This window comes from Psittacula echo (assembly GCF_963264785.1).
Source record: "Psittacula echo genome assembly, chromosome: 23".
NCBI lineage: Eukaryota > Metazoa > Chordata > Aves > Psittaciformes > Psittacidae > Psittacula > Psittacula echo.
In genome coordinates, this window is record NC_137748.1 from 4,614,851 (window position 1) to 4,667,188 (window position 52,338).

The 52,338-nt window shown below is 44.8% G+C and overlaps 4 protein-coding genes and 1 pseudogene across 6 annotated transcripts; 2 read left to right on the top strand and 3 right to left on the bottom strand.

The window, feature by feature from the left end:
• Window positions 1–5,409: 5,409 nt before the first annotated feature.
• Window positions 5,410–9,785, bottom strand: SOST (sclerostin; the record flags this gene model as incomplete). Its single annotated transcript, XM_080633619.1, has 2 exons — window positions 5,410–6,780; window positions 9,566–9,785. 2 exons carry the CDS (start codon window positions 9,783–9,785, stop codon window positions 6,359–6,361), a joined length of 642 nt encoding a protein of 213 aa, XP_080489745.1. The 3' UTR covers window positions 5,410–6,358.
• Window positions 9,786–14,588: 4,803 nt separating this feature from the next.
• On the bottom strand, window positions 14,589–20,306 carry DUSP3 (dual specificity phosphatase 3). Its single transcript, XM_080633582.1, has 3 exons — window positions 20,122–20,306; window positions 18,159–18,385; window positions 14,589–16,152 (listed from the first exon to the last, which is right to left on the bottom strand). Exons 1-3 carry the CDS (start codon window positions 20,241–20,243, stop codon window positions 15,947–15,949), a joined length of 555 nt encoding a protein of 184 aa, XP_080489708.1. The 5' UTR covers window positions 20,244–20,306; the 3' UTR covers window positions 14,589–15,946.
• Window positions 20,307–20,402: 96 nt separating this feature from the next.
• Window positions 20,403–27,595, top strand: LOC308229609 (ras-related protein Rab-18-B-like). Of its 2 annotated transcripts, none has more exons than XM_080633706.1 (7): window positions 20,403–20,568; window positions 20,642–20,697; window positions 20,910–20,971; window positions 23,008–23,080; window positions 24,009–24,127; window positions 24,982–25,048; window positions 25,468–27,595. In XM_080633706.1, exons 1-7 carry the CDS (start codon window positions 20,504–20,506, stop codon window positions 25,641–25,643), a joined length of 618 nt encoding a protein of 205 aa, XP_080489832.1. In that variant the 5' UTR covers window positions 20,403–20,503; the 3' UTR covers window positions 25,644–27,595. The 2 variants fall into 2 exon arrangements, with proteins under 2 accessions (XP_080489832.1, XP_080489833.1); XM_080633707.1 differs by having other exon boundaries at window positions 20,403–20,562.
• A 1,099-nt stretch (window positions 27,596–28,694) lies between these two features.
• Window positions 28,695–42,804, bottom strand: MPP3 (MAGUK p55 scaffold protein 3; the record flags this gene model as incomplete). The annotated part of the gene is made up of 18 exons (XM_080633222.1): window positions 28,695–29,004; window positions 29,525–29,647; window positions 30,285–30,393; window positions 31,676–31,769; window positions 32,901–32,981; window positions 33,553–33,717; window positions 34,427–34,468; window positions 35,910–35,930; window positions 37,049–37,113; window positions 37,912–38,108; window positions 38,872–38,946; window positions 39,448–39,533; window positions 39,863–39,944; window positions 40,073–40,210; window positions 40,652–40,732; window positions 41,376–41,453; window positions 41,951–42,069; window positions 42,780–42,804. 18 exons carry the CDS (start codon window positions 42,802–42,804, stop codon window positions 28,825–28,827), a joined length of 1,761 nt encoding a protein of 586 aa, XP_080489348.1. The 3' UTR covers window positions 28,695–28,824.
• Window positions 42,805–45,365: 2,561 nt separating this feature from the next.
• LOC308229331 (T cell receptor alpha variable 1-1 pseudogene) lies at window positions 45,366–46,912 on the top strand (annotated as a pseudogene). Its single transcript has 3 exons — window positions 45,366–45,445; window positions 45,917–45,981; window positions 46,596–46,912. The product of its transcript is annotated as a T cell receptor alpha variable 1-1 pseudogene (transcript).
• Window positions 46,913–52,338: the final 5,426 nt, after the last annotated feature.

Sequence of the window (52,338 nt, forward strand, 5' to 3'; positions counted from 1 at the left end):
CACTGATTCCTGTCACTGGGCTATGCTCCCTGCCCATGGCAGGGGGGTTGGAACTAGGTGATCTTAAGCTCCAACTCTAATTCAGTGATTGACCAATGCATTTATCAGCCCTTTTCACTCCATAAAGTACTATTGTTCTGTTCTTGTTGCAAGTGCAAGTCCAAAGCACAGCCCTTCGGACAGATTGTCAGCTCTTGAGGCCATATTAGAGATGTCAATATAACCTAATGCTAGAGAAATGTAGCTTTTAAAGTGACAAAGCCTATTTTGGGGCTCTAGAGGAACCTGGGCACCTCTGATTTGAAGCTTTATTTCTTTAGAAGCCCATGTTAATGGAGAAGCAGGCTGAAATTCCACATGCATTTCCTCAGGTCACTGCAAGTCTGCAGTTGTCTGTCCCTCGTCTGTCCCCTCTCCCCCTCCATACTGAGCTCCTGATGGTGCTTCTTTTGTATCTCCACGTGCAGAAACCCCTCACGAGTGGAAGGTTTCTGGTTCCGAGCACACCCTTAATCTGCAGAACAATTTTAGGAGCAAACTATCACCCTTAAAATTAACTCCTCCTGCTAGTTTGGCAGGAAAAAAAGCAGGCCCCACAAATAGCAAACCCCTCCCGATGGGAGAGCAATTACCTGAAATTAAGCCTTATTTCTGGTTATAAAAACCCAACCAAAACCAAGCAGAAAACAAACGCAAGAAGCAACCACTAAAAAAGCCCGCCCCAAAACAACAGCAAAACAATAAAAGAAACCAACAACCACCCAGTTCTAAACCATGCCCTGCAGACTGGGAGCATTAGAGTTAAATACTGGCCATTTTGTAGGGAAAGGGAAGGAAATAGAGAGGAGGAAGGAAGACGAGATTAGAGAATCCGACAGATGTAAATAGTCTCAGAGGAGCCACTCTGTCCCAAGGCCTCTCCTAAGGGAAATTTTTATACCAAAGAATCTGGTACCTTGAATGAAGAATGACATCACTTATTTATTTAGCCAGAGCTGAACTATTTTCTTAAGACGTTGAAATAACCTCATGCCACAAGCATTAAATTGCTGGTGAACTGATCAAGATGTCTGTTTAATTTAGGGGCTCGATAACCACAAAATAAATATACTTGTATTTCTTGGTTTGAGAGTATATTTAAGTTGCCTAAAAAGCCATGAACAAGAAAGCCTGAGTCTGAAGGTTAATATTACAATACAAACAGCCTGATGTGGAAGTCTTCAGTAGGGAGATGCATGACTTTGGCCTTGTAACAGTCAAGGAGTTGGGGCTGCTTCCCTTAAAGATGAAAGTGATGGTATTGCCATTATGGACACCAAACACAGATCAATGATTCCACATCCTGGGTGCTATACAAATTCATAAGGGACAATTTCAATCTAAAGTGCCCCATTTGTGTCAGTTAGAATCTGGGTAGCCAATATGTGGTGAAAAAGTGATTCACATCACGCACTGCCTCACCTTACAGGGCTAAAATGGATGTTCATGGCATCAGCAGGGTCCAGACAGACCCTGGTAGCACCAAGGAGAAGCAGGGCTGGGATTGCAAGCTTATATACTAAAGTGTCCGAAATGACACCAAGCCGAGTGGTGTGGTCCATACTATAGAGGGAAGGGATGCCATCCAGAGGGACCTTGCCAAGCTAGAGAGGTAAGCCTGTGTGAACTCCATTGAGTTCAACAAGGCCAAGTGCAAGCTCCTGCACATGGATTGAGGCAAACCCACACATGATACAGGCTGAGCCATGCAGGGATCGCAAGCAGCCCTGCAGAGAAGGGCTTGGGTTAGGGCATTAGTGGATGAAAACCTGAATATGAGCTGGCAATAGAATAGTTTGGGTTGGAAAGGACCTTAAGATCATCCAGTTCACTCAAACTGGACCAGCTTTATCTCGAACTGTGAAGTATATCTCCATGACTTGCCTATCAAGGGCAGTTTTAGTGTATTCACATTTCAGGTTACAGCTCACAGTATGTTCAAGCCAGACTCTAGCTCCATACAACTCTGTTCCATGTTAATTTAAGACTTTCGAGCTTGTTTACTATAGAAAAGTTGTTTTGTGTGCCCATATACTGCACTAATTTGGGTGAAACAAGCTAATTATAAGTTGATGTCATATGGCTAAAAACATACGTGTTTATTCCCTCTGTGTTTCACAATGCTGACTTTCTCAACCACGCGTGCAGAACACACACATGATGTGTTTGCTGCGCTTAGGGCCTCACTGGGTAAAGTTATGTCCTTTCTTGTGCAATTTGTAATCGAAAAGTTGAACCTCATGCAAAATCTGTGGGACCCTGTGGATACCTTGTGGCTTTTTGCGCTGCCTGGACGTTTGTCTTACATAGCAGAAGGGTATTTTTGACAGTAGAAGAAATACAGTTGGCACACTCACTGTTGTGAGTGCATTGGAGAGAATCTGCCATGGTCTGTTCTCTGCACAAGTGGGAATAAAAATGGGTGACAAAGGGAGGAATGCTCGAAGCCGATTTGGAGAAATCAGGAATCCCGTCTGGAAAAGAGCAATGGGGTTGTTTCCCTGTGGGCTGCCCATTGTGACAGTTGCCCCGTTGCTGACAGGCAGCTCCCTCCAGCCAAGTGAAGACAAATTCAGTGACCTGTTACTACTTATAGCTCAGTAGCACTTAAGTTACATTCTGTGTGCTATTTTATGGCAAAAATTACAGTGAAGAAACTCACTTCTGCCTGAGAAATTTATAGCCCTGAAGAAAAACCGTTTAATGCTTCTGTAAAAGGAGCGCACAGCAGGTCTCGTCCCATGGCCAAGCCCCTTCGCAGTCCTTGTTTCTCTGACAGAGCCTGTCCCATGTATGTCTTACGTCCAGTAATGTTTCACTGATGGAAGGACAAAGTCGCTCTGGATTCAGTTTTTCCCTCTGTGTTCTGTATCAAGCTTTCTTCTTCGGAAAGAAGTGGAAGCGTAGAGATTTGGTGTGAACGGCAAGCTGAAATCTCATTCTCAAACCCCCAGTTAGAGATGGCGTCTCATCTGCACAGCACATCCCTTGAGCCATAATAATGCTCTCAGCAAACACCAGCAGAGATTATTAGACCAGGAAGTCTCTAAATTTCCTTTTCCTAGAGCTCTGCTAAGAGCTGTGAGTAATCTGTGCTAACAGGGAGCTAAAATCCTGTGCACCTTTATTAGAGGGGAGAGCAAATCAGTAAACGTGCAAACCCAAATGCTGCGTTTGAAAAGAACCTGCGGTAAGAAACCAGTGAGGAGCAACTGGAAACAGGATGGGCATTGAGAGGTAATGCAGCAGTGCCTCCGGACCCCCTGGCCATGGGCATTCTTGTAAAGGCTTTTCCAACATGCAAAGAACCAATCCTTACATTGCAAGTCAGAAACCTGCAGGATTCTGAATGGCAGAAGGTGCTTCTTGTGGAAGACAGCTGGGGGGGGGACTGTGTGGGGCTTGGGGGTTCGTATGCTTCTTATGGTTTGGGTTTCTGTATTGGTTTGGTTTCTGAAAAGGATGTCTTTAGGGTGAACCGTGTGGGGGAAAGATGTCAGTGGTTCACCCAAAGGCAGCAGGCCCTGTACTTCAGCCCTGCCTGGCACCCAGCATGCAGTCCCAGACAGTGGAGTAAGTGCTTTCACTGGCTTATCACTGTCAATGCTTTAGACCCCATATTCCAGTAACTTTAGATGCCAGTGAGACCGTGGAATCACTTTGCAGAGGAACTGAACTGCTTTTCTTACTTAAGAAGCACTTGCAGGTATCCACACTGAGTTCAGCAAATGAAGCCCTGAGTGCCAAATTCATAAAGTCAAAGATAAGTCTGGGAAATGTTATCACAGGTTTGGCAATCGTTTGTATTATGGTTTTATATGAAGTGTCAAATAATTGCAGTGCAAGGACACCTCCTCTACTGGCTGTCTTGATAAAGCTGTTCATCTTTATAGCTGTACTGAGAGATCTGCATGCTATGTGCAGTGCAAGCTCAAGCTCAGTTTTCCTTGGCTTCATTGGAAAATGGCTTTGTTTCTTAAAGAATATGGTCTTATAAATGAAAATGGGCACAAGTGTACGATATCAAACTGTCAAACAGAGGAACTGCTGCTTGGCACTTGCAAGGGGGTTCCAGATGTCTTCCTTTTTCAGTGAGAGAAACCTGAAGCAGTCAGATTTCAAGCAAGCAAGCTCAGTGGACAGTTCACAGACTTCTTGTTTTCTTTGGTGTCTTTATCGGGGGGGAACATATGAATCAGGAGATGTCATTGGGAGTAGAAGGGAAACTGAAATGGGCTGAGTCTGAATTCCCCAGGGGAAGGAGAAATGAGAATATCGAAAGAGTTCTGAGCTCCACATCTGCCCAGGAAGACTTTTTCCTTGAGGAATGTCAGGCATTGGAGCAAGAAGTTCCAGGATGGAATTTCTTTAGAGCTGTGTTGGTTATTGACTGATTGAGAATTAAGGACCCTGATGCTTTATGACAGAAATGGGAGGCAACTCCCTGACTATCCTGTAGTTCTCCGGCTTTGTTGTAAACCAGCTTGATCCTATGGTTGCAAATCAATGAGTCTTCCTGCAATTAATCATTGTTTCCACTTTATTAACAATGTATTTAAAATGAAAAAATAACAGCCTATTATTTTTAAAGCGATTTTACTTCTCATTGTCTACAAGGAAAAACATTGTATAAATAACTTCTGAGGGCAAAATAAATACGTAATTCACTCCGTGAACCAACACCTTCCATCTCTAGGCTCTGGTCCCACATAAAATCTAACAACATTGCAAACTTCCATAGCTTATATGATTTCATCATAAACTCTACATAGAAAATAAGAACAGTGAGGAACTGGCTTCATCCCAAACTGTGTTCATCTGATACTAGGCTTAGCACTTCTACAGGATAGATACAGCATGTGATGATTCACTTTCTAATGCTATTCTTTATTGTAAAAACACAAAGGGAAAGTTGCTGTCAAGCTAAAGACTTAAAGTTGCACATACCAAAGACTTTTCTAGAGGAATTGATGCCTTTAAGATTAGCAGAGGCTCACTTTCAACCAGCACCTTACTCCCAGAACTTGGCTTACACAGTCTTAGCACTAGAAAGTGTGTGGCCAGATAACCCAAACTCCGTAGAATAGAAAATGCAAATTGATACATCTAAGGTGATACTAAAGTCAATTGTGTTCTAGGAAATAAGGAATAATCAGTATCTTTAATGTTCAATTCTACACATTGTTAACTGTTTAGGGGACAAACAACAGTGAGGTTAAATGGTTTGAGAGGAGCATCCGTTTCATAAATCTCCTCCACTTAGTAGAGTTTGTTTAACTGTTCCTAAACCAAACCATTGTCCCTAACACAAACCTTATCGTGGCCTTTCAATATCTTAAGGGGGGGCTACAAGAAATCTGGCGAGGGACTTTTTACAGGGACATGTAGTGACAGGACAAGGGGAAATGGCTTCAAGCTGAAAGAGGGCAGATGTACATTAGATAATAAGAAAAAACTTTGCTATGAGAGTGAGGCCCTGGCACAGGGTGCCCAGAGAAGCTGTGGCTGCCCCATCCCTGGCAGTGTTCAAGGCCAGGTTGGACACAGGGGCTTGGAGCAAGCTGCTCCAGTGGAAGGTGTCCCTGCCCGTGGCAGGGGTTGGAGCTGGAGGAGCTTTAAGGTCCCTTCCAACCCAAACCATTCTATGATTCTGTGGTTTTAGTTGCCAAATCTCAGTTTTAAGTCTCTCTATCCTACTGTCCTCTAATGAAAAGTCTGAAATAGATTTGTCACACTTCTGAGAACACAAGTGTCATTGTTTGATTTTTGGGTTTTAGAGGAAACAACTGGGTCATGAGGGCATCTGACATCCCAGCAACTTCAGGCACCATTACTGTTGAAATCCCTGCTATCCCTAACTTCTTACAACTCATTCAGAGCGTGGTAACTCGCCTGGTGCTTCCTAACCTCGTGCTTGTCCTGCATCATGGCACTTACAGAAGTGGGAAAGAGATCTCAGTATTCTTTTCACATAGAGTAGAATGACTCCTAATAAAGTGTGATTGTCACCATAACAGCTTCACTTTCTTCTGCCTTCCTACTTGTACAAGCCACAGGACCTCACGTGAACCTCCAAGGTGTACCTCTCCTCTCAGACTGAATTTAGGTGTTGCTACCTCCAGCTCAGTTTATCTCATTCCTTTATCAGACCATAGCTGCTACAGTCCGACAGATTTTTCTCTATGTGAGCCTTTGACCCAGCTTAGCAGAAGGAATTCAAACCTACTGCAGTCAGAACGTGATGCTGTGGCCTGTGAGTGCCGGTTGATGTCTCGTAAGATATCCAGAGCTGCTAGGCTGCATCGCTCGGAGCCGCCTTCTAATAAGCATTTTCTAACTCATGCTGGTTCGATTTGCTGCTCCTCGCCCTGGAGAGACGGGGCTTCTTGTTCTTCTGAGGCCTGGCAGGTTCCTTCCCAAAGTCCTTCAGCTCGGACTGGTTGTGGTAGCGAGTGTAGCGCTTGCATTTGCAGGACGTGACAGCTCGGAATTTGTAAGTCCGAGTCTCTTCCTCGGGACAGGCCATCTGGATGCGCTGCGTGCGAGTGTGAGCAGGGATGCAGCGATAATCCAGGGAGTTCTGCCGCCACCACTTCCCTCTGCCGATGGAGTTGGGCAGGAGGTGCGAGGGGACACACTGACCAGAGCACACCAGTTCCTTGACGGGCTTGATGCTGCGGCAGGGCCCCTCTGTGACATAGCGGGTGGTTCGCATCTCTCTGCAGCTGAAGTCGGAAGCATCTGCAAACGAGAAACACTTTAATTACTGACTCCTTTTCTCCCCACCCTTGAGAAAGCACTTTGGTGTTTGTGTCACAGGTATCTGGCTCGGAGCTAGATACAAGCTGGGCATCCTGAATGGGAAGAGTAACTCCAGACTCACCCCTGCAGCTTTGGAATATTCGGCTACTTTAGTTACGAGACCCTTGAATAGCAAGGTGCAAATGGATGACTAAAATCCTTGCCACTGGGTGAATTCCATCTCAGGCTTGTGCATGTGGGCAGCAGAGCTTCTGAAGTGGAACCCCAGCAGCAGCGGTTACTTCACAGCAAATTTGGATGGGATTCTCCCAGCTTCATTTACTTGTAGGCAAAACCTCCCCTCATTGCTCTTGTTTATTGGCTTCAGAGGCTGACTCCAGTTTTAAATCTCTTGTGTAACAAGTAAGTGTTCCTGAAGTGATTTTCAGCTACCGTAGTGTGTGCCAGAGAATAGCAGGTAACAACAGTGCTGAGGGATTCCCACTCTGCTGGCATTAGGTTTTCCATGTTTACTGCACTCTATGATAATCCCACATAATTTCCTTCAGACAGCTAGAGGCACCTTCTGGCTGATTAGGAACCTTATAGTGTTTTCTCCCCCTTTTCCTCAATGGATAGATATAGGCAAATGAAACATTGGGAAATACAAGAGTTTTTTAACATTAAGGCTTTAGAAGAACTTTCCAATTGTAGGGAACTGTAGGAACAGATTTATTCTGAAGGCATCTGTTTTGCCAAGTGACCTGCTCGGCTAATTGACTTGTTTGGAGGGCACATACTTTGATTTCTGAAGGTGTTTATCAAAGCACTTCACCAGATACACTCACACTAACGTTCTGCTCTTAGTCAACAGGATAGTTTAACTCAGCAGTGCTACTTGTGGTGCAAATCCTCAAAGATCACGTTACAGATAGAAGGCTGTGTCTGTTAGGCTCATTCTCCTTGCTGTTCACAAGGTGGTCCCCTCCTTGGTACATCAAAAGAGAATCGTGACTCTATCAGTGGCAGAACAGTATTTGTACAGACAGTTTGGGTTTTCCTGTGAGGTTCAGAACCAGCGTTTTGAACACTCAGGTTTATGTTTGTCAAAGCCGAGCTGACAAGATTTCACCTTTTAAAGGTTTTAAGGGCTGCATTAATGAAATGAAACAATCCCTGTCATATGCTGTGCCAAAAATGCTGGCAACTGAATCTATGTGCACTTCATCTAATCCTCCCAAGTTCCTTAAACATCTAAGAAAATGATGTCTATGTAAAAACTACTGCTCTGAATGGTGTGTATTGTACCACCATGGCACATAGGCACATATAGTTCAATACATGGGCATCTGTCTCAGCTAACTAGGTTTATTTTCTGGGCATATATGTCCTGTCCTCTGTCAGTGCAGATTCCACACACTGCAAAATTACTCATGGTCTGGTGCAAACTCGTGTGTCCTGGGAAGATCGGGCTACTTTGCATCATTATTTTGATTCCTTGTGTTAAAGACATTAAAATAAGAAGTAAAACCATTTCATATCTCAAATAACTGCCAGGCTCCTTTACTCTCTCTCGCCTAAGTAAATGCACATATCAGTGGGACAGATTCCCCTCCACTGATGTCAGAGTAGTAAGAGGCTAAAGAATGAAGGTATTCTGTGATTCAGCTGTAACAACACAACCAACCTGCCTTGACCTGGTGGTTGCTAGGGCTGCCTGTGAGCAGCAGAGTGCTCCCCCCTTTTGAGCATTTAAGATCTTTATAAAGTTACACTCTCAAAACCAGCTTTTAAAATACTGTTAATGCTATGAAAGCAGAAAACCACAATTCCCTTCCAGTTGTCCTCAGAAACAGGCAGCTAGCTCTGCAGTGCACAATAGTGGAAACTCTATCTTGTTGCTCTCTGTGTTCGGTAGACACGTGTCAGTCTGGAGGATCAGGCTTGTCCTGTTTGCCAGTAAGGCACTTCTTTAAAACTACCTTTCCCTGTTTGGTACCAACTCCTCATCTTCCATTTCTCCTTACAAAGCTTGTGTTTTGTATCATTGTGAATGTTATGTATTTGGCTAAATGCAGTGCCAATGTATTATGAACTATGTCAGTGCTCTTAAAGTAGCCAAAAACTGATTCCATGATTGCACACCTCTGCAAAATGAAGTTCCTCCAATTCACTTGGGCAAGAATTCCCCTTGGGAAAGTTTTAAGTGTCTGTAGCAGCTTTTCTGGTTGCTGGGACCTGGCTGTTGGCAAAGGACAGTGAGCAGCACACTTCTCTCCTCTAGCTGAACACAGCCTCCATGTGCCATTTCTGCTGTGTGATCTTTAGCATTACTAGAGCAACTCTTTCTAAAGATTAAGAATTTATATTATCTCCAGCGTCAACCCATTGCCCCATCCTGACATCAGAAAGTCCATTTGCGATAGTTCCTCCTTGCAAGCACAGAACACAGAGAAATTGAAGTAATATTTCTGCAGGTTTTCTATATTGGGGTTGTATCTGCAGAGAGCAGATGGGCAAAACAGGAATGCCTATTGTAGCACCTAAGGATTGTTCAATAGATAGACCACATTCTTCATCAGTAAACTCCAATGCATCCCTTCTAACATTTACATTGATACTTCTACAGTAGGCATTACTCTCTATCACTTACAGCAGTAGGTCCACACCGCAAGTTTTGATTAAATATATATATTAAATAAATAAGAAATAAATAAGAACAAGTATTCTTGTGCAAACTGTCTATTAGGGTCCAAAACTGTAATAATGATGGTATTTTTCTTACCGTTAGGGTCTGGAGCTTGTTGTATGTGTCTTCCTCCATGCTTTGCCTGGTTCATTGTGTTGTTGTTGCTGAAAGTCTGCTCCATCGGTGTTTCCGTGTTTTCAGTGATCTCAGGAATGATTTCTGTAGCATCATTTTTAAACACTTGCCACCCTTCCACAGATCGAAATGCCATTTGTGTTAAGACACAGACAGAGCACACAGCCCAAGAGATCTGCATGGTGGCAGCTCGCAGATTAGCTTTTCAGCACCCTGACAGTCTCAGATCCCAGGCAAAGGCACATTATTCCCCTTTTTTAAATCCTTTTTAGAACCAAGCCAGCCAATGACTATGCAAAGTGGGAAGGGCCAGACAACAACTCATTCATCTCAGCTTTTGTCAGTGTGAAATAAAATGGGTGTGTGGGGGTGGGTTAGTGAATGATATTCCACAACTTCTATGTCAAAACTTCTCATATGTGTCCAGTTCTGTGCCTGGCAACAATGGTGATGGACAAGACCAGGATGAACGGGGAGCTGACGAGTCTCTCTGCAGTTTCTTCCTAACACTGGTATAATTAAAACCTGCCTCTACCTCCACATTGGCATCTTTGGCTATTGTCTTTTCCAAAGGTTCTTCAGACGTTGTAATTTTACTGTTGTTCTTCCCCTCCTGCCCCGGTACAAAGCAAATCTCAAGCTATAGTTCAGTGTACACTGTTCTGCTTTTCAGTCTCTGCAGGCAAATCACTGGGGGTGGAAGAATGTAGCTTTTTTTCACTTTACAAACTGAGGAGCTCTATGTTTTGTTTCACAAATGTCCAGCAGGAACCAGGGAAGGCTTCAACATGAGAAGGGGTTTGTTTGGTTTTCCTTAAAAAAATAAGCTACTTGGAATATTTTAGGGGAAACAGGCAGGATGTGGTACATCATGCTTTAGGATGTGCTCTTTCTCACTGCACACTACTACTTCTGCTGACATTCTGCACAAGTGTTGAATATAGGACACCTGCTTATTTCAAACACAAGAACATGACCAGACTGATTTCCATTCATGATGCAACCAACAAAAAGAGAGAACTGATGTCCCTTATGTCCATTGCACCTATGCCCAAGGTGTATTCATGTGTCGTGTTTTAAAATCTCCTCTCTGGTATTCTTCTTCCTTGCAAAATCAGATGATAGTGGTAAGAGCTGCATCATTTCTTTGTCTCAGGCTACATACACTTTCAAGTAACTTACAAATGATAGCAGGCTATATATGTCAGTTGGAAAGAGTCTCAGGTTTTAGTAAGGTTAGATACTACACTGAGCTCACCGCAAGCAAAACTGTTTGCTTGCAGCAGTAGAGGGACACCCATGTGTGCTATTACAATGTTTGTCACATACATCCTCACAAAATTACTTCGTGTAGACGAGATTCACTGTCTGACTTTGCCCTAATGTTAAAAGACTCTTCACCTAAGGCTTGTGTTCCATTCGGACAACTTCCCTGACCTGGGAAAACGGGTGTCACTAAAGTTAAAGTGGAGGTGCATCCTCCCTTGGGGTGACCTTGATGGTAAGAAATGACTCTGTTTCATGGAGAAATACAACATACTATTTTTGTCAGACAGGAATACCACGTTGTACTGGTATTCACCAACAGTCACCCTGTCCAAAGTGAGATCACAGCTTGTGGCTCAGTGTAGAGCTGGAAAACACAACAGGAGAGGAGAAGAAAATGGAGTAGTGGTAATCACTGAACCACTGCTACCTATTCACTCCCCTGGTTAAATGCCTTCGGAATTGTATGTATCCCTCAGCTCAGCTTCTGTTGATTTCTTTTCACTTAATGTCTGTGTAGTGACTATTTCCAAAAGCTGTCATTGGCTCTATAGGCCTGCTACGGAGAACTGCATTTACAGTCATCAATTGTTACATAAAACGTAACACTTTTCCTGATGTAGCTTCTCTAAGTACTTGAACAATCCCCTCTGTAACTGTCTTAACACTTACCTGTATTACCCACTGGGAGAAATAACACCTGAAAATCTATGAAAGTGAAAATCAGAAGCTCTCTTTAGCCTCTGGCTTAAAACTCCTTGTCCCCAGGCCAGGAGGGCAGCCCAATAGAGGCAGGAAAAGAATCCAAAGCCCACAGACATTCTAAGAAGGAACCAGACGTATCAAGGGAGCAGGTACAAGGAACAAATTGGCATCGTATATTTAGCCTGAATGCGTTGCTGCTGCTTTCTGGACTCTGACTTGCGTCCTGCTGTGCATGCACTGCAACACTCTACTCCTTACTATAAAGGCATGAACATACAAACCAGTTTCTGCAATCAGTTCTGTCACTTGTAACATCTGGTGCTCACTATTCACCCCCTCTGCCCATACCTGGCCAAGGGGTATGGCTAAGGTGCTGTTTGGAATCCAAGCCCTATAATACATGTGTGCAGCTTAAGCTCTTATCTGTGGCCAGCACCTTATAATTTACACACTGCACATGAATTCAGCTTCTGACGTGTTCAACAATAACTTATTTGCTTCTCAAACAGTTCTAAGCTGCTGCTAAGCCACTCTTGCCCAAGCAAGTTTTATCTGTCTCATTGCTGAATGAACTACCTTGTGAAGCAGTCAGAACACTATGGTGTGATCTCCTCCAAGTAGCCAAGAATAAACGGAATCTTGGTGTTCTCCCAGCAGAGCCCAGCAAATGCACTGATAAATCATTCTGCTGGCTTGCCTTTGTCAGTGATAGCACAGGACTACATTAGATTTACACAGGAGCATTGCTCAGGGATGGAACGATGACTATCTGGAGAAGAATAACAAGCCTACAGCTCCATCTGGTGAGTCAGCCAGCCAGGAACCTTGGCAGAGTGAACTGAAATTACAAAACCCCACAACAGCTTAATTCATTTTCAGGGTTTATTTGCAAAATGAACAGGACACTAATTCTCATGAACAAATCCTTAGAAGAGACCTCTCAGGCTTAGTCTAGTTTTAGTTCTACTCATGGACAAAGCCCAGAAAGTCATTTTAGAAGAAGCCTCTGTGCTGCACTGAGATTCCATGAGATAGTCCCTCTGTGCTAAAAACATCCTGCATTCGGATGCTATTCATTCTAAGTTTGAAACTTCATGGAATATTCACTTTTCAGCAGGGACATATTGCAACATTCTCTCATGTGTGTTCTGTCAATACCTGTGGTTCAGAGCTGCATGCTAGCTCCTATTCTTGTTGTCAACGTTGCAGTCTCAGCTGCAAGACCAAAGGACAAAGCAAGCACTCAGAAAACACTGGTTTTGCTTTGAATCTTAATTTTTAGTTACAAACTTCTCTCCTGTGCTTATGGAAAGGCCAAGAAGGATTTAGTTCAGCCTGAGCAGAAGGTGAATTTAGTTTTACATATATTATCATTTGATCTATCCGGAGGTTCCTCTTTGTAACTTGTTATACAATGTGAATAGCTTCTCATTTCCACTCTTCCCACTCTCCAACTTCACTAACTCTTCAGTACAAAACCCCTAAACTATTGCTTTTTCCTTCATTGTGCTGGATTTTACATGGTAGACACATTTCTTCTATGATAAATGCATGTATCTTACAGAAACTCCATCCCTTCTCCAGACTGCTATTTACCCAAGAAGCACCACACTGCTCTTCAGGATACACACATCACACTATTTTAGCTATAACCAAGAGGTTTCAACTCCAAAAACGTAGTGCTGCAATCAACAGTGATTTGAAAAAATACCTTCCCCAATTAGCACGTTTGTAAGGAACATCTCACACTTCAGAAGGACAAAAAGGTGCGCTTCTTCCAGTACTTTCTTGGTTTTGTATTAGCTGGAAAGAAAGTTCTCATTCCCATTTTATACAAACTTTCATTCTACAATCAAAAAAAGAGATTTAAAGAATACAGCATATGAGGATGGATTCAAAGCATACAAACTCTTCTTGGCCAGCTAAAATAGGCACGAAGAATTTGAACCATTACTGTACTCAAGCAGCAAGATAAGACTAAAAGAGGCAGGCTATGGTCCATTAATGGAGCAGGGGATTGACATTCTAAACTATTTTTAGCCTACTCTAAAAGCAGAGCTAGGAATGGTTTCATTATTGAGTCACCCATCAGTAACTCAAAATAGGATATACCATCTTACAGCTCAATTGTCAAATCAATTTATAGCACTGTCTCATTTCTCTCCACTCTCCTACTACAAAACATCTGTTAAATCATTCCTGTCACACTAAGCTAAATGGGCCAGATTAGCACTGAAGTCCCCATTAGAAGTGAGCAGTGTCCTATGAATTCAAAGAATATCTTAAATATAAGAACAAATTCCTGTACGTCTTGTCAGGATTTCTTACAAAAACAGGTAAAGAGACTCCATTTACTAAAGTGTTCTGCTTTAATCTGACAACTATCAGCCTTCTTACAACCTATGGAACAGTAACAGCAGTCTAATGCCTAATGCTTTCTTGGCTCTTTAGTGGACTGGAATTTTTGACTTCTAAGTAACAGGTCAAAGACAAAGTGCATGCTTGTGAAGCTCCTTTTTTTTCTCCCTGTAGTGCAGATAGGTATTAGGAATCTATGGTGTGAGAAAACAGAGAAGCTATTCACTTAATACTGATATAATGGGATCTAACAGCGCATGAGTATGCAATACTGATATATGGGTATGTAATTAGCCAATGAAACTACCTACTGCTCCTCACTACTGAACCATCTTGATTCAAAGCAAGCCCTAAATACTGACTGTACAGAGATGAAAGGAAACACTATGGAGGGTGTTCCCCAGTTGTCCCTTTAAAGGACACATAAGAAAAGGCTACTTGACTTGTCAGTTCCCATCCTGTGCCAGGAAACAGAAATAAGCCTGATCTTCAACCAGAATACTCACTTCTGGAGTTTAACTTCAAAGAAGTTATCTGGCTATGCAGGATTCCCTCCCACCATTCCCACCCCCTCCCCCACCCCCTCCCAAACCGCACAACCCCAACAACCAGAAGCAAACCAATGTATGTCCTTTGTGATTTTTGATTAGCGAACTGAATATACAAAAGTAGATCTGGTCTTACATATGTTACCAATACAACAGTGTTTGTTTAAGACAGTAGTAAGATTCCTAATCTAGAACCACATTAAAACACAGATAAAAAGGGACCAGATATATCTCAAGTTCTGCTAGTTTAACCAACAACTCTGAGCTCGCAGAGAAGGCCCTTTGCATTAATATTGTGCTATAACTCCCAGGTACACACACCATCAGGCATACTGTAAACAAAGCTCCCTCTCCTAACATTGCAATGACTCATTTCAACTTTATGTCAAACAGAATGAAGACATCATTTATTTAAACACAAAGGAAATGTTTCCTATTCAATGTGGTACGGAATAATGCTCATTTCTATTTAATCACACCATGCAAGCAATCCAAGAACTCCTGAGTGTCCTTCTGCAAACTGCTTTGTAGGCACAGCTGTGCTGCCCTACCGGAAGTAATCTGCATATGTGGTCATTCCATCCTATGTTAATAAACAGTGATAGCAAAGAAGGGAGATAGAAACCGTAATTCCACACAAGCCTTGGGAGCCATTATATTCTGCAACTCAGACTTTATCATACATCCAGTACAAGCACTCCTAAATATAAACCATTTTTAATTCCTTGTTCAGGTTTTTTCCTCAACATTTGCTCTTGACTTTGTTCTCTAGTACGACTTCAAAACAAAAATAAAAGAGCCATTTAATATCAACTATGTCATGTCAATCACCAGAGCAAGAGGTACAAATACTCTTGGAAATACAGTGTGCATCAAACTTGGGCTCTGAATGGCTTTACTACCACACACTGTGTATTGCATAAATCCACACTAAACACAACACTGCATATACTTCATTTTACAAGCGAGTGCTTCTGTGTATTTATATATATGCTTCTCCATTCCTTGAAGCTCCTACACTCAAACTTTAGGCACTGTGTGCATGAAAAAGAAGCTTTAGAAAATACAGTACTTCAATTAAAAGTGAGTGATGTGTTGGGGCTCTCAGAAAATGGTGCTCTAGTGGGATATAAGACAAGGCTTAAATGAATCACACCCAATGCCAATGCAAACCACAGGTGCAACACAGTCTGCAGGGGGCTCTGGCACATGTGTGACGACAGCTGCTATCACTGGACTTACACCTCTAAAAACACTTCCTCATTGCAACAGCTCAGAACAGTGACACAGTTTTGTGCCTCCTTGAAAGACAGACCCAGAGTTTGGAAAGGATACCTTCACTAGCCAAGAGCAGGAATTCTGTCTCCCTCACAGTAAATGATTGAGCTTGGTGCTTGGGGGTTGAGAATCTAAAGCATCTAAGACATCCTCTGAGAAACTTCAAAAAATACTCGAGTGCTCTGTTCTAGGGCTTCAGTTTGCCCTCCTTCACTAAGCGCTCATTGAGCTGGCAAAGCTGCCTTAGAAAGCCATCATTGGGACCAATCTCTCGCTTCTGCCGGACCGTGCACAGTGCAGTCTTGACATCCATGTTCTGACGAAGCATGAGGTAGGCAATAACCAGGGTAGGAGAACGGCTGTAGCCCTCACGGCAATGCACGAACACTTGTCCTGCAGGGAAGACAGGTCAGAATTTGGGTTATTCTGGAATATAGGTTTGCAAAGCAACATGGAAGAGTTAGGATATAAAGCATATTAATATTTATGATTTATGGATGCTCCTCTCAAATCATTTAACCTCATTGATGTTTGTCCTGTTTGTCTCATGAGAGCAGAGTAGAGGGAGAGGATTACCTCCCTTGACCTTCTGTCCACACTCCTTTTGAGGCAGCCCAGCACATAGGTGGCTGTCTTGGCTGCAAGTGCACACTGCATGGTCATGAGGAGCTTCTCGTCAATCAACATCCCCAAGTCCTTCTCCTCAGGGCTGCTCTTAATCCATTCTCCGCCCAGTACCATAACCAACAATAATAAAGCAGGCCAGTACTCCCTTTAGGAGATCTAATTTGATTTTACTGCTTCTCAGCTGCTTCCTCTTTGACCTGCTGTTCCAGACACAAAATTTTCCCCTTTTCAAATGCAGTGGGAGATATGGCCCCAGGTTACTCTCCACAGTAAATCTGTTTCTGAGACAAGAGAACTGATGAACTATACACACACTCTGGCATCACAACCACAACTTGCTTTGAACCACAGCAACAGAAAGCCTGTTACCACATTTGCCTTGAGCTGCAGAGGCTTCTCAGCTCAAGGCGAATTTCTCACCAATAGCACATTACATATAGCTAAAACAATGCATTCTCAACAGTTCGTGAGAGCCTCTAGTGCTAAATTAGCAAGATTTAGAGACTCTTGGTCATATATATGCACGAGAATTGACTTCCCCTCTGCAAATGATCAGAAGCAAAAGGGTTCCTAGCTCTGTGAAAGGCAGCGTCTTAAGGGCTGCCTTCCAGAACTTCAAGCAACTAGAAAGCTGAATGAAACTGAAGGGAAATACTACAGCATCCCTCTTCACTTCACTATCCTTACTCTACATTTCAACATCAAACAGAACTATCCAAGTGCAATAGCAAGTTAATCTTAAAACTGGCTCCAGCATCACCTCGCTACAAAAGTCCTCTTTGTGTACCACCATAAGAACACAGTGGCAGGCATGGTAGACAACTACTGAGACTGAAAGAATCAGCAAACAGAAATGGTACTGTAAATTCAGACTGCCTCTACAACTGTTTAGATCAAACTGAGCAGAGACAGTCATGGTACTGTTAAACTCTTCTTCTCTTCTGCAAGCTGTTCCAGTGAGCTACAATGCTCCACCAAACTGGAGGTTCTCCATCTGTCAAAAGCAGGTCACAGCTCGTGTACTCCCTTTGCCCATTTCAAAGAAAGAACTTAGAGAATTGTGGGATTTCTTGTTCCTCCCTTTTTACGTTCAGTCATGAAGCAAGAAAGAAATTAAGCTTATGTAGAAATAACTGGTATACTGAAATAGTCAGAACAAACACCATCTGGCCCACTGCACTATGTCCTGAGGTTTCAGCTCTGAGGAAACACACAGGAGAGAAATGTGGCAATCAACATTGCAAATCTCATCTCCAGCCTTTCTGCAATCCCGCGGGAATAAAAAGGTCACCATCACCAATCTCTACCCTTACTATACATTTGGAAAAACCCCAGTTGTAAGTACTCTTCAGCAATGCATTACTTTTATCACTTCTGCCTTTAATTTGTAATTCCTAATATCCTAAAACAACTTCCAGGTCCTGAATGGTTTTCCTAAAATTGATTTTGCATGTGATCCACCACTTCTATGGAAAAATAAGGTAACATCTTCCAAGAAAAGCACCATTACAGGACACAATAGCTTCAAAGTCACCTCTACAGTGACAGACTTCTATTTGCCATATGCTGGAGATCTACACATATAGACAGAAGATTACGATGTCTTACTGTGTATTCTGGTGTCTTTGATACAGAGCCTTGATCTGAATTCCTGACTTGGCTGTCCAACTGGTAATCTGAACAAAGAGCCATTTTAAACAGTAAAGTAAGTTGCCAAGAAACATACACGGTACCCAGAAAACATGACAGCAAGATATTGCAGTTTGCCTTACCATCCTTCTGGGAAAGTGCTTTCTCAATAAAATCAGCTGCCTCCTCAAAATAGCGACTGAGGTTAAACTCTTGGGTATCATTAGCTTTAATCCCATGGTATCTGATGCCTGTGCCTTCATAGAACTCTGCATTGGTGTTCACATGCATGAATGACTTCCCCTCTGCTGCATTCAGAATATGGGTTATCCCCAGACGCTGCAGCTTCATAATGTTCTTGGCTATGAACCTGTATGATAAAAAGGGTCAAGAAAACAATTAGAACTTGGTGAATCATCTCAGTATTTATGATGTTCCCATCATGTACTGATAACCAAAACCTCAGCTTTTTCTGTTAACAGATGCTAAATTTACTGTGCCCAGAAGTGATCAGCTACAGATTATAAATTCACAGAACTATTTAGAGCCATGGTCATCAGCTGTGCATGAGAAAATGCTTCTTTCTTGGCTGACAACTGAAAAGAGCACACATGAAACTTAATCTGTTAGACCTTAATACGGCATAAAAATGTAACTCTTTCCAAACATAAAATGCTGAGCAAAGTAGGAAAATGCTGCAGATTACAGAAAGCCCAGTAGAGTTAACTGTTATCTACACAAGCTAAATGAACATCTGGAGCGTTCCTTTTCTCCTAATGACTCTTCACCCCTTAAACTGTAGTGTAAGCAGATGAATCCTTATGCATGACTGAAGCTTCTGCATTTTCTGCTGTCTGTGCCAAACAACTATGGCAATGAGACAAATATTTGTAAAGACTTCATTACCCAAACAAATGTTGACAGACTTTCCATCTGGCAGGACATCATCTGTGCCAGGGGACAAGTATCAGTGTCCGGGGAATCCTGCTTGCAACACAAAAGTAAATCCTACAGTGCAAGGCCAAAACAAAATGTATTAATTCAGCTGTGAGTTCCTATTCTTAGCGGGACGAGTATACAGTTGAAGTAATAGTATATAGATCGGTATATATCTGATACTGCTCAGGAACAACAGGAACTCATGTCCTGGAATTGTGATTAAAGCTGGCTCCCCTGGAGGCAAACTCATTCCCAGTGAATGAGTTTTGTAGATTTTATAGATTATTTTCTTACACAGCTAAGAGAGGATTTGTATGCCTTTTTCTTCTCCCTTTCCAAACAGCTCTTGGATCTCTCCCAATCTTAACATTTCATTCCAGCTGCACCACGTTCAATGTTGAAATGCTAACTCCTCCAAATGGTAACATCAGGACAAGGCATAATGGTTTTAAACTAAAAGAGAGGAGATTCAAGAGGTGAGGCTTGCTTCCTTTGGGTAATTTTGTCCATGGTTAAACCACGACCTAATACCTGCATTGCTGCTTTGCTTGTTCTTCATGTTCCAGCTTACTCCACTCATCTGACAGTTACTACACCAGTGCTGTGACTGGGCTTCCGCAGACCATACGGTGCATACACCTCATGTCATCCTGTCCCCCCTTCCTCTCCCGTGTGAATGCCCACAGCTTGTTAGCCGGTGTAAGAAATATCAGGAGCAGCAAAAAGCCCAGTCCTGACACAACTGCGCAGCTGTTTCATTCTGCAGCTACTTAATTAGTTTTAACCTTGTTTTGCCGTTATTTTAGCTTAGATTTGGGACTTCAGCGGGGTACTGGCCGTTTCAGCAGGTGACATTTAGGAGCCGGGCCTTGCCATCAGCCGCCCCTCGCAGCTCGGGCCTTGCAGCCGCGGAGGTCCTGCTGACAGCGCCCCAGCACTCGAGGCCTTCGTGCTGCCCACCCCAGGCCGGGTTCCGCGCAGCAGCCCGCGGGCCTCCTCCTCTGACCGGAGCTCCCATTCGGGCGGTTCCTCGGTCAACACCCTGCCCCTCACGACCGTGCGACACCCCCCAGCCTCTGCGCTAAGGGGCTCACAGACACGGGCCCCTCCTCCGCCGCGGCCGGCCTCGCCTCTCGCGAGCCGCCCGCCTCGGCCCGGCGCACTCACGCGTTCCCCACGTGGATGCGCGGCACCACCTCGTTGCTGTGCGCGCTGGGGAGGCTGTAGCAGCCGCTCCCGTTAGCCAGGAGATCGTTCAGCTCCTCCACCGAGATGCGGTAATCGGACATGGCCGGGCCTAAGCCGCTCCCCGCGGCCAGCCGGAGATCCCCCAGCGCAGCAACTCGTGCCCGCCCAGCTCCGCCCGCCCGCCGCCTGATAGGCGGAGCCGCGTCAGGTGGTTCTGCCGGCGGCGCCCGGCATGGCCTACCTCAAAACAGCGCGGCGTGGGGGCAGTCGTGTCGTCAGTCTGCAGGGCTTCGATAGCGCCGACGCAGCGGCTCCGCCGCTGCTCGGCCGCGGGCGGGACCGGGCCCAAGCAGCGCAGGGAATGGACGCTGCATGCCTCACCCTGAAGCTGCTTCTGATCGGGGACAGCGCCGTGGGGAAGTCCAGGTGCTGGCCGCGCGGGCCGGGCGGGCGGAGCGCTCTCGGCACCGCGCTGAGCTCTCGGGTTCTTTCCCCACAGCCTGCTGCTGCGGTTCACTGACGGCGCGTTTGAGCCGAGCCTGAAACCCACCATCGGTGAGTCCGGCATCCGCCGGGTCTCCTCCCGTTCCTCCGCCCCTTCAAGCCGGGAGTATTTCCGCTCGTTTTGGTTTGGGTCGCATTGGCGAGAGGCAGCGGGGGGAGCCGGGGCCGGGCGCAGGCAGGGGCGGGGGGCGCGGAGCCGGCTACAAGGGCGGCATTAGCCGGTTCGTTCTTACAGGCCTTCGTTCCGTTCTGCTACGTCTTAGGTGTTGATTTTAGAGTGAAGAAAATGGTGATAGACGGCCGTGCAGTGCAGCTTGCGATATGGGTAGGTTTTGTCGCAGATAGGGATAGGTTCTGCTCTTGACGGATGTAAAAACTTCTTCAGCTTCTTGTGGCGCTCACCCCCCGCTAAACTCTTTTGCATGTTGAAATGGTATTCTCATGATGCAGATGCACACAAAGTGTCTTGCCATGACCGTACAACTGTAGCTACAGACAGGCTTCATTCAAAACAACTCTAAATGCTTCATTGCTCCAGGTTTGTGACATCAGTTCTGGTAGAGATCGTGAATGCATCTTCCTGCTGTTAATACAAGTGGGTTACTCAAGCCCTCTGTAAAGTGTTAGACTTGTAAAGATGTGGCCTTGCAGGAAAGGCAGGCGCTTCATGCCTGTGTGACCCAGAAGTGCTCCCTGGATAGACAGCGCTGAAGTCGAGTAAACTGCAGAAAAGTGATGTTCAGGGTGATGAATTGCATGATTGCCTGTATGGGCTGTGCAGCACCTCTGGGTATGTTATACCAGAAACAGTCCAGATGCTTTATTTTGGTTAAAACTATGGGAAAAGAAAATACACTCGGTCCTGAACTATTTAAAGGTCGGTTCAGATTTAGTGGGAGACTTGAGCATTTGTCCTGAACTCCCCAATGCTGTATTTCCAGCACCTGCAAAATGGGAAATCAAATTGCAGCTGTATGATCAGGGTTCTTTATAATATTAAAGCATCACATGTGTTCTGAATGGGATGAAAGAGCCCTAGAAGGATGAGATTGTATGTGTATGGTCATAGGTATTTAAGAAAGAGCACACTATTACCGATTAAGTAATTATGACTGCTCTAAAGCGAGCAGAAATGTGCCTTAGCCTGCTATTAACAACAGTAATAAAAATGCAAGAACTTGGATTATATTCTTTTTATTCATTCACACTTTGTGTACAGAATGCGGAGCAGGAGTGGTAAAGTCACACTTGCTCTCGCCAGGGAGCGTAAGTATTGGCTGTATTCTGAACATGCTGCACGCAGATTAGAGGCTTTGCTGAAAATAACCAAGATATGTTTGCCCTGGTACTCATACAGGGGTGTGTCTGCTTGCTATGAAATCAAAAGCAAGGCCAGAACTTGCACAAGTTGTGTAACTGGAAAAGGCACTTTTGCAGCAGAGTGTAACAGCATCTGGAGAAGCTGCTTATGAGGAATGGGGGAAACCAGTGCGACACTTTAATGCATGTAGAGAGCATCAAAGTGAAAAGGAGGCTTCTGCTTTAGTGCCCATGTGTGCATAGCTGCCTGATAATACAGTCTCTTTAGTAATGATGAAACAAATGAAGTACCTATATTGCCAATTTTAGTTTCTTTTTTAACCAAGCAGTAGTATATTACAATATAGCTGTTAGTCTGTATTGCAGTCTGTACAGAAACTGAAATAAATTTCTTTGGTAAAACTTGTATTTGTGGAATTCTTCTGCCTCCTTCTTGGTCTGAGTTTTTGAATTTCGTGTTGCGCTTGGGAGCTATATGAAGATGGTGAGAGTGCATGTGCCATCCTGCAGCAGCAATCGAATGGGACTACTGATTTAAAACTTACCTGCTTACTCTTGGCAAACTTGAAGTAGTTTTTTCTAACTGGATTCTCCTTTCCTGCTACGGAGGAGCAAACGGAGCTCTTTGGAGTCACTGTGTCTCCTTTCCTGCAGTGTCTGTCACTGGAAAACCAGTTATTCTTCACCTTGTTTTGTTCAGCTCATTGTTAACTGATGAAGCCTTGCTGCTTGGCTTGCAGCAATAACCTTTTACGTATTTCACTGGAGTCCTGTTGACTTTCATGCGTGTGCTCATCACTTTAACCTTCAGTGAAGTCCTTTTCAGTACGTTTCTACCCTTCATGTGCTTTCTGTTGCTGCTGCCATTTCCTGTCTGCTTCCCTCATTCTGTTGTCTTATGGTTATCCTTTTTGCTTAGGACAAAATTAACTTTGTATATCTTGAGTAGTTTAAAATACCTTTTTTGTTGTAAATATATTTGATTTTGTGTGTGATGTTGTCTTTTTTTTTTTCCTTTTTCTTTCTTTTTTCCCCCTGTAGGACACAGCAGGACAGGAACGCTTTAGAACACTGACTCCCAGTTATTACCGAGGAGCTCAAGGGGTTGTTTTAGGTAGGAGGTATATGGAAGAAAAACATGATTGCAAAAAGCGTGGTCTTTATTACTATGTATGTCCATATCTTTGCAAAAAGAGGTTGCTTGAGAGAGTCAGAGGAGCGATTGTGATTGTGGCTTTTGCCACATCACTACACCATTAACACAAACACAGTATGCAAAACCACTGGCAGGAAGTAATGCTGCTTCAAAACTTTTTAAGCTTGAAATACAGGGATGGCACATTGCAGGCTGGGTGAGTTATCAGCTTGTACTTCCTGCTTCGGGGAGTTTCTTCTAATCGGGCACATTGGGGTTTGTGTTGGTTTTTCCCCCCGTGAAACTATTGATGTGATTGTAAGACATGAGGTTTGTAGCAGAAGTAATGGATGCCTACTCAGTCCCTTCTGAGCAACAGCACCATTCAGGAAAAGAAGGGATTCTTATTCTCTGGTTTTGGGAAGGCTGAAGACCTTGCTCTACAAAATATTCTTTCCAACGGGGGTACAGCTTTTTAAACCTTAGTGATCAAATCAATGCAGTTACCAGAGACCAAAAGTTACTTTTTACTCCGAATCCGTGTTTTTAGCATTAGTGCAATGCCTGTGATTACACAGGAAATGAGGTGACAAAATATCTATGTTTAAAGCATTTGTGGCCCAATTCAGAACTAGTAACAATTATAAGATGACAACTGGTGTGATTTCCAGTCACAGATCTATTGCAGAAATGCTTGTGTTCTTAAATCCTTAGTGATGCTGGGTGAGCCCAGCCAATGTGTTCCAGCTTCGGGAAGAGGCTATGATTGATGCGTCTTCTGGAATTCCCTAATACTGCTTTTTTTGGGGTCAGTAGTTAGCTAAGAGGGGCTAAGTTCTGCCATAATCAAGTAAAAAAATGATACCAAGATCCTACAGCTGTTAAGTTCCTTCTCCTCTGTTACCAGTGTATGATGTTACAAGAAAAGACACATTCACAGGACTAGACGGCTGGCTGAATGAGCTGGAAGTATATACCTCCAAAAACAGCACCGTGAAGATGTTAGTTGGCAATAAAACCGATAAGGTCAGTTTAGAAATGCATCCTCTTGCTCTCTTGCACTCTTCCACTGATTTCTCAGTCATTATAGAGTATAAATGTGAGATAAGTTCTGAAAGGAACAAACCTGTTGTGTTAGGAGGTGGTGCTGCAATAACTGAGGGAGCTAGGTTGGGCAAACTCCACTTACTGTGTCCTTTTAGAAGCAAATCTTGTTAAAAGATTTGAATGGAAAATCACCTGGAGAGATGCAGTTGATGAGAGATTCTGTTAAGAAAGTGTGAGGTTCTACCTAAAAACTGCTGTATTGCATTGACTGTAACTGCAGCGCAACAACACAGCTGCTGCTTTCTTTTTGACCAGACTCTGTTTTGGACAGGTGGTGGGGAAGGAGAATTCAGCTCTTCAGATGGCTGTATTTATCTCTGTAGGTGTGAGGTGCACTGGTTGCTGTATGTTTCTTGGGTGTTTTGACATAACTTAGGTGTCTGTTGCATAATGAGATGTTTCACTTTTGCTTTACTACTACAAGAGGCTTCCCGTGTGGCTATCCTGAACTAGGTTCCCTTCTGTCCCCTTCCAAATCTGCCAGTTCTCAGATCTTCTGATATGCCTCTTTCTGGCAAGTATTTTCCTGCTAGTTGATTGAGAAGATAGCAACACGTTGATTTCCAACTGATGTTATGTTGCTGCTGTTCGATTTGAACCCCTAACAGCCTGCCTAGCAGAAAGCTGTCTGTAGAGTGGGAAGATTGTGATTATTATGTGAGTTTAGAGACTTTCCCTTTCAACAAAGCCTCCCTTCTCCAGTGGTGCTCTTCCAGGGACTTCTTAAAAGTGGCAGGTGTGGCTTATTTTAGTCGTGTTCTTCATCTCTACAGCCTGATCGTGAAGTAGAGAGACGAGAAGGACTCCAGTTTGCTAGGAAACGCTCACTGCTTTTTATAGGTATGTAACTCTCTGCCAAACCCTTGCATATTGCTGTTTAGTTTGGTATTGCCAAGTGTGAAGTGAAGCTTCTTGAAAATATTTCCAGAAGGAACTGAAATGCCATGGGGAAAACATGCAACTCCTCCTGCAATCTTTGTTTCCCGGTTTAGTTAGGGAGTAATTGTCTTGTAGATTTACTATCACAACCTTAGAACAATTTCTGTTTCTCCATTATGGAGAGGAAGTGGAGCTGTGGAATTGTTTTCATGTGATGCTTCAGACTGGGATGCATTTCTGTTTGTCATCTTCAATTTAAGTGTTAAGAGAGAATGGAGAGAAGGTTCAATCATTAAAAAACCTTATCTTTTCTGTGGTCCCCAAAGACCTTCTTACAAAGTGGAATTCTCCTCGTTTTTGTTTTCTTCCCCCTCCACTAGAGACCAGTGCCAAGACACAGGATGGGGTGCAACATGCCTTTGAGGAACTGGCCATAAAGATCCTGCAGACCCCAGGTGTTTGGGATAGGAACGCAGAGAAGCAGCGAATGCAGCTAACAGGCTCCTCAGCACAGCAGGATAAAAGCTTTTGTACTGCATACTGTCCACTTGCTTAACTTCACAGGTGGCTGTTGTGCCTGAATGGAAGGGATTTTCTTGTTAAAGCAAGGTGGGAGCCGTGGTTCCAAGCACTAGTTTGTGCCTTGTTTGACCTGTCACCAGCTGGGTGGATCCAAACCCCAAACCGATGAACAAAATACTTTTTGTTCGTTAACAAAATGCCGTTTCTCTTTCCCTTCTGCACAGCTGAGATCTCCAGGTATGTTTCTGTTATCTATCAGGTTTTTCACTATTAAGTCACAGTTCTTAAGAGTATCGTGCTCTTGCTGGATGGCATTCAACATGGACTCTTTCTGAAATTCCTGCCTTGCCATATAGTAAGGTAGTACTCCATTTCGGAGGATTATTGAAAAGCTTTCCTGTCCCAGAATGGTATGAGAGTCTTTTAGGCACCCGAGTTCCCTTAAATGTAGTTAACAGGAGCCACCCTGAGCATTGTTTCCCTATTTCACATGGATTTAAGCAGTCTAAATTGCTACATGTCCCCAGTTCATTATGAGATGTCAAGTCAGAACAGAAAAACTGCAGTTTCAGATACAGCCAGTATCAGTTTCAGATACAGGAAGACCCCTGTAGATGTTAACCAATGCTCATCCTTCAATACTACAAACCATAAAAAATTTGAAGGACTATGTACATTTTAGGTTTGAGGAAGATAGGGAGAGGAGTTCCAGTACTTTGACTTAGACCTTTTGGCACTACTGCCAAAGTCTTGGGATTAAAGTTAATTTGCATTCAGATTGTCTTCAAAAATCTCTTCTCAAGGTTTTTTCTCCTTACCAGCAGGGACTCAGTATTGGCAGGACTGGAGTCATGTCCTCAGAACAATCATCTGCATGTACCTTCTTCCTAGCACTTTAAATAGGAGCATTGAATGTGTTCTCTTCCTTCCCCTACAACTGAAGCTCCTCTTAGTTACCTGCAGTCTTTCGCATGTAATACGGAGCCTCTTGCCATCCTTTATTTTAAACGTCATTAACAAAACCAATGTTTCTGCCAGTATCTTCAGTTAGTACCTGCCTTTGTACATCCACACAGGTTATCTGCATACACTTAAAAAACTAACTCACACTGAGTATTTCAGTTCACTTTTAATAGCAATGCTGTATCTTAATATCTTTTCAGATATTGTAACTTCAGGTATAGCACTGTATGTTGTTTGCCTTGCTTAATGTAGATTTCTACTACTCGACTGTGTTAGATCATAAAGCATACAAATTAATTTCTTTACTGCTAGTCATTTGGAATATTCTAAGATGTTAGAAGCAACCTTGCTATTAGTGAATTCTGACCCCTAGACAGTATCTTACCTGGTGTTCTTTAAATTAAATCTGTATCCTCTAAACAACATGTTTTTCTTGCAGACTATAAAAAAAATGCTTGTAACCTGCAATACAGATGTACAGTGAGATAAATCTGTCCATTTTATAGTTGCATCAAACCACTTAGTTTGAAATGCTGCATTTAAATAAAATATTACCCTCAGTTTTTCACAGGATAAAGGTACATTTGTCATATAATGTGCTTGACAGTGTGTCTCTTGTCAGCCACATTATAGGGCTGGAGAGAGTGAATAGCAGAATTGGTGGGTCATCCCCATGTGAAGGAGTTCTTGTACATTGCTGAGGCTACCAGTCTGACACCAGATGTGTGCTGTCGAGCCAGAGCAGGTATCTGATTGTGAGAAGTGGTTTTTCTTGTAGCAATGGGAACCTCAATGCCTATAGGCAGGACAATGCATCAAAGGTGCCAGGGTTTGCGTTTGGAGAAGATGGATACCGGTTCTACACAACTGCTTGGGCTAGGATTAATGTAGATTCAGCAAGACTGGTATGTTAGAAAAGTGCTTTTAATAGGCAACATTGTTAGTTTTGCTAAATGCAGTGGAACAAGAATAACAGCATACTGTTAAGATGCAAGGAATGAGACTGGTGCACCAAATGGTCTTGTTAAGGGGCATGGTACACAGGAAAGGTTAGACCGCAGCAGGCAGTGGAAAACAGGAACTAGTTTCAACTAACACATACCTGTACAATACTGAATTTTCAAATAAAGCCTAGGTGCTCCCAGAATCATCTCCCTGCCTTTTCTTGACACCCATCTAAAAATCCTGTATATTCAAATCTCCTGAAATATAGACAAAGTCCTCTTCACAGGTAAGATTTCTTCTTCAGGACTTGATGGAGCCAACTAGACGTCTTTAACTGATTTGGAACAAAGTCATAAATGCTGGAAGTATGATGATTTGGACCAGTTGCTCATTTACTTTGTACTTCAGCCTCTTCCTTCAGTTGCCTGTTTTGGAGCTGCTATGTTGGTGTCAAGGTGGTATCCCATCAGGTGGCATCTGCAAAGATGTCTTGTAGAAAATAGGCTTCTTAAAAGTCCTGCTTTAAGTCACATGCAGTTATTCTCATGTAGACTAAAAACTGTCTCGGTTATGAGCTGCCTAGTCACACAGGGGTGTTCACAGGTTGTGTAACATTTGTCCTGTGGCAGTAGGAAGAGACTGGGATGAGCACACCTGTGCAAGACAACTTGGAGGCACTGGGAAATGTGGGATTGACATAACCCCCCCCAGCCACTAAGATACCTACAACTTGTAGAACTGGCCTAGTTTTAATGCCTAATGGGAAAGGATTTGCAATTAATGATCCTGAGCGAAGGGAAGCATTTTCTGCTGGCTAACTGAACTTCTGAGTGACTGGTAATGGTGTGAGTGCTCTCCAAAGGACATCCCTCCCTCCATGAAGCACCGTGTTCTGTAGGCGTAGTGGTTCCTGAAACGTGTCTTAACTCTTGCTACAGAATTTGCGGCCAAAGGCTAAAGATTCCGCTGGTTGGTGCCCTAACACTGCTTAAATGGTTTGGAAGTGTAGGACTCTCTGTGAAACTTCACTGTACAAAATGCACTATTTACAGTCTAAAAGTCACTCCAATATTTTACTGTGCTGTTCAGTCTGAGTGTTCACTTTTAAATGACATCTCTTATGCAAGATTTTGATTCAGGAAGGCAGTGTCTGCTTCTGACTTTGTGTTTTTCCCAATACAGCCTGTATGTATTAACTTCTAGACAGACCAGCGGTTTTGAAGTGAATTTGAGATAGTTCCCTTTTCTAATCCATATATTTACAAGACATTTTTATAGTGTCTTTGCCTTAAACAGATGATAACAAGCTATGACCTAACCCAGTTGACTGGCACCCAAAATGAATCCTTGTTTAGTTTCTCTAACACAGTTTTCAGCTGATTACAAGCGCTCTGGAGATCTTCTTTCACCAGTATAGTGTCAATTAAATGGCCATACTGCTCTTCAATGAATGCTGCTGAATTAATAATTTCCTGCTGTTCTTCATCCTGCTAATCAACACAAGAAGATGGCATGAAATTTTGAGCATGTCTTTTTAATTACCCAAAGTAATGACATTACACACTTATTTTTGTTCACGTTTACACAGCACCAGTTTGCAGTCGGGCTAGGTTTGGTCCTTGTAACACATCCGCACACTGCACTTTGAGTGTACCTGATACACAGTGGCACTCTGGAGGTGTTGGGAGTAGGTGGCTGCCCTTACCATTTGATGGGACTGCTCATCAGAAATGTAAAATGATTCTTAGTTTATCTGAGTTCAGTGGCAGCTTCTGCTGCAGCACAGAGTGATGTACACAAACCCACATGGAAGACGTGCGCTTTGCTTCCTGTCGCTTATTGTCAAATTATAAGGGAGTCAAATATCTCATTCTAAGGTCCATCTTAGGACCCACTTAGTGCCCCACTCTCACTCTTGCAGAAGAGGAGCCCTTCCACATCACACACATGCTAGTTCAAATACTTCTTTCATATCTAGAAAAAAGAGATGAAAGTTGGAATACTTACAAGAGGAACTGAGATTTCTTCTGACATGGGAGACTTTAGGACATGTTTCTTCTTTTCTGGAACAAGAGGCTTCACGAAGATAACATAAGGCTTAAACTCAGGAGTTCTCAAGTGCTTTACTGCCTGTGAACAGATATCTTTTGTCATCAGATGTTTTTTGTTACCTGTCAACAACCTACTCAAACTGGGTTCAACAGTTTCACCAGTACACACTGCAAAGGCCTGTGTACTATACAGCTGAGCACAGTAATCTTTGCCTCTTCTAAAGAAAGGTTAATGTCAGTGTTCTGCCTAGCTTACAAAAATCTGAATCAATATGTCAAAGATTAACTCCCATATGGAAGGATTAAGAGTAGGTACATTGGCACTGCTTACAACCCCAGTAATGCTTCCGAGGCGGTAGGGATGAACAAGAACAGAATACTCATCCATGCTCTCGGTATTTTCTCTAGGACTTGAACAGGTTAGGAAGTGATGCACGTTTCTCCTACAGCAAGGGAAAAATCCCACAGTGAGAACCAATAAAAGCGTCATCAAGGCTGTAGCAATGGACATCTCCGAGCTGGAAACGCTGCACTGCTTTCTCAAGAGCCCTATTCCACTTTGCTAGCAACCAGGCCATGTGTTAGAAACACAAGTTCCAAGAGCATCATTGTTCTTTGCAGGGCAAGTAGCCACAGACGGTGACCAGCATCAGTAACTCAAGCTTGCAGCCTAGTAAGAAATACTTGCTGTCTTTAAAATAAGCTGTAGAACTTACTTCAGGTACCACATCCACCAAACAAACCTTCTTTTTGGCCATCACGGACCGGATTGCCTCAAGACTGGTACCATACAGATTTTCCTTGTATTCTCCATGTTCCACAAATCTAAAAAGTCAATACATTTTTAAATACCATCCACAAAAAATACTGAACTTGAACATTAGATATAGCTGTTTCCTGAAGTCACAGTAGTCAAATGGGGGTAGGGGTGAAAAACTGGGGAGGAGGGTGTTGGTAGTGTGTGTTTTCTGTCTCTGGTTGCTTAGTAGCAAGTCTTCCCATGTCACTGAGAGCTTATCAGCATGACTGACAAATATGGGAAGAACTTCCATTACTTTCGTTCACTGATGTTCAAGCCTAACAGAAGAAAGAGGATGTTTCCCATACAAAACAGAACAAAGCTGGCAAGGAAATGGACTCCAATTTTTTGACTCCAAGCCAAAAAAATCTGTACTTTCAGGAAACACTCAGTCTTACAGAAAGTCCTTCATACTCGCAGATTCAGTCCACAAGACACTTTAAAGTGGACTTAGGAATAAAACTTTATCTCCATTCAGTAGGATGGGTACCAAGTAAGCCCAGCTAAGTGCATGTTACCTCCACTAGATTCAATTCTGACCAATACTACTTAGGATATGCAGGCTTAAATTCTAACTTATGATCCTCCTACTTAGAATCATAGAAGCAATGAGGTTGGAAAAGATCCTCAATATCATTAAGTAAGTGCAACCTATACCCAAGCACTGCCAAGGCCACCGCTAACCCATGTCACTGAGGGCCTCGTCTCCAGGGTGTGTGAACACTTGCAGGGACGGTGCCTGCAGCCCTGCCCTGGGCAGCCTGTTCCAATGCCTGAGCACCCTTTGGGGAAGGAATTGTTCCTCAGCTCCATCTAAACCTGCCCTGGTGCAGCTTGAGGCCGGTTCCTCTTGTCCCATCCCTTGTTCCTTGGGAGCAGAGCCCAGCCCCTCCTGGCTCCATCCTCCTCTCAGGCACTTGTAGGGAGCCATCAGGTCCCCCCTGAGCCTTCTCTTCCCCAGACTGAACCCCCCAGGTCCCTCAGCCCTTCCCCATCACACTGTGCTCCAGGCCCTGCACCAGCTCCGTTGACCTTCTCTGGACCCACTCCAGCACCTCAGTGTCTCGCTTATAGTGAGGGGCCCAGAACTGAACTTGTCCCCTGTTATTTCTAAATTGCTTTTTACTAAATTGCTGAGTCAATGCTATGTCCAGACTGAACAAAGAGCTGTTTACTTGGAAAGCTGAACCCTTCTAATGCAGTTAAGTCCAACTTTACACCTGATGTAGGTATTCACATGATGTAAGATTTAACTAGCAATGGGTTTGAAATACAGTCAATTACGCCAGTATTTTAAAGTTAACTCACTTGTTTTGCTGCACATCTGTCTCAAAGGATTGCTTAGAGACAAAATTGTATTCTACTCCCTCTTTCTCATGACTTTTCTTTGACCTGGTTGTATCTAGAAGAGAATGGAAGCGAGACATGGGAGACAGATCAGCCTTTGCCAACAATTGTATCTTCTCCAGTTTAGTTCCAGTCATATTTTCATGATCACAAACAAGGCAGCTGCACGCTGGCAAATGCAAATTAACATAAAATATAAATCAAATTCTAAGGACAAAAATGAAGCTGCTTTGCTCCCAAGCATGTTACAACTAACACAAAATTAGGAGGCACACTTCTTAACCTGGTAGAAGCAGCAGAGTATAATCTATAGTGCACAGTCTCTGTTAACTGCTTGGAATATTGGACTCGTTTCCTTTGAAATTTTGAAAATAAAAAGAGGAAATATATGAAGTTCTATTAAACTGCCTCTGAATTTCGAGTAAGAATATCCCTGGCTCTTTTCCCACATGACTGTGAAACTTGCAGAATTCTGTGTGTCCCTTCCCTTTGATATCATCATTTCTTTCAATAACTGGAGCAGGAAAAGCTTTGGGGAGCATTCCACACACCTCTGCCTGGCCATAACAGTGATGTCTGCTATTTGTTTTGTGTACCTATTTAAATACAGCTAAACATTATCCCTGAGTTCTACTGCTAACAAACTGCCTGCCTGCCAGACAGCTACTGAGATGTCTGGAGCCACATGGAAACGGTGCCCTCAAGGTTAATTTTTCAATGTGGGATACAAAGACTGATGGATTATTTGTGTAACGCTGGTCACAAAACTCCAGAGCAGGATCACTGCCTTCTCTCCCACTGTGACTGGCTTCTTAGCCTACATATACTGACCAGCAACTGAAAATCTTGTAGAACTTCTGACAAGGGTTATTGCTGTCTACTCCCCTCCTTCCCCTCTCTTTAAAGTTTAGCTGGTGTGATATTCTAAAGAAAAACCATCCTCATCTAAAGACACGGAATGTCTGGGCTGAATCTTAAGTTACCAGTTTTCCAAATGAGTTCTTTTTGCAATTTACAATCTTTTTTTCTTCTCATATTCAGTTCCTAATTCTTTTAATGGACACTGCGAAAATGCAATCTGTTCACTTGGGAAAACACACCCGAAAAATAACAACTGAGCTGACAGAATGCCAGCGTGCCTGTGGAATAAAGCAGTGACACACAAGAGCCAATCAATGTTACTCACGTGGAACTGCCACACCATACTCCTGTGGGTTCTCTGACACAACCTTCTGCTTGAGTTCACTTAATCTGGCCCCCAAGCAACCTAATAAAATAGAAGTGACTGACAGATTCCTGTGTGGAATGAAAGACTGCAAAGAGAACAAGATAGATTTCACACGAATAGTTTGATGCAGCAGCGTGCTTGAAGAAACCTGTGCGTGAGAGACCTCATGAGCAGCCACATTCTGCATTGAGGAATATCAGGAACAAACTGAACCCTTGAACAAGTGTTGAACAAGCACTTGTCAGGCACCAAATCAGGAAATCTGTAATCTTAGCAGTCAGTTTAAGGAGATACCCTTGATTTCTAGTGTAAGCATGCACATGTTTGGGTGAGAACCAATAGAAAATGGGTCACAAAAATGGGCATCGTTATTTTAGGAAGACTTAGTGAGTGTGGTTGAGTTTTGCCTTTTTTGTTCAGTGGTTTTTGTGGGGATTTTTAATATCATTTAAAAGAAAATAACTTCTGACCAAAACCAGAAAAGCCTCAAAAAAACCCTCCCATCAGAAACCTCAAACTAAACACAAATCTTTAGGTGTTTAGTTTTGGGTTCCTCTTAGAAGGGAAAAGGGAGATACATGAAAAATTTTGAACCAATTCTGCCTCTTACCAATCAAAACCACCAGCCTCTGCTGTTCACCAGGCTGCTGCTGGTATTTTGTGACCTCTTCATAAGTCAGGAACTCTGCTGTGTCTGTCTGCTCCGCTTGCTTTCCTTCATTCACATTGTTCTCCTTCTCTTTACGACTTAATCTAAAGCTCCTGCGTAGGCCAGCTGTAGAGAAAAACAGAAGGTATCTTCAACCATAGAATCATAGAATGGTTTGGGTTGGAAAGGCCCTTAAGATCACCCAGTTCCAACCCCCCTGCCATGGCCAGGGATGCCTCACGCTAGACCAGGTCGCCCAAGGCTCTGTCCAGCCTGGCCTTGAACACTGCCAGGGATGGAGCATTTACCACTTCTCTGGGCACCCTGTGCCAGCGCCTCACCATCCTCACAGGGAAGAGCTTCTGCCTTATATCTAACCTGAACTTCCCCTGTTTCAGTTTAAACCCGTCATCCCTTGTCCTGTCACTATAGTCCCTGATGAAGAGTTCCTCTCCAGCATCCTTGAAGAACCATGTCTCCACTTTCCAAGCTTGTTCAGCCAGAAGTTACTGTCTTTGAATGACTCTTTTAAAATAATCACATCAGTGCCTATATGCTAATTATAGAGATGAAAAATGTGCATAGCAGGTAGAAAACCAAGCACTCAATCTATAATAAAACCCCTTTCATACACTTTGATTTGCCAATTGTTGGCTATGCACAGTCCAATCTGCACAGAGCTAATCTAGTTTATGAACATCTGGGCAATTGACTCTCATGGAAATAACCCAGAGGTTATTTTACCATGTGCCTTTTTCTTTTCCCTTTCCTTTACGGGGGCAGGGGCGACGCAGGGAAGAGGAAAGGAGTGGAAAAAGGGATTCTGGTTTCTTACCTATGTACTGGCCATTGAAATATCCTTCACAGTCACAGTCTTCTGTAAATTAAAAAGCAGGGGAGGGGGAGGAAAAAAGGAGAGTGAGATGCCTTAAACAGTGCCTGCGATACGAGCCTGGCTTCTTGCTGAGGGAAGGAGAAGGTTTCTATCCTGCATTATATGCACACACTTTTCCTACACATTTTTCCTTGGTATTTACGGTATTCTCTTCAGTATTCATTATATTTGATCAGTGCTGCTGCTACAAGAATAATATTCAGCCTTAAGTAAAAAAGAAGAGTCCACACACAAAGCTTTCTTCTTTTAGGGTATGACTTTCTAAATGGGTATGATTGTGCAAAAATAGAGACATTTTAATCTCATTGGAGCTTAAAAAGGGGGAAGCAGAGATGACTGAAATACGGGCTCTGAACGCCTTCATTTTGACTAAGTTAAATTATCACTGTGCATTAATGCTTTATTTCAAAGGTAAAGCTTTGATGCTTTTGTCATAGGCATGGATGTAAAATAAGATGCAAATCGATGTTACAAAAAAAGCCAACCTACCCCTCCTCCAACCACAACCACCCACAGGGCCCCGAAAGGTATGCAAAATAAAACATGCTCCTTAGCTGCAAAACACTATACTGCAATCAAACAAATACCAAGTTCTTATACTTCCTGAAAGGGGGCTGCCTGTCTTGTTAAAATATAGGCACCTGTGTGCTCTTATATCCCCAGAACTCTCTCTACTCATTGTAAGGAGGAGCCACAGGCAAATATATGTGCAGTTTAAACCTGTAACAAAATGCACCAAGCCAGGTCATTGCACACAGGTATGCAATCAAGCAATGCCAACACTAACAGAAGACACTAGTAGCAATATACTCCTCTCCAGAGCTAAGATCAGAGCTGTTACTTGGGAGTATTATTCTCAAGAAGCATGTGGAGTGTGAAAGAAATCACAGCATGCAGAATTCAATTGAAAATACTTGCTATTTGGAAAGGTGATACAATGCCTGAGCCCAACACACAGGCTCATAATGAAAATAACACAGAAAAAATAATAAATGCTTATAATGAAAATAACATAGTTCTGAAAGCAGTTGCTTATAATGAAAATAACACAGTCCAAATGAACAGTGAAGAAAAATCAATTTGGATTGATACAGGTGCTCAAAAATGTTCAACTCCAGTATTTCTTTATTCTTTTAAAAATATAGCAATACAAAGGCTGTATTTAAGGTGCAACTCTTTCAGCCTCACTCAGAAACCCAGAATGTGCAAATGTATATCAGAAGACACAAATCTTTTCTCTCCAATCAGAAAGACATTTGGAAGCTACCATTACCTAAGTCATCACTCCAAACTAAATGACTTATTAACTCAGGAAGAAACTGCTGCTGGAACAAGCTCTATCCACTATTCCCTTTGCTTATTGTTTTAGAAAATGCACTGGTCATTTATATTCATAGAGAAAATGAGTTAGGAGAGTACCTACCTTTATCAGAAGACTGATCATCTGTAGTTAGCATGAAAGGCAGAGTTGGGATGATATTAAAAGACTGGCAAATGATTGAATAAAATTAGAGGGAATGATTTGCTTAACAGGCTTTTCTACCACAAAAGAAAGGCAGTGATGTACCCTTATCAACTGAAGACTTTTGTGCTAAAAGTCAGTATTATAACCGGTTATCAGCTTCATTGTCTTGCAAGTGTCTGAGAAACAGCCTAAGTAGCAACCCTCACTGCATGCTTCCTAACACTGAATGCAATGGAAAATCATTTGGAAAAGCTTCATTTAAATCAGTAATGCTATTTTGATACTTGGTTGAGCATCTTCCTTTATTGTAGCACAAGAATACCTGTATCTTCTCATAAGAAGTGCCATGTATGGCACATCTAAGTGAACAGAAAGTCACTTCTATTACTGAGGATGGACAGCTTCCATATTCCTAGTGTACATGCTATTCCTAGCACAACATCTGGCTTCAGAGAGTCACAGGGTAATATCAGTAATAGCCATGCTGAAGCCACACATCAGTAATAGCCATGCTGAAGTACTCAAGAGCAGCATGAACATTATATACTGGGATAATCCCAAATGTCTTCTGCCTTCGATCACTGACTAGTAATTCCATCACAAGCAGCATTTGTTGTGCTATTTATTCGCTGACAGATGTTCGAGAGCCGTAAACAAGAATCACTTTAAAGCCTACTTAAGACCAGCTCTGTTACGCTAAGGCTGAAATGCTCCAGTGGTTTTTATTTGCCTTAAAGCTACACTTGATTTTCCTATGATCTTACAGTCCGCTCATTCATTGGGTTACTTTTGCATCTTTCAAGTTTCAAACCATAGAAAAAACTTGAACACTGGCAAATTTTAAAGCATCTAAATAATGTGTAAGGCCTCATGGTCCTGAAAGGAGGAAGAGATGGACAGCTGTGTTCTGTGAAAACAACAGGCACTAGAAACACTGAACAAAGCTCAAACCCAAATCCTCTCAAGTAGCAGCTTGTATCCATGCATAGAAACAATGGCAGGTTACACAAGGTACATTCAAACACATCATTATTAAAATAGCAGAGAAAGACTGAGAGGTTGGTATTGACTAAAACATCACTCAAGGACAGACTTACATACTGGTTTCTTCACAGTCCTCGGATTGGGCAGGGTGCCTATTGTTCTTCTGTAAGTCAGTCGTCTAAATAGAAAAGAATTCTATTTTAGTCACATAAGCTCAGAATGATGAAGAATGTATAGCATCTTCTACATAGAGCAGTGAAAATAGCGAGCCAAACAGTGCTTTTCCTTTTAAAATATAAAATGTCTCTGATTCAGCATTTTAAAAGACTTTTGCTTTTAAACCAGTGCCTGAGAGAGAAGATTCTAAACCACTTTGGGCTTTCATGCATCAGAGCACAGAAATCAACAGCATGTTACTTTTATCAATGGCACTCTTTTTCTATTTCCTTCTCCCCAACTCAGTCTTTTTTGACGGATTAAAGCCTCAACTATTCCATTCCATTCTTGTTGAGAATCCAACTCCTAGTTGCCATTTTTACAAAGGATGGGCAAAATTCCTGTCTGGACAGGACTTTGAACAACCTGGTCCAGTGGAAGGTGTCCCTGCCCACGGCAGGTGGATTGGAACTGAACGATCTTAAAGGTCCTTTCCCACCTTAACCATTCTATGAAAGTACAAGTGTGAAATAACAGTGTCTTCAAAAACCAGGAGGGTGAGAGACTGATATTCCACATTTCATTCCATATATGTTTGTTTAGCAAGTGCTTCTGTCTTCATCCTACAAAGCATAATTCAATGGCAACCTACACGAGGAAAGCCAGGAAGTTTATTATATAGTTGGAGAAGATGGAGCTTTTTAGCACTTTTCTCTAAGCCTCTGGTATTCACCCTGGCATGATCCTGCCTTTGTGTCCTGTGAAAAAAAGCAGCAGCATACAATCAGTGTGACACTATTTGTAATCTTCATGAACAAACCTTTCTTGGAACTGTTTTGAAGGGATCAAGCCTGCTCTCAGATTGGTATCTCCAACACGCTTTGCTTGCCACCACGTGGGATCATCTTGGCTTACAACTTCTAGGACGTGTCTTCTCTTAAATGGCAGCCCAGCCTCCTGGCAAGGAATAGCTCGGTCTTCATTGGGATTATAGCAGAAAAGCGCCCTCATAAACACCTTTAAAAGAAAGCAACACATTGTCCTGGTTTGGAGAAAACTGCCTTCAAAAGCTTACCTAGTGCTTACATTACTAACTACATTTACTCTTCATCTCTCCTGTATGCTTTATGGTACTCAAAAACATTGAAATCTACCGAGCTGCATCTGCATTTGGACTTACTCACTTTGGCAGAAAAAGAAACTGATTTTCAAGCACATGCCCAGTCATTTTGTACTGGTATTCTGGAACATATGGCTTCAAGGAAAATATCAGCAACTGAGAGCAGAGAAGTAGAAATAGAGACTGACAGAGGAATCCTGTAAGGGACCAGCTGAGCAAGAAATCATTGCTGATCAGGGAGGGCAAATGAAGCAGTCAGGTGTATGTCGATGTTTGCAGTGGGAAGGTTAACACATGCAGCTCTGTTTGCAGGCAGGTCTGTTTTGACTCAAGCAAGCAGCAAAATGCCCAGAGGTAATGGACAGACAGCAGCTCTCTAAAACACCAAGTTTAATTACACAAATAAAACCAAGGGGCTGGATCTCAGAAATGCAGTGGAAGAACACGTGCCCAGGTGACGAAGAAGAGAGGTCATCTAAGTAATTCTACTGAATAGAAGGGCACTGCATTTTACAACGAGGAACTGCTCTACTATCTTTTTAGTTCAACCACGTGTCTGTGACACTCCTCACTGAAACAGTGTGAATCCTGCATTTACAGAAGTGCCAGAAGCATGTGAATACGAAAAGGCATGCCTCAGTATTTCACTAAGCTGGGTACCTTGCTGTCTTTTAGACGATCTTCTTCTTTGATGGCTGGAATTATTTTTAATGTTATTGATCCCTGAGACTGAGCCTGAAAAAGAGGGAAATGGGTTTTATTACTTTGAAAGTAGCACGAGGACACAAATCAGACTATTCAAGTTCCAGTTTAGGAGCTAGTATCTTTCTCTTCTTGTCAGAAATTAGATTGGCCAACATAAACCACTGTTTAACTTCATTACAGAGACTATTACGATGTTCCACAAATCCTTCACATGGAGACATCCACAGTAACTACTTGGCTAGAACACATTCAGACCTGCATTAGAATTCCTTCATTTGCTTTTAGCAGCTGCATTAATTCCTGGATTACAGTTCACAGGGCATGAAATACTTCTGTGACTTTTAGTATGACACATTTCTGAAGTCAAAAGGAAAAGACTAATATACTGGGAAAAGAAAAACTCTTAACACAAAAGACAAGCAGGGATTGCATCTTTTAGCTTTATACATATTTTAAACTCTAGGTTAAATTCTATTGTAATTACTACAGCACCCCAACACAAAAGATCTTGAAATGAAAATCAGTGCAGACCAAAATCTGACTTATTTCTTCCGGTCGTTTATGAAGCACAGTAATACCATTGACTTCTCTTAGTTCATCTCCAACATGGACAAGACCTGAAAAGATGGTAGGTAAATGAAAATAAGTCTACAGAATGGAAAGCACCACTCCTCTGATGTCCAGTCTAAGTCAACAGCATGTACCTCCTCTCCTCCCTTCCCCAGCTTAATGGATTTGCTATTAGAGCCAAGTGCCTTGTTTGCAACATGTTCTGAAGGCTCTCGCCCTTATTCCACATGGCATTTCGCTTTTATGCAGCATCAGATTCACTAAGAGATTATCGTTCTAGGTATGTGCACGTGGTACATGTGTGCATGCAAAAGTCTGAAAATGTTAAAAATCTTTACAAATGCCATTTTAAGTCCCTTTTTGTTCAGCAATTTACCGCTGCGATCAGCTGCACCACCTCGCATGATCCTGGCGACAATCACAGCTCCTGTGTGCTCATCTCTTCTGATGGTAGCTCCCTGAAATAAAACAGACTATTTGACACCATCTTCAAGGATCTCTTCCATACTCACAACAACGCTTTTGCACAACAGAGCTCTATGACTAGAGGTAGGTTATGACTAGAGGTCAGTTATGTTCTATATACCAGGGGTTCTTGATTTTTCACTAGCCGAACAATTTTCACCGATTCCTCATCAAAATTATCATCAAAGTTATCAGGTAGAGGTGGAAGGACAGGGTCAAAGTTCTTCTGTGCTACAGTGTCGTGTACTAAAAGCATTGCCTGCATAAAGGAAATAAGAAACAGTAATGCAAAGGGGTCATATTACAGTTTCTAGTTCTCCTGTTCTCAACATTACAGCAAAGTTAATCTTCCCCCTTCCCACTCTCACCATAAACACAACACAAAAAAAGATGTAGCAATTATCTTACCCATCATGTGAACTAGATTTCGGTATATGTTGATATTTGAAGTAAACCTGGGCAATAACAACCTAAATAAGCTCACAGAATGGAGGTGAGAAGTTGTATCCTCTGCTTTTCTGCTCCCTCAGAAATATTAAGGAGAGGAGGGAAGACAATTTATGTGCATTATGCATGAAAGGCCTACCCTGTGTCTTCTCAATCCCCTCTGCATCCTAAAGCCTCTGCAACAAGTCACAGTGGAAGAGAACTACATTTGATGATCTGATTGATCAGATTCAGGTCTCTGGTGTGTTTTTACCCTGAGATGCGGTGTTGACAACAACTGAAGCAGCTCTTTTTCTTCATGATTCACTGGTGCAGTCTGCAATTCTTCTATTACCTTTGAAATAAAAAATAACCACAAAATTAAAGGAGGCCACCAAATGAGATCAGGTATTTGCGAGTGTTTCTGGTGTTGCTAACTTCTATCATCCTTCCAAGCAGCATGCACCAATCACAGCTTTGAGGGTGGGGAGATGCTGGATCCAGAGAACCTGTGGATGGCCCACCCCTGGACATGTTTGAAGTCAGGTTCCACAGGGCTTTGAGCAATGTGAGCTAGTGAATGGTGGCCCTGCCCATGGTTAGACTACATCATTTCTCAAGGTCCCTTCCAACCCAAACCATTCTAAGTGAACAGCAATGTTGCTTGGGTAAAGGGTTTAAGTCCGAATGGGTTTACGACTGAATGCTTAGCTGGGATAGTCTATTGTCAAGAAAGGACTGAATGCTTTTTTCAGCCTCTCCCTTATGAAGGCCATTAATAACACCCTTCTGTTGTGTGTCTGTCTTCACTGGACATTTAATGACATACTTTTCAACTCTCATTTCCTTGATCAATCATGAGTGAAACTAGCCAACGGATTCCAAAGATCTGGGAAAGATGAGAAATACATCCCCATGTAGCCCAATCCAAAGCTTCGATTTGTTAGAAAAGCTGGCTTAAATAATAGGAAAATAAGGAGACAAAACCTTTTACTCACATCTTCAACTAATCCTGCTGCACTGTGTAAAACAGGAGTTGGACTCTGCCTTTCATAATGACGGAGTTTTTCATGAATCTGGAAAAGATTATTCAAGTATATGACTACAGAGAGATACAAAACTTCCTGAATATACCTACACTGGAACATTTTGATACTTAAGGAATAGAATTTTACTGAGGTTAAGTGTCAGAACCCCCTCTCTTGAGGTTATTTTGGTTTGTTTAGAAGTCCTTTAGTTTTCTTTTTGCTCATGTTAAGTTTCACAGACAGCCAGAAAAATCTGTTCAGACTTCAGCAGTGTAAAGATAAAAATGAAGCCATTTCACACTGCATTTAAGATACAGGGCACTGGATGTGCATTGTGGCAATCCAGGCAGAAATGGATTTTTTTCTAAGTAAGATATGTTAATTGTTAGTGAATGCTCTCAATGTTTGTGCTTTTGCATGCTTTGGTCAGCACAGATTTCCTAAAATAAAACCCAGAGAGCTTTAGCATAGTAAACAGTTGATCAATCAAGGGAACAGAGAATAAGTAACCTGTAAGGAACATATGTTCATACATGAACATTTACCTTCATCAGGTAGTTGAGACTCTTTTCACTGAAGACATCCCTAAGGAATCCCATTTCCTCCTTATGATTTGAATCTGGTCTAAGCTGAGATGTCAAAAGGGCCAAAGTTTCATGCAATCCTAAATGTAAATTGAGGACAGAACAGAAGCTTTGGAGATAGCATGGCTCACAGGATCTCCTATTGCAGACTTAACACTACCAGCCTAATGATCATTAAGTTTGCCGGGGGGGGGGAGGAAGAAGCAGCTAAATTCTGCGTTTTTAGCTGTTCTCTCCATGAATTTTAGAGTGCATTTGGATGCAGGAGACTCAAAGTTACTCCTGCTCTAAAACTCAGTATCATCAGCAGCTATGACCTCATCCTGGGTAGCACACTGGAGAAGCTGGCTAGCAAGCTTTAAACTGAATCCCTGTTTTCTAAAGTCGAAAGGAAGAATATTAACAAGGCTTAACAACACCTATTCAGAAAATATGAAGAAGTCGTACAGCAAGCAGCAGAGACATAAGGGCTGATCTTTAATAAGCGGGCGTAGAAGCCAGTGTTATACTGAGAGGTCCAAGGTTACCCATAGGAACCTGACTACTTGTGTATATTCAGGGGCTCCACAAAGTTCTAATAACACTAGGCACTTCCTGAAACGTGACTAGCCTTACTCATTTCCACCTTTTATACTCCACCTTCTTTGTGTTCTTTTAGGTAGTTACCAAGGAGTCTACCTGAACTATCTTAATCCTATTTTAATTAACTCCAATTTCAATTCATTTCCTGTGCTAAACACATACACAAGGTTTCAGTCACCAGCCTGGGGAAAGCATGCAGATCAGTTACCTGAGTCTTCCGAAAGCACTGGCATGGCCTCGGTCTTAATCCCAGAGACAACCGTTCAACTTCAATCCACTTGATTGTTTCTTCTTTCTGGACTGTGATTCAGAGGCAGTCCTGAAATGAGCAAAGGTAACACCTGAACTCAAGCATGGGAGAGAAAAGAAAGGTGACAAGTATGTAAAACTAGTAAATTCCTAGTACATCTTTCTCTCAAGTGTTCAGTTTACCCTGAATCAGGAAGAGCTCTGCTATGCAAATAAGCACACAAAAAATACTGTTATCTAATAACCAGATGGTATCCTGGGTGAAGCTGATGCTGAAGAGAGCTCAAGCTTGCCTAATGCTATTCTCAAGACAGACAGGTTTAGAAGGCCCAAGTAACTGTCTGAAAAGCCAGAAAACGCATGCTGCAGAATGGACATCTAAAAGCACCAATAAACCACCACAAGCACAGAAACACAGCAGAAAGATGCTGCCATGACAAGATGTTCTGGGGCTTCCTGAAAGCACACCTCGAAAGTATTTACATCCCCCTGGCATTCCGATGCAGACCACGCCACAATTACGTGCAAATCATTAGAGCTAATAGGAGTGTTAACCTTGGTCACAGGTACTAAGGATGCTACAACATAAGGCTACTTCCAACACCCAGGAATTCCATTAGATGCTTTTATCGCTGTTTTCTCTTGTCACTGAGATACATGCAATGAAGGATGCTCCTTGCCAGGCAGGGCTCCCCCGCTCCGCAGAGACCTTTCCATGCGCTCCACCGAGCTCAGGCAGGCGGCAAGCCAAGGGCGGCCGACCCTCCTCACTACCCAGCCGCAGGCCCGACGGGCACGGAGCGAGGTTACGGCCCGACCCGCACCTCCCGCATGCCGACGGCGATACGTCCGCTTCCAGACCTGCTCCCCAGCCGCGGCCGGGCTCTGCGGGCACCTTTCCGGCCCCATCTCCGCCGCCCGGAGGGCTCCGCAGGGCTTCTGCCAAGCACAGCCCGAGGCCTCGGTCAGAAACCACCGGCGAACCCCAGCGGACCCGCGGACTCCCACCCCGCCGGGGCCAGCGCCTCGAAGGCTGCATCAGAGCCCGGCCCAGCCCCGCCCGGCTGCATAATGGCGTCGCGCCGGTCCTCTGCAGGTACGGAGGTGCTCCGCGCGTCGGGAGCAGCGATGCCCCCGGGCGCCCCTTACCTGCGGGTACGAGCCCGAGTGCGGACCCGTGCGGTGCTGGCGGCCCGCGCCCGCAGAGCAGCTCCTCGGCGCCCGCGCCCCGGCAGCCTGCAGCATCCCTCGCTCATGCGCCCTCGGAGCCGCTCTACGCACCGCCTCCCTCCTTGCATCCCTCCCTCCTTGCATCCCTCCCTCCAGCCAGGTCGGGTCCGCGCCGGGAGCCCTCTTGGCTGATCCTGCCCCCCGGCGTCCACAACTTCCTTTGCTGAATTCACTGTGGGGAGGGGGTCAGCACAGCCACCTGCTCACCCAGCTGGGTCTGCTGTGCCCTTGGAAGCCTTGGAAGAACACTGTGGTGGCTTTCCGCATCTGTTTATAGACGGATTCATCCCAAGAGGGGGGCATTGGAGCATGCACGGACGGGGTCGCGGGTGGGGAGAGAGCGTGTGGACAGGGACCGAGGAGAGTGTTTGCCCTGGGGCGGCCGTCTCAGCATGGCAATAGAGGAGGATCAAAGAAGAGCAGAGCGCAAGCAAGAGACGTGGCACCATCCTCCGCAGCCTGCGGGACAGGGGCTGCGGGTGCTGCGACTGTTTGGGTTTTGCAATTGTTCTGTCCTCCCTTTATTTTTTAGGGTTGTTTTTTAGGGTTTTAGCCGCGATGTAAACGGCTGTTACTAAAGTAATGAGATGCTGCTTGGGGCAGTTTTCCTCATTTTGTGCCTGGTTTGGTTTGGGGTTTTTTTGGGGGGAGGGATGAATTAAAAGGTCTTTTTGCAGTCTTATGGCAATGCAGCCAAGGGTTCAAGTCACAAACGCATAGTCAAGCCTTGGCAGGAAGACTTGCAGGACTGGGAGGGCAGAGAACTGAATGAACAGAGGCAAAGAAAGGTGCCAACACCACGCCAAAGCCCAAGGATCACCCGCGTACTGCTCATTTGTGGGTCAGCCCTATGTGTTGGCTCTGCTTGGACATGCTTTTTCCAGTGGAACATTGCTGCCCGTCTGCGCAAAGCAGCTCTCGGTCTCATTTGCCTTTGGGTGTTGACTTCTGGTTTGGTTTTCTTCCCTTTATTAGATATGTCTGTAGCATCTGTGGACCTGCTGCTGTCAGTCTCACAACAGTGATGCCCCGTGCAACAGGATACAGTGATGGCTAGAGCCTTCTCCGGGCAGAAATAACCACGGGGTCTGCATGCTCCTTTTGCTCCCTGGGTAGGGCAGTTAGGAAGCACGGCCAGAGCAGCCACCAGGCTAGTCATGTCGTCAAAGGCAAAGGACTGAAATGCTTTTTGGTACGGACGCAACGACTGTCGGAGCCGGGGTACACGTGGGAAAGGGGCAGAGAAGCTTCAGCCCTGTCCCACAGTGAATAGATGCTGTCCCCGGAGGGTGTGAACTGAGCTGAGGAGCGGCCGATGCTCACGCCGCTGCCTCAGAGGTACCGAATAAGTGAGCGAGTGCTGCCATCCCGTGGCCAAAAGTCGCACTGCAGGCGGTGGGTGGTGCTGTGTGGCGCAGGGCTCCGCTCGCTGCTGCCATCCTGTAACCAAACCTCAGTACTGCAGTGGGCCACTCGGTGTCTGCAGGGTTTGGGGTTGTTGACCATAAGGTCTGAGAGAGAACTAGAGCCTTGGTGTGAGCTGACAAGAGCTTGGAGCTTTACACCGTGTAGGATCCAGGAGAGACCAAGTCAGATAAGGACTTGAAGGTGACGGGAGAGGACACAGGCATCAGCTAAGGAGGGACTCTCAGTGGAATGACAGAAGGTGGCATCTGCAGAAGCAAGATGCGTCATTACTGGAGGAGAGAAGACCACAGCACAAGCATTTCAGCTGTGCTAAGCAGCGGCATTTTCTCCTCCCTATTTCATTCACTGTTCCCCTTGCAGAGTCATTTCCGACAGCTCTGCTGTCTCGGGGCTCTTGATGGGGATGTGTGGGTTTCTGAGTCTCTCTCACACATGCAGGAAGCTTGGTCTCAGCATGCTCCTTGGGTACCTCATCCTTGCTGCCTTCCTGAGGAAACCACTGGGTAAGCATTGGCTTTGACTGACGGGATGAGTCCTCTTCTTCCCAAAGACCCTCATCCCCTCAACAGTTCTTTGCAGGGAGCTGCTCTCGATGGGCAAATGTTGGAAACATCAGCTCACACGGGTGGTTTTTTCACATTCTTGCTCAAGATGCTGATACAGCTGACAGAGAAAAGATGAGACAGAGAAGAAGCATCTCCTCCCCTGATCAGCTTAGAGCCCTTGACTTCTTTTTCTCTTGTCAACTCTCCATCTCCCTCTGCCTCTCGCTGCTGATCTGCGCCTCACACTGCTGGAGGTGTCCTGGAGCCAGCACAGGAGAGCCAGGCACTACAGGCAGCTGTTCCCTGGAGACTGCAGGCAGCATGAGAATGGAGACCAAAGATGTGCCTGAAAGCACAGCTCTCCTATGAGAGAGACCTCCTCTGAGCTGTATCCCTTTGAGGGATAATTGATGTAATTGTGCTGTAGGATCCACGCTGAGCCGAGGTCATAATCTCCTGTCCCAAGACATTGTGTTGCACAGGGACCCTTCTTCTCCAACACTTTGCAGCCGCTCTTGTTTTGCATCTTGGAGCACTTCCCTGCACACTTATTGCCTCCTGTTTTCTTCCAGGAACAATGGGACAGACTCAGCAAGAAGGACAAGTCACAGTAAAGGAGGGAGACACTTTCCAGACCACCTGCACTTACCAGAGTGCCAGCTTTGATGCCTTAGCTTGGTACCAGCAAAGGAAAGACCAAGCCCCACAGCTCATCTCGTATCAGGCACTTGCTGGCCCCAAGAAGAGTGGCCGTTTCACCACTTGGCTGAACACCACAGGGAAATACAGCCTCCTGAAGCTGCAGGAGGTCGAGCTCTCTGACAGTGCCTTGTACCTCTGTGCTGGGCAAGACACCCTGGTGCAGGCAGCTGCCCCAGCTGTGCAATAACACAGGGAGGGAGGGTTTGAGTTGGGAGGATCTACGATCATCTTCAGCTCCTAAAAAGGCAGTGGTGTTGTAGTGATGAGTTCCTCTGGCAGCAAGGGACTCCATGTCTGGGACATGCCAGACTTGCAGCAGCCTACAGTAGGGAAATTTCTGTTTCCCCTTCAGGCGGATTGAACACATGCTGGTGCTTTAATTATTAAATAAATAAAAACATAAAAAATTAGTATCTTGGACAGAGCTCCACCATCATGAACCGTTCTACAAGGAGTCTGCAAAGATGTGTTAGGAGCCGATTCCTTACGGGCACTGGCACTAGCACCAATCCTGGGAGCGTTTGCATGGGGCACCTCAGTGTCATGGAACGGGTGGTCGCCTTAAACTGGTGGACAAGATGTGTTAGAGAGATCCTTCTGTTGAGTCAGAAGGCTCAGAAAAGATGACTTTTCTTTCCAGCTGATCCTCAGATATTAGAGGGGCTGGGTGCGCCCAGATCCAATCTTGGTCTTTGACTTAGTCAAAGGTTTATGTCTAAAGGATTGTGTAGTGCTTGTCCTTCTTGTCCGTATTCGTCCTGCAATGCCAACACTGTAACATTACAACGGGGGGGGTCCTTGAACCCTTCATATTTCACCAGCCTAACAGTGTCCCAGGAATGACGAGACCCTTGTGCCCAGCCAGCCTGTCCGTGTTCTGGACAGTCACCGGCTTGCAGGGTGATTCATCTGATAAATTCCGGGACCTCCACCGACAGCGTCACAGAGTCAGATCCCTTTGTTCAAATACTCAAGTCTCCGGAGACTTACACAAATCAGATTTCAGCTGAAGATTTTAATTATACAAAACACAAGGTTGTGACAGGAGAAAATTCAGAGATTGCCTGTGATAGGGACTGTCTGCAAAACCAAGCTTGACTACACAGCCAGAAGTGAGGTAGTTATTTAGCCTGCAGAAGATAAAGTTATACCCAGTGGGTATCCCTATGGGGGAAAAGACAGATTCAGCCAATCAACTGATCCCAGGAGCTACTATGGAGTCTTCCCCACTTTCCCATTCCTAATGTCAGATATTTATACAATTTGATTCAGTTTAGTAACTATCCGTAACCCTCCCACCACACACAGAGTGCTCAGTTAATTTCCATAAGTTTACATCCTTTCCATCGAAAGCATACCCTAGTCATGTTTTGCTGAGGCATGAAGCCGGACGGTGGCGATGTCCACGTGCTTCCAAGATGTACCAGGCTGCAAGAACAGTGCTTCCTGATTAGAGGAGTCCTTTCCCAGGAGACCCCCTTCTGCCCGCGCAGAGCCGCTGAGCTCTCTTAGGATGGGCGACATCCCGAGCGGAGCCGGCGCAGGACTCAGCCCCGGGGCGGAGCTGGCGGCTGGCAGCGGACGAGGGAAGGGGCGGAGGTGGCGGAGAGGTTCCGCGGCCGGACCCAGAAGCCGGGACCGGCGGAGGGCAGCGAGGCGCGGGCGGAGGAGCGGCGGGATGCGGCGGTGCCGGGCGGCGGCGCTGGCGGGGCTGGCCGCGGTGCTCCTGGGTGCGCGGGGCTGGCGGCGGTGGCGGGGCCGGCTTGTGCCAGGGCTGTTCAGCGGCGAGCCCAGCGCCAACCTGTCCCGCTCATTCCACGCCTCTTTCCCCCTCCCTGTCTCTCTCCTACCCTTCGTCCCCCTTTGCAAACCCTCCAAATCCCCTCTTCCTACTAACCCTATTTCTCCACCACATCTCACATTTCTCCCTCTCCTTCCTTCACAGCCTTAGGCACAAGTTTGATTTCCTGCACGCCGTAGTTATTCCCTACATCTTCTCACCCCCTTCTGCATTCAGTATTTATTCTTCGGATTTCAGCCCTCCATCCTTCACTGTAGCACCCTCAACTGCCCCATCCCCTCTCCCTCCCTCCATCCACTTACCCATGCACCTGACTTTCATCCTCTCTCTCCGTGTGTCCATTTCAAATTCCCACCCATACCGGGATCACTCTCCATCCCTGTTGATGGGTCCTGTCTCCATCTGTACTGCTCCGGCTCTGTCTCTCTGCCACTCTTCCTAACCCTTTCTGTTGGAAAATCTGATCTCAATGATCTCTGACACCGTTTGTCCTTTCCTTCTCCTGTGTCGGCAGCGGCTGTGGGCAGAGCCCAGGTGCATCAGGACCCATCGGCAGAGACCACCGAGGACACCGGCATCAGCATCAACTGCTCACACCCCAACATAGGGTTTTACGAGTTCATCTACTGGTACCGTCAGCTCCCGGGCCGAGGCCCCGCATTCGTCGTGAACGCTCTTCAAGGCTCCAAAGAGCTGCTGGACCCGCCAGGGCGGCTGTCGGTGGCAGCAGATCGCCGGTCCAGTGTCCTGTGGCTCGCCCGGCCCCGGCTCCGGGACGCGGCGGTGTACTACTGCGCCCACGAGACACGGAGAGAGGAGCTGGGTCTGCGGCCGAGCACGAACCGCCGCGGGCGGGGCCGGGCGTGTGTGTCGGGGGCGCGGGACAGCGGCGGCCGGGCCCGCGAGGCGGCGCTCCAGGCCCCTTTGGTGCCCTTGTCTGGGCTCAGCGCCTCTTCTCAACGGTGCCTGCTGCGGGTCTCAGCTCCTGGGCGCAGCAAAGGGCCCCGCTCGGGACGTGTTCGGCAGGGCAGGGAGGGGAGTCGGATGCTTCCCAAAAGGCTTGGTTCTCTAGGACGGTCTCGGAGCATTCTGGCGAACATGGCATCCACTGTCTTCTCTGTAAAGGCCTGCCAGCAGTGTCTCAGAAATGCACTGCAGGGGGCACAGATTCCCATCCAGCCTGTGCCAGGCTCGTTCTCCTCTTGCCGAGGATGCTGAGCTCTTTCTGCCGTCTGCAAAGGCCAAGTGACAGCTGTAGGTCGTTCACTTGAGGATGCAGCACAGGCATTTCGTGGTGCCCTGGATAAACTGAACCCAAATGCTTCAGAAATGCTCAGCTTAGTGGTGGATCATCATAGCTTACCTCTCTTGTGCAAACCCATCAGCAGGTTCCACCCAGTGCTTTTTCCCTTCTTGAGGACACAATCAAAGATAACACTCAAGGTTGTTCCTAACGTTAACAGGTCCTTGGCATTCGAGTTAAGCAATTAGAAATGGTGCAATTAAGAAAGCAGTGCACCAAGAAATTTACCAGAGATAGAATGAGTTGGAATGGGCATCAGTCCTTACACAGCAAAGGTCCGTTCCAACAAACCAGACATGTTTGTCAAAGCTCTGCCAAGTTCTCTCTAGAGTGGCCAACACCTTCTCCTCAGCCCTGGCAGGGCCAGACTTTTGTCTGGGGCAAAGTGGGTACCTTGCCTTGCAGCAGCAGTTGATTCTATTCCTCTGACACCAACAGACACAGAGGATTTATCCCAGCACACCTTTGGAGCCTCCCTCTTGCCTGGGTAGCTGATTCCTCCCAGATTTGACAAAGCTGTTCCAAACAGGGCAGTACATTGCCCAGAAGGAAACACACTTGCACCCTGACAACACACATACTTACTTGCTCACCTGCCAATATGTGAGTGTTCACAAACATGTGCAGAATAGGCACATAGAAATGCACTTGTTTACACACACTAGCAGACACTCCCTGTCCCATGTGCAGTTGCACATGCACACATAAAGGCAAACACACAGCTACAAATACATCCTCAGGCACAGACAGGCACAGGAGGAACACAGCCTCACCCCAAACTCTGAGCATCAGGACCCTACTGGCCAGTTCCCTGCCTCTGTGCCCTGACATCTTTAGGCAAGTCCTTGAGAGCCCACTGCTAAGAAGGTAAATAAGGCACTAGACATCACTGATGGATTTCGTGTCAGCAGAGAGCTTTGGGGCCTCTGTGGGTTGGGCAGAAGTAGCTCAACTGATTGTGTTCCCATTACAGGAAAAAGAGAGGGCCTGTTGGGGTCCAAGCTGAAGGGTCTTTTTTGGACATTCAGCCTGTTCACACAACATGTGTGTGCATGAGAGACAAAACCAAAGCTGGACACCATGCCTGTTGCTGCAGGTTTGGGAATTCTCCACTTTACAAGTAAAATAATCCCAAAGTCTGGCAAGATCAAGGCCATCCCTGATGGTTGCTATAGCATGGTTCTGGAGGTCTCAAACCTGATACAGACAAGGGTTTGAGGGTGGCGGGAGAGGACTCAGGCATCAGCTAAGGAGGGACTCTCAGTGGAATGACAGAAGGTGGCATCTGCAGAAGCAAGATGCGTCATTACTGGAGGAGAGAAGACCACAGCACAAGCATTTCAGCTGTGCTAAGCAGTGGCATTTTCTCCTCCCCATTTCATTCATTGTTCCCCTTGCAGAGTCATTTCCGACAGCTCTGCTGTCTCGGGGCTCTTGATGGGGATGTGTGGGTTTCTGAGTCTCTCTCACACATGCAGGAAGCTTGGTCTCAGCATGCTCCTTGGGTACCTCATCCTTGCTGCCTTCCTGAGGAAACCACTGGGTAAGCATTGGCTTTGACTGACGGGATGAGTCCTCTTCTTCCCAAAGACCCTCACCCCCTCAACAGTTCTTTGCAGGGAGCTGCTCTCGATGGGCAAATGTTGGAAACATCAGCTCACACGGGTGGTTTTTTCACATTCTTGCTCAAGATGCTGATACAGCTGACAGAGAAAAGATGAGACAGAGAAGAAGCATCTCCTCCCCTGATCAGCTTAGAGCCCTTGACTTCTTTTTCTCTTGTCAACTCTCCGTCTCCCTCTGCCTCTCGCTGCTGATCTGCGCCTCACACTGCTGGAGGTGTCCTGGAGCCAGCACAGGAGAGCCAGGCACTACAGGCAGCTGTTCCCTGGAGACTGCAGGCAGCATGAGAATGGAGACCAAAGATGTGCCTGAAAGCACAGCTCTCCTATGAGAGAGACCTCCTCTGAGCTGTATCCCTTTGGGGGGTAATTGGCATTTTTGTCTTGTAGGATCCACACTGAGCTGAGGTCTCAACCTCCTGTCCCAAGACATTGTGTTGCTGTTCCCATCAACGTGGCTTAGCTGGAGAATAGGGCACAGGGACCTTTCTCCACCAGTACTTTGCAGCTTCTCTTGTTTTGCATCTCAGAGCACTTCCTTGCATGTCATAGAATCATAGAATCACAGAATGGTTTGGGTTGGAAAGGACCTTAAGATCATGTACTTCCAACCCCCCTGCCATGGGAAGGGATGCCTCACACTAGACTGTGTTGTCCGAGGCTGTGTCCATCCTCGACTAGGATACTGTGAGGGGTGGAGCATATCTCACTCCCTTGGGCAACCTGTTCTATTCCTGCTTTCTTCCAGGCACCATGGGGCAGATCACTCTCACCCAGCAAGAAGAAGTCACAGTAAAGGAGAAAGAAACCTTCCAGACCACCTGCACTTACGAGAGTGCTAACTTCTATGGCTTAGTTTGGTACCAGCAAAAGAAAGACCAAGCCCC

Coding starts and splice junctions, on each gene's coding strand:
- LOC308229609 (XM_080633706.1), top strand. CDS start 20,504: ATGGACGCTGCATGCCTCACCCTGAAGCTGCTTCTGATCGGGGACAGC. Junction 20,698..20,909: donor GAGCCTGAAACCCACCATCG/GTGAGTCCGGCA, acceptor GCTACGTCTTAG/GTGTTGATTTTAGAGTGAAG. Junction 24,128..24,981: donor TTGGCAATAAAACCGATAAG/GTCAGTTTAGAA, acceptor TCATCTCTACAG/CCTGATCGTGAAGTAGAGAG.
- DUSP3 (XM_080633582.1), bottom strand. CDS start 20,243: ATGTCCGATTACCGCATCTCGGTGGAGGAGCTGAACGATCTCCTGGCT. Junction 18,386..20,121: donor CGCATCCACGTGGGGAACGC/GTGAGTGCGCCG, acceptor TTTATCATACAG/GTTCATAGCCAAGAACATTA. Junction 16,153..18,158: donor AGCACTTTCCCAGAAGGATG/GTAAGGCAAACT, acceptor TCTTCCCTGCAG/GACAAGTGTTCGTGCATTGC.